At 39.3% G+C, this 72,089-nt stretch overlaps 3 protein-coding genes across 5 annotated transcripts; 2 read left to right on the forward strand and 1 right to left on the reverse strand.

Moving 5' to 3' along the window:
• The first annotated feature begins 10,119 nt into the window (after positions 1-10,119).
• On the forward strand, positions 10,120-15,795 carry LOC111892883 (uncharacterized). 2 transcript variants are annotated; one of them, XM_042899915.2, is made up of 21 exons: positions 10,120-10,324; positions 10,689-10,767; positions 10,864-10,958; positions 11,039-11,111; positions 11,628-11,750; positions 11,933-12,102; positions 12,173-12,322; positions 12,408-12,542; positions 12,771-12,831; positions 12,927-13,213; positions 13,312-13,443; positions 13,605-13,715; positions 13,795-13,881; positions 13,958-14,077; positions 14,176-14,281; positions 14,380-14,505; positions 14,570-14,704; positions 14,788-14,915; positions 14,986-15,141; positions 15,208-15,489; positions 15,598-15,795. In XM_042899915.2, the coding sequence occupies exons 3-21, from the start codon at positions 10,902-10,904 to the stop codon at positions 15,694-15,696; spliced, it is 2,538 nt and encodes an 845-aa protein (XP_042755849.1). In that variant the 5' UTR covers positions 10,120-10,324; positions 10,689-10,767; positions 10,864-10,901; the 3' UTR covers positions 15,697-15,795. The 2 variants fall into 2 exon arrangements, with proteins under 2 accessions (XP_042755849.1, XP_023744715.1); XM_023888947.3 differs by lacking the exon at positions 10,689-10,767.
• A 32,358-nt stretch (positions 15,796-48,153) lies between these two features.
• Positions 48,154-50,731, forward strand: LOC111892888 (VAN3-binding protein). 2 transcript variants are annotated; one of them, XM_052769129.1, is made up of 7 exons: positions 48,154-48,293; positions 48,478-48,701; positions 48,790-49,174; positions 49,360-49,542; positions 49,717-49,766; positions 49,850-49,936; positions 50,256-50,731. In XM_052769129.1, the coding sequence occupies exons 2-7, from the start codon at positions 48,513-48,515 to the stop codon at positions 50,478-50,480; spliced, it is 1,119 nt and encodes a 372-aa protein (XP_052625089.1). In that variant the 5' UTR covers positions 48,154-48,293; positions 48,478-48,512; the 3' UTR covers positions 50,481-50,731. The 2 variants fall into 2 exon arrangements, with proteins under 2 accessions (XP_052625089.1, XP_052625090.1); XM_052769130.1 differs by lacking the exon at positions 48,154-48,293 and having other exon boundaries at positions 48,362-48,701; positions 49,850-49,907.
• A 343-nt stretch (positions 50,732-51,074) lies between these two features.
• Positions 51,075-60,613, reverse strand: LOC111892870 (formyltetrahydrofolate deformylase 1, mitochondrial). Its single transcript, XM_023888928.3, has 9 exons — positions 60,444-60,613; positions 59,832-60,025; positions 55,849-55,961; positions 52,238-52,388; positions 52,087-52,160; positions 51,858-52,017; positions 51,682-51,780; positions 51,518-51,604; positions 51,075-51,445 (listed from the first exon to the last, which is right to left on the reverse strand). Exons 2-9 carry the CDS (start codon positions 59,958-59,960, stop codon positions 51,299-51,301), a joined length of 960 nt encoding a protein of 319 aa, XP_023744696.1. The 5' UTR covers positions 59,961-60,025; positions 60,444-60,613; the 3' UTR covers positions 51,075-51,298.
• Positions 60,614-72,089: the final 11,476 nt, after the last annotated feature.

The raw sequence follows: 72,089 nt of genomic DNA on the forward strand, positions 1-72,089 counted from the left end.
GAAATTTTTGCTGTCTGCATGATGGACTCGCCGAGTCCAAGGCAAAATTCATCCTACTCGCCGAGTAGGTTCGTGCACTCGGCGAGTAGAATGATCAGAATGCAGAATTTCGACTTTTGTTGCTGGAAATAGACTAGAAACATTACCCTAAACTGTTTTGGTGTTTTAAAACTTGTTTTAGTTGGTGTAATGGTTGTTCTAATCCATTTACAATAGCATATACAAAAATATAATTCTTGAAATTTTGATGATCATGTTCATGTTCTTATGAATTTAGAAGATGATAGGAATTATTTGCTGAATTGTTTAGAATTAATTCTTGATCATTTATGTGTTTTAATGGAGTCCATAATTTGTCCTCAAGTTATGGATATCCAAAGGTCACTTTTCTTTAACACACACTTAAAACACATAAGTTACATGAAAATGAAGAGTCTTCATTTTTATGAACCTTTAATTCATAAGTTATGAAACGAAAAGTTTTGGATAGTTACAAAACTTGCCCTCAAGTTTTGGAATTTTGTAAAGTTTCACACACTTTAATAAACTTTAATTCCAACCCTTAGAGTTTTAAAAGTTAAAATTCAACACTTATACTATTTATAACATTAATGGTTAATTATTATATATATGTATAAGAACAAGTCGTTTTACCGTTAGTAGGCCTCATTCACGAAGCCGGTCTATAAGGTGGGTATAAGGTTGTTGCCTATAAAATGGCAACTTAATGGGTGTCCACTCTCACCCACCGCTTGCTTGACTGGTGGAGGGTCGTTAGCCGAACGGGTAGGACAATGACTTTAAATTCTCATTAAAAGTATAATGATTATTATAAAGTAGCTAAATGTTTTATTTAATTCCCAATCTTAGTTACTTTAGGAAAAATGTGAATTTGGTGCTAGCCCATGGAATTCACACTTTGTACCTTACCAAGTCGTTGGTGGAGCGTGTGTGGTTAACCGGCACACTAACTTGGACTAGTAAGGATCACGAAGGGTGACTTAATGTTTGTCATAGATCAATGGAGCGTGTGTGGTTAACCGGCACATTGATTGGGTGATAATATTAAGGGTACCAAGTGAATTGGTATGGTTATTCACACCTTGTTTTGTGATCCTTGGCATCCCAGTCACAAAATTTCAGAGGGCACACTCGAGATTGAAACATGCCATTGAAAAGTTCAATGAATCTCAAAAGATCTAGGAATTTCAAATCCAATTAAAACCTAATAAATTATTTCGTTTTTCATGGTGGAAATTGGTGAATCGTCATTCGCCTACCTTCAAATATTTTATAGCTTGGATTACGGCATCCCTCTTCCAAATTATAAAATATTGTGTTGGGTCCTAGCCTTAATATTTCATATTGGGTGTTATATTAAGGACTTTGAATCAACTAACTTGATTTTCTCCCATTATAGATGTCTGGTTCAGACAACTATGATCTTCCCAAATCTCTTGAAGATGGTGTCCCTCAACATCATGCTTCACTTCCTCCACCTCCTCCAATTATTCTCCCTCACCCACAAGTTCTTGAAAAGTTTAAAGTCACTCAATCCCTATTGGCAATCATAGTCTATGTGTGCTCACACCTTGGAGATAAAGTCACATATTGACAAGCCGGGAGAGTTGGGTGTCAAAGTCTCGTGAAAATTGGATGTTCAATCACTTTCTTAGTAACATAGTGAGTCTCTTTGGGACTACTATGAGACAGACTATGACATGACCCTTAATGATGTTATCTATTTGCTTGGTGTTGTGGAATCAGCAATGATTTGGAACACCAGTAAAGCAAATTTGATTAAAAGAACAACTTCCCAAGTCTTAAATGGACATTGACAATGGTAGCATTGGATATCTAGAAAAAGATTTCTCTTCCCAATGGAAAGGGATCGGCCATAGTCAACTCGGTTGACCAAATGGTAAAGAGAAAGGCTAAGTCTGAGATAGTCTCATGTGCCATTACCAAAGGGTCTATATGTTTTATTGCCAAAGGGAGGGACACTGATTGCGAAGCTGCCATATTTACCTGAAAGATCATAAGATTGATCAAGTCAAAAAGTTTGACTCTACTTCAGTTAAAGTCCACTGACTAACTCCATTAAGTTTCTATTTGGAGATTCTTATTACATAATGTGAATGGGTCACATGTTGATGTTTTTAAGAATCAAAGAAAAGATAGGAAGCTTAAAGTAAGTATATGTTGATTCTGATTGCGAAGGTGGGTTTCGATCGCATGGTTCGGTAATCAGAATTTTGAGTTGTTATAATATATTGCTTATGAATAGATAACAACAAGGTTTTCATGTGGATTGTAAGGATAAGTTTTTCCGCAAAGTTTTAAAATAAAAGAAAAAAAGGGTTTTAATTTTATTTATTTTAAAAATATCCTTACAATGGCATCTGTGGAAAATTGTTGCTTATATGTTTCCAGTAATAGCAATATTGGAAAGTGGATTTGATTCCTTCATTTGTGGTAGTGTCTGAATTTACCAAATGAAGAAAGTTTTTCATCACCCAAGTTTCAATTGGACAGAAACTTGGAATCATACAAGTTGTATTGTATGATGAATGAGAATTTTCATCTTTGAAAATTAAGACTAATTCTTTGATCACATGTATATGTGAGTCAATTGAAGGACTAAGGAATTAGGTACACTGGGTGTGCGCTGGTCAAGGTCCACCACAAAGATTGATTTGTCATGATTTACTAAAGATTAGTAAATATGATTATACTTATGAGGTTAAGTATAATTCTGTAACATTGGAAAGGTTACAATGTATGACAAAACAAATGAGAAGAATCAAATTAGGCAGAAAGATAAAAGTTTCTCAAATCTGAAAGGATGGGAGAGTACTTTAGTATCGTATTTCATGATCATCTTAATGATTATGAAACCATATCACAAATTCATACTTTAAGGACGTCTTAGTGCATTGTTATGGATAAGAAGAGAGGTCATGAATTGTTGGATTGGTTAAAATCAAGAAGATGAGTCATACTTCGTTCCAAAACAATGATTAGAGTCATACTCCAAGATTGTAACCTTGAGTGACATAAAAGAGGATTTATTAACACTAGTCAAATGTAAGAGTAAAATGTTTTCTACTCTTGTACATTTGATATTGGTAAGTTGTGATGTCTTGGATGAGACAAAGACCAACTAAGACCAATTGTGTGAAGTGTTAGTCTTGATAAGAATCCACACTATCCCTTGAATATTTGTTTTGTCAAGGAATGGTTCTTGACTGGGAAAACTTATATGTCAAGGGGACAGTGGGAGCCTTAAAGATCCTGAAAGAGTTTCAAGATTTAATCAAGAGTAAAACCTGTAATTTATCACTAGCACACGACTTAAGGTTTGCAACCTATCGTGTTGACATAATTCTTATTTCTGTACCTACTTCAAATAAGTTGAATTTGCATGTGAGTTATCAGAGTTCAACTTGGAAGCATTGGTGGGCCTTGTGCTACCAAGGTGACAAGAAACTAAGATTGAACAAGTTTAATCCATGTAAGGCTGAATTTGTCACTAACCTTATGTTATGATTATGGTTTTGACAAATTCACATGGATAGGAACTCATACACTATAAAATCTAAGTGTCATAAGGTTTCTGTCCGATTCATGAAAATGATGGTGAGGAAACGCTTTCACTAAGTAGATTTTACGTAGATATCAATTGTGTTATTTGCATTTTCAAAAGTCGTTAGTGGAGCGCGTGTGGTTAACCGGCACACTAACATGGACTTATGAGAAATGGAAAATGCCTAAGCAATTGAGACTATGATTACGGCATCCCTTTTCATAGTCCTGAAAATTGTTTAGACACACATGTGAGCTATCTAAGAAAGGGCGTATGAATCTAAATTTCAGAAGTCCAGTAGATTTCTGGAAATATGTCAGAGCTAGTGGGAGCATAAGTGTTATGCTGATAATCATCATGTTAGTGGGAGCATGATTATTACGTTTAGTGTTGCAAGTTAGCAATGTTAATTATAGAAAACAAAATTTCAATTCGTGATTTTTCAGGGGTTGAAAAGTTGTTTTGCTATAATTAAGGGAGAGGAAATTATACTTCATTTCAATTCTAAAGCTTAGATTGAGATTTTAATCATCTTTAGTCAAGAATATATATATGAATTTTATGTTGGAATGGTTCAAATTGAAGAAATTCTATATATATTGCGTTTTCAAAATTTGATTATGATTACGACATCCCTCTTCATAGTTAAATTTTGAAAACATGGCAAATAAAAAATATTGTAGCAAAAGACTCGTCTAGTATCATGTCTTTATGTCAAACATCATGAATCGTGTCCCATATGCTTCGGATATAGGATCGATTGCATGTGCTATAATATTCATCTTTTCTAAATTTTCCAAATGCTTAAGGCATTGAGAAGGGAAAAGTCTAGAACTGGATATGACTAAAGTGATTAAGCAATTGTCAAGGACAATATGAGGTTCGCCAAAGATTCGTTGCTCAGGGAAAGTTGGAAGTATGATGTAAGTTGTCAGAAAGGACCATATTGACATATTCTGAAAAGAAGTAACTCTTGTTCGGAAGTGATAGTCAAAATGGGACTATGAAAATGTCTCCATAGGTGGAAGTTATTCAATCTATGTAAGATTAAAAAACCTTAATGCAAGAAGGATGTTCAAAGCAATGTACTTTGAATATGAGACTTCCGTTCCATAGAGGTTGACCTTCTTTGGAATACTCTGTAATGACTAGTGACAAGGTTTTGGTGACTTTGTGCATAATCATTACAAGAGGAACATTGCATAAAAGTTTAAAATCTAACAGATTTTTTGGTAAATGATAGGAATCGGGGATTCTCACATTTACAATAAGGATTTGGGATTGTGAAATGAGTATCAATGGAATCATGTTCAATTGATCTACATCACAATGTAAGGATCATAGACAAACATAGTGTGCATACTTGGAGTATGGCATAACTATTGTTTAGAAAAACAAAGTGTACATGCTAGGAGCATGGGACGACTGTTGTTTTTTATTCAAGTCTTAAGTTGATTGTTTGAAACATTATACAATGAATAATGTGTAATCAATATGGTGATAAATAAAAGGTGGTTCTATTTATATTCAAAAGGGTTCTGAGACCATATTGGATTCGATTATTATTGTGTTTCACTTTGCATGTTTTGACTTCCAAAATAACTAGGTTATTCTTTCCGAATGACTAAGTTATTTAAACACTCCACAGTCGTTCATATGTTGGAAGTAGGTATGAATCAAGACTGTCATGAATCGAGTTTGTAGATGGCTAAATGGGTTTAGTCATAGCAATGGTTGCTACAACATTCATGAGTGCTCATAAGTTATGAGTATTGGAATAAACCCACGCTCAATTGTATCACTTCATGGAATTTATCTCGAGTGATCGTGAGACGGTAATATCATATAAATCTTCAAACCTAGAGATAGTTGTTACCTATGAGTTGGTTGTGCATTGATTGCACGTAAACGCATCAGTAACTTGATGTTATAAAACGTGCCTTTGTGTACAATTCAACAAGTAGTAGAACAAGCATATGAGTCGAAGTTTATCTATTCCTTCTAGAAATAGAAGCGATATCTGGGCCCCTCGATGATTTTGTTGTGACCTATGTACCAGCCGGTCAGAACTAAATTGATGTGTTTGATTAAGTTCTTTGTCAAACAAATCGGAAAATCAGGAAACAAACTGCTGGACAATAATACGACGTTGTTCCATGTATTTGTCCGGTTGATATCATGAGAACAGAGGATTATATGATCACTTATCTAAAATGGCGCTTCATAGTTCAACAGAGTTTTCGAGAGCTACGATTGCTGGTTGGTTCCTGAAGTAACATACACAAATATAGTTATTAGACTTATCCAAGTGGGAGTCTGTTGGATAAGGTGTCTAAGTCCATAACTTATTTGGTATATACTTGACCCGACCCGGCATGGTCCATTTGGGTTGCACTTCACCTGAACTATTTATGGATAATTTTATGAGAGTTATACACATATGTTTATTAATATATTATAAGTTATAATATATTAATATGAAGTCATGTTATTTAATTAGTCTTAGTCTTAAATTAATTATGAATTAATTTAGAGATTAAAAGGAAGACTGATTAGATTGTGGGCTATTGGTTTTATATAATGTGGGCTAACATTCATTTGTTAATGGGCTAGGCTTGTATGGAAGTCCATGGATGATCCATGGTTCATTGGAAAAGGAAAGGTCATGGGTTATTAGGGTTTCACCCTAATCATGTACACTATATACGCATGCTTATGTTGCATGAAATAGCCACTAGTGTGTGTGCTTGTGTGTGGCCGAAAATTACAAGTGTGTGTACACTCTCTAAAGTTTTCCAAGTGTTTGTGGTGATTTGTGATTTCCATTTGAGGCATTCACACTATTGGTGCTTGGCTCTCAAACTCCAAAGGAATCAAACTCATCAAAAGGTATGTAATCTCATCTAATTCTTTTATGTTTAAAAGTACCCCATGCCATGTTAGATAGGTTATGAACCTTGGAAAATTATTATTTTGCATGTATTTAGACAAACATAGATACAAGGTTTATTAGGGTTGCATGCACACTTAGGAAGTGTTAGATTGCTCAAAACCCAACAGATACAACAGATTAGACAGTGACTGCAGACCGCTCAGAGTCGGCAGAAAAGTTATGCCAACCGACGTCGTCCTGAGTTAGAATTTTAGGTGGGTGACATGGTTCTCCTGAAGGGATCACCGTGTAAGGGTGTGATCCGCTTTAGGAAGAGGGGAAAATTAGGTCCTCGTTACATTGGGTCGTTCAGGATTGTTGTCAGGATGGCTTATAGGCTAGAGCTTATGGAGGAGCTTAGCTGGATCTACAACACATTTCATGTTTCGCATTTGCAAAAATGCATTATGGACCAGGAGGCAGTGGTATCGTTGGATGACATTCAGGTCGATGAGCGCCTGAACTATATGGAGAGGCTTGTGGCTATTTTGGAAAGGAAGAAGAAGATTCTGCAGAACAAGGAAATACCTTTAGTAAAGGTACAGTGGGAACATTGGAAAGGATCCGAGTGGACATGGGAGTCGGAGGCGGAGATGCGCGAGCATTACTCGACATTGTTTATTCCAGCGGACTTTGAGGGCGAAGTCTAGTTCAAGTGGGGGAGAGTTGTAACACCCTGATTCTCAGGTATTGTTTAAATAAGATTTATTGGGTTAAGCTCTACTCGACGAGTTGGTTGACCTACTCGTCGAGTAGCAGTGGGGTGGGATCGCGTGTTAAGTGACCTACTCGATGAGTCCATATTGGGACTCAACGAGTAGAAGTTGGCAGATGAAACCCTAAATCCTGGGGTTTGCACCTCTATTTAAAGGGGCCTCAGCCTCCTTTGGCCTCTTTGCATTATTTGAGATCCCCTTAAAACCCTAATACGTGTGTGTGTGTGCCCATTGTGTGTTTGAAGCTTGAAAAGAGGATCTTTAGAGGAAGAAGGCTTAGAGGAGAAGGAGATTAGAGCAAGTAGAGTGTGGAAATCAACTCTTATCTCAGTTATCATCTCCTGGAGGTAACCACATCGCCTTTTTCCTTGTGAATCTCTTCTATTGGTTGAGTTTTAGGGTTTTTGGTGAGATAACAAGTTGGAAAGATGAGCTATGGGCTAGATCTGAGGTTGTAACTTCAGATCTGGACCCTCATTAGATTCTAGAAGCATAAAGTTTCAGTTTTGGTCATGATTAAGGTCCCTCTTGAGCATGAAGTTCCATTAAGAACTTAAAATAGGCATTTAGAGCCTTTATAGCCATGCATGCACGCCAAGTTTGCAACTTTACGTGATAAGAATGCCCTAGAAGCTTGGATCTGTGATTTGGAGTCGCTGCATGGCTCAAAACAAGTCTGTATGGAAAGAGGATTGAATGGACTCGGCGAGTCGCAAGGTTGACTCGGCGAGTCACATGAAGATGGCCGTGAACTTGACGAGTTGGATGAACAACTCGACGAGTCCGATGAAGATTACCATAAGACTCGACGAGTTGAAGAACAACTTGGCGAGTCGGATGAGTTTTCCCTAGAATATATATGCGTGTGTATCCGTCGAGTTGCAAGGAGGGAACTCGACGGGTGGCCTTAAAGTTTGAACAAGAATCGAAGGAACTCGACGAGTCACCCCGATGACTCAGCGAGTTGGATTGTACTTCAAGGAACTCGGCGAGTAGCCGAGGGTACTCGGCGAGTTGGGGTCAACATGGACTGTTGACCTTGACTGAGGACTTTGACTTTGACTTTGACCAGGGGTTAACTGGTGGGTTATGGAGTACCTTATAAGGTTAAGGACTTATGAGTATATTGTACTATGACCATAGGTGGTGGAGCCTGTGTCAAGTAATCCGAGAGTTGGAGTTTATCTTCCGAGTCGACATTTGCAAGGTGAGTTATCCTCACTATATCGATAGGGTCTACGGCACCAAGGCCGACCCTTTATTGTTAATGTTATGGTATGCTACATGTGGTTATGATCTGTTAGATCGGAATCAGGGTAGACAGTATGTTATGCTCTTATGATCCGTAAGGATTGGTATGTTAGTGACCTGCTAGGTCGGTACTCTAGTTACGATAGAATTCTATGACTGATGAACAGTGTGATAGATATGTTTGATGCTTGTATATGCCAGTATATGATAGTTATACACACATGGTTATTTGCTTGTTGGTTGGGTTAAGGCGGTCATGCTTTGTGCTGAAAGGCCAACATACCCTATGAGCGGTCCGGGAAGACTGCAGGCCCACGAGGCGGACTAGTCATGCCGAAGGCTCGGGACAAATTCAGATAGACTGTAGGCCCAGTAGGGCGGTCCAGTCAGGCCGATGGCCAGTATGCTTGTTGATTGATTGATTGTTACTGATATGACATTGTCAGTGTGGTATTGGTATTTTGGGGGTAGCTCACTAAGCCATCGGGCTTACAGTTTTCAGTTTATTGTTTCAGGTACTTCAGGAGATCATGGCAAGGCGAAGGCGTGACCGTACCGCTCCTCATCCTTATGTTATGATTTTGGGACACTCTGATGGATATTGATTTGAAAACATTTTTTGTAAACAATGATATTTGATTTTTATTTATGATTGAAAAATTTAAATTTGACGTAAAATTTATGGATGTTACAATTTTTCTCCAAAAACCCTATTTTTTAGCCCTTTAAGTCTCTACCTGATACTTCTGGAAAACCAGTGTTACAACCGTCGTCTCTTTCATTGTTGTTTGTGTTGGTCGTACCTCCGTTACTTAATTACGGTATCCCATAATGACAATGTGTCCCTAAAATAAGCCTCAATTGCAATCGAACCTTTCGGTTAGCGGCAAAATTTAGTTTTATAGTTTTCCAAAACCCTAACAAGCAAGCAAAGAACCCTTGTTGTTACTTTCTTCAACATCATCAAGTCTTTATCATTTGCAAAGCCGACCCAAAGGTAGGCGGTGGTCTTGGTTCAAGTTCTCACCTATCACTTCTCAACCATTCCTCCTTGTCCTAGTCTTCTCTTCTCTTCTATTATCGTTCCCTTAACCTTTAGGCAAAGGTATGACTAATTGATTAGTGTTCTTATTCCGTTAATTTTCAAGATGTTACGTTTAGGAAGCAAGTAAAGAACCCTGACTGTTCTGCAGCATCATCAAGTCTTTACGTTTTTTTAGGGTGTTTGGCTAAGCTTAATTTTTTTTTTAACTTATTACTGGTTCACACCGATACAAGTTAAAAAAAGTATTTGGATAAATATTTTTTTTTTAGTAAAACAAATTATAACTGTTTGGAAAAGTGATTTTCGGTAAGTTGAACGTAAATAGTATTTGTAATTACTTTTTAAGTTTAAAAGTTTTTTTTATAATAGTTTTTTTTTTTTTTAACTTTAATTTTTGAGGAGGTAAAAACCAAAATTGTTTTTAAAAAATGTTTGAGTTGTATTTATTGACTTATGTAATTTAGTTTTTAAAAAACTAAATGTCACAAAAAATGACACCTTGCTGATTTTTGAAAACTTTTTTTTATTTTAAACAAAAAGTTACTTTGATCTTTTTTTTTTTTTTTTTTTTTTTTTTTTTTTTTTTTTAATATTTTTTGACATTTTGAAAAAGTTAAAAACTAAAAATTCATTTCAAAGTAATCCTAAACGCCGTCCAAATAAGTAATAACGTTTGAACCTAATAAACCGCATACGTACGCCTCCATCCATTGCGTGCTTCTGTCGATCGTTGCCTCCAAGTGAGGACTCCCTTGCGAAGCCACCGGCCGGAGACCGTCGCACTCCCACAACTAGTAGGTTCATTTTTGTCGACTTTTTTTCCTAGCTTTATTTTCTTTCTTTTCCCTGGTTTCCGTTAGAATAATTTGTTGGTTCATGAATTTATCAATTGATACATAAGAGCTGTAAGGTAGAAACATTTGTAATGAAAGTTGTTTATCTTTGAATGTGAATTGATTTTCCTGCTGTAAAGTAGAAACATTGGCAACTCCTTTCATGGTTTTGTAAATCTGATTGTTTTGATTCTAAATATTCAGAAAACCATAATCAATTAAACATAATAAGTTTTTATCAACCATCATTCTAAACTAAGATTGTGATTCAGTTGAAGAACAACCTGTAACAATGCTGAATAACAATGTTGGCTTATGTTTATAGGTGACCTATTTATGTGTAAACTGGATTAAGCTAATCCAAACACTTTTTTTAAAAAACTCTCTTTTGACACCGCCATAAGGTAATAAGTTATAAGTCAAAAAAGTAATAAGCAGTTTTAATAAGCTTAGCTTTGTTTTTGATTTTTTTTTTTTTTTAAAAAAAAAAAAAAAAAAAGGTAAAATCCAGACTGGGTGAAGGAGTTTGAGTTGAAAGATGGTGCAACATAAGGCTCAGTTGAAGAAGCAGCAAAAGCGCGGTGTAGACTTCAAAGTAAGTCTCATTCCTTTGCTTGGATGATGATTTAAATTGCAACTGCAACTGCAACAGTGTTTTGATATGATATTCTGCAGAAAATAAAGCGGAAAATTGGAAGGAAACTGCCGCCACCAAAGAATACCACCAATACTGAAGTGAAATCGAAAGGTGATCTTATTAAAGTATTACTACTTGTCTTCCAATTTCTCATATCCCCAAACCCAATGTATTTTCTGGCTTAGTGCATGTCTGGAAAGTGATGCAAACATTTATTTCTGGTATGCAGTATTGAAGATGTCAATAGAATAGGCAATAGGCTCATCTTGCTTTGCTTGTCATAATGTAAAACAGCAGTTTCCCACGTCATATTAAAATTTAAATAGAAAAAGAAAGTGTGTCTGTTTTTAAGATCTTTCCCTGTGAATGTGATGACACCATCATCCCCCTTGACCAATATATAATAAGTATATAACCCTAACCCTGTAGTTCCACTTGAGCACACAGACTTTCGTCGCCCAACGGGGATAAATTGAAAAATAACCATCAACCCCCCTGTTATTCCCCATTCTATGTGTCTGATAAGATGGATTAAATCAACAATCCACAAAGGTTTTGTAGATGTTAGTGTGATAAGAAGAAGGAAAGTAGAATATGAAAAGAGTATTAATTGTTATGTATGTGCAGCAATCATATTACCGGAGCAAAGTTTGGCATCAGAGAAGGCTGGTCTAGCTGTCAGCAAAAAAGGTTTGACCTTAAAAGAGCTTCTTCAGCAGACATCTCATCACAATGCAAAAGTTCGCAGAGGTACCATCTGTTTTTCTTCTATTAAGTGTATTAACATTTAAGGAAAACTCTAGTGCTTAGTTAAAGAATATAGAATATAACTATGTATATAATATGATCCATATGCTTTGAAGTTTGAAGTTAAAGTAGCTACTCTAATTTGGTATTAAGACTAAAAGCAGTTGAGTTGTTTGTGTTTGAAGATGCATTGATTGGGATCAGGGATATCTTCCTAAAACATCCAGCACAACTGAAAATGCACAGACTCTCTGTTATAGAAAAACTGCGTGAGCGCATGAGTGATGAAGACAAAATTGTCCGTGAGACGCTCTATCAACTTCTAAAGGCAGTCATATTTCCTGCTTGTAAAGAGGTAGGTGTGTGTGTGTGTGTAATATAGGAGTATGTCAAAGTCAAACTGAAGTTATTTGATTTTTTTGCAGGATAACCAGGGGACTTTTATATCTTTGATGATGGCGTATGTCTTCAATGCAATGACACATTTGGCATTTGATGTTCGTTTGATGGCTTTCAAATTTTTTGACTTGCTTGTCCAGCACTACCCGATGTCATTCTCCATGTATGCTGAAAAGGTATAGAAAAGAGCATAGGTGCATATTCAAATATTTAGGTCCAAGTGCCAGTCGGGTATTGAAAAAAACTCTTTTCATGTTACAGATCATCCAACATTACAAAGAGATATTGCAGAAGAACCAGTTTAATTTGCATGACAAGGGAAAGCTTAAGAGTGTTCTTGCTGGCTTGGCATACTGTCTCTCTCTGTTGCCAGATGATAAATCCTCAACTCAAAATGTATTTTTCTAACAACTTTCAATCAAACAACATGCATGTACAATGTCCAAAACTCCCTGCTTTTCCTTTCTTATGTTTCCATTTGGGAAATCTTGATGTCACGCTGCACACTGCATGTTCAATCATAACTTCTTGTAAAGTTGTTTGCACAAGTAATTTCAGACTTTTATATTCTTTTTGGATTTTGCTATCTATAATGCCCTTCTTCTTTTTCCCTCTTGCAAATAGGCAGTTACTGACCCAAGAATTTTGCATGCTTTCGAGTCTCAACTGCATGAAGATCGTTCTGGTAAGTGAAAGAACCCAGAATCTGATATTTTCTTCATAAGATTGTACGTGTGTGTATATATGTTACTTAACATACAATTTGGTTCCTTTTATCAGCTTTTCCAGTGACTGCAAAGGAATTGATGGGCCTTTTGCCTATTTTAGTTGGTGGTCTCCAGGATTTTATGCCCTCAGTTCAGACAATGCCTAATTTGGAAACACAGTCATTTGATTGTGTGCTTTCTATATTGAAAAGTATACATCTTGTTGTCAAGTTTTTTGTTTATGGGAATCCCAAAGTCTCACCACCTTCCAACAGAAGAGATCAAGATGTGTTGCAGATGTTATTGAAGAAGTTGTTTACTGTGTTTCCCCTGAACCCAACACATCAGTCATCAGAGAAGGTAGTATTATACAACTTCCTTATTATGATGTCAGTATTTTTCTTTTTCTTTTCACCATCCAATGTTTAAAAGCTTCAACATTGTTAATGTATGCGCAGGAAGACAATAGGTATTTTATCTTGAATGTCATAGTTTCAGAGATCTTCTTTTGTTTAAGTGATTGGTCAGCTCCCCCATCTGTCTTTCTGGAAAAATTCCTGGTGTTCCTTGTAGATGCATTGTCTGAGAAGGTATGTAGTTTGAATTACAAATTATAAAGATTTTTTTTAAAAAAAAAAAAAATGAGATTATGGGCCGTTAGAAGGCTCCTCTGATATGGTCAAGTGTGGAGTGAATTGGCATCATCATAACATAATATAATGGGACTTGGAATATGCACAAATTTTTGCAGGTCTGTGGCACTGGCAAATCATTTTTTCAGAAGCATTCACTTCCACTGATTCCTTTCATTCCTAAACTGATGATGCAAGTGGATGGTACTTGGAAATCACACATTCTCCAGGTATGATAGATAGCTTAAGCATGTACAAAAATGTTGGCATAAGAGGGAGAATGATGCATATAATGCCCATATATTTCAGGCTTTTACAGAGGTTTTCAACAAGTGTGATCCGGAGTCTTCAATGAAATTAGTTTGTCTTTCAGCAATCGAAGAAATGCTGTTTCCTGTAAGCCTGCCTGGTTGTATGTGTTTTTCTAAATCTGTTATCCTGGCTGAATCTATAAATATAAATATATATACAGAAAAACATGTGGGCAAATGCAACAAGTGATTCAGAAATGTTAGAGTTTAAGATTAGTTGGATAAGAGAGATTCCTTTGGTGCTAAGTCTGTTAGGTGATAAGAATCCATTGTCATCCAAGGTATATTAAAATTTTTCATATCATCTGTTGTAAATAAAGAAAGCAGCAGATAAGAGCAATTTGGTTATGATGTTTGTGGTTGTTGGATTGGGGTGCAGGCTGTGTTGCGTGTGCAGCTTGAGTTGGGACAAAGTGGTATTATGAAGTCGGAGTTTGACAGCATGCAGTTGTCATTGAGAGAATTCTACAGTACAAGCCATGATGGTGATATTTTTATTTTGATTTTGATTTTGATTTTGTTATATAATAATAATAATAATAATAATAGTAAAGTAATATCTTTGTTGTTGGCCTGCCTGCAGGAGATATTTCGTATGGGGCTTTCATGAAGCTGCCAAGAGAGATTCAGGAAGTCTGTATATCTTGCCTCTATTACTTCTCCTTCCTAGACCCATCTCTGCTTCAGTCAGTGGCTGCTTGTTGCTTGTGTGAGTATTTGTTGGTTGTAATAATTTGATAGATATAAATATATGAATAATCTATGATATGCAGCTGAGGATGTGGATCCATTTCTGTTATTTCGGTTGTTGGAAGTTGTGAGTTGTGGCTACAGAGCTGGACACATCCAGATTGCTGACTATATTAGTTTTCTCATCACGATGCTCTCACGATACAAAGTTTTTCCTGGTTGCTATTTTTCTTTCTTTCTTTTTTTTTTTTTTTTATTGATTTTGCCAATGCTTATGCTTATGCTTATGCTTAATCATCAGAAAATAGTGACAAGTCAAACTCTGGATTATTTAGGCGCGTGACTAGTGGTGTTTGCTGTTGCCTATCTCAGATTGGGGATGATCATCTTGTTTTGAAGATGGTAGAGGGAACGCTTGTTCATCAGATTGTAAGTTGCTTTGTGTGTGTTGATTGATGCTTAAATTAATGGTGTGATATTAATATATATTTTTTTTCAGTCGAATATGAATACAAGTAATGAAGCAGGCTTGGAGAATACATGTGCATTGCTTAGAATGACTACCACACTTGATTCAAAGCCCACAAGGCTTTCTGAAGAGAGCATCTCCAAACTAGGCAACCTCCTTCCAGGATACTTGCTCCATGTTGTTTCTGTAAGTCACTAGCTATTTTGTTTTGCTTGCTTCATTCGACTTGACTTTTTCTTTCTTATGGAGCAGAATGTTGGGGAAGAGGAGGATGGAAGAAGGGGTTACTATGTTTTGCCGTGTTTTGTTTTGTTGTCTAGGAGTGACAGAATTGTAAATCATGTGTTGAAGGTGATGAGGACATGGACATGTGAAAAAGCAAGGATAATTGCAGTTGTTGGTGTCCTCCTGTTAATGCATGATGAGGATGTTAGAAGAGGTGGTGGCAGTGGCCAAATATTTAAGAAAATAGCAGCAACACGTAATTCTAAGGAAGAGATTGATGCCATATTGCACAACATAATCAGAGTAATGGTAATCAAACATTTCCAACTTTTTTCTTTCTGCTTTTATTTTTTTAAACCTGATGATCCAGATTGATTATATATATCTTGACTTGCTTAATGCTTTTTCTACATACAGTCTGATGATGGTGATGATGATGGATACAAGTTGAACATGGAAGAGAAACACAAATTGCAATATGCATATGATCGCCTAAAGATCATTATTGGTGGATAATGTCATTATCAACATTTTGCTTTTAGTTAGTTGAGAGGACTTACTTTGATTTGACTTGGAAGAAACAAAATGCTGAATGGAATCATCACCCTCCCCTAATACTGATTCGGCACGGATGAGCGTTGGAACCAGACCCATTCGGAACCGGAACCGGTATTGCGATATTATAAGAACAAGTAACCAGACCCAAGTTCCAACACCGGTTCTGGTTCCGGTCCCGGTTTTTCGATTATTTTTTCAAACAAAAATATAAATTAGGTGAAACTAATGACGATGCAATTCATAATACTTACATGTTATGTTGGCTTCCAAAAAAACATAATATTCAATAATCAAGTTCCAAAAAAACATAGTATTCAAAAAACAAACATATCCTCACATATCAAATTTAATACAATTCAATCAAATTTAATAACAATAAAGCATTGATATATTGTTTTTTCAGAGCTTGTATTTAATTTAATATTTAAACAAAATATGATTTTTTAAAGTCTAAACTGAAGTACAAACATTAAATTGCAAGTTGGAAAAAAAAACTCAAGAAATTCGGACTTAATATAAATGAGATATGTTATTTTAAAAACCGGGACAGAATAACAAAATGTGCTAAAAAAGAATAAATATTGCTTTGAAAAATTTCCAACTTCATATAAGTGAGTTATGTTTTTTAAAAAGCTGGGACAAAATAACAAAATAGGTTGAACAGAAAAAGAAAAAAAAAAAAAAAAAAAGGTTGCATTGATAGGATGTTTTTTCATGTTTGTATCTAATTCAATATTTGACCAAAATATGATTTTTTTTTAAAGTTAAAACTGAAGTACAAACACTAAATTAGATATTGCAAAAAAAAAATCAAGTAATTTTGACTTCATATGAGTGAGTTCTGCTATTTTAAAAACCGGGACATAATAACAAAATGTGTGATATGTTGTCTTTCCAGGTTTATATCTAATTTAATATTTAATCAAAATATGACTTTTTTTTTTTTTTTTAATTCTAAAATGAAGTACAAACACTAAGTTATATGTTGGGAAAAAAATCAAGTAATTTCGATTTCATATGAGTGAGTTATGTTATTTTAAAATCATGTACAAACATTCTTACACTTCTGGACCGATTTTAATTTTTTAACCGGTTTTTGTTAGAACCAAACCGGTTTTAGAATCGGGACCGGTTTTGCTATAAGTCAAGTATTGGTAACCGAACCATTTTATTAATTTATGAACAGTTTTGGTCCAGTTCCAATTCCAGCGGTTCAAAAGCTCATCCTTAATAGTGATACAAACGAGAGGCTCGTGAAGATTCAAGTAGAGAGTAGTTTGTTTGTTTGATTCATGACTTATGCTACTCTCTCCTGTCATGTGTTTTGTTTCCTTTTGTGTTGGATCCATTTACTTTATATATATATATATATATATATATATATATATATATATATATATATATATATATATATATATATATATATATATATATATATATATATATATATATTTCTCATTGATTGATTTATAAATGTTGATTATTTGATGGTTTGGATATGGATCGGTTATAGAAAATATATACCTTGACTTGTAAGCAACATCATATCATGCAAAGCCAAGACAAAACTGCAAAAATGGTCCTGATGGTATGTCGAAAATTATCATTTTGGTCCAAGAAGTTTTGGACTAACATCACTGGTCCAAAACTTTGATTTTGTTGCAAGTTTGGTCCAAAAATTCTGAAAATAATTAAAATGATGAAATTGCCCTTTTTATTTTGATTATTCATTTTTTTTTCATTACAACAATTAAAAAAGAGACCCCCTCCCTCTATTTCTCTTACAATATGTTCACACAAAAAGAGCAAAATTTTTTTCAGATGAATCACTCTTGTTGGAACTACAACCTTCTCGCCGAAGCCAATGTCTGAATCGAGAACATTAGTGACGAACATATCTCCAACTCCCAAACGGAGAACGTGACCACCTTCTCTAGAGCTCCGGTTCCCCACCTACTCTAGCGACGAACAGATTTGAACCGAAGAACGTGACCACCTTCTCCAGAGCTCCCCACCTACTCTAGTGACGAACGGATCTGAACCAAGAAAGGCGGCAAAAGAACTACGACCGTCAGAGCTTTCCCAAACGAAGATAGGGTTTGCAATCCCTAAACTTGTGAAGGTGAGAGCGAGGTAATGACGGAACCTGAGGTCAACGATCGAGATGGAATCCAACATGGTTTCCGGTGAAGTCGAGTTACAGGAGGCGATGAGGCTGTCCTCCCTCCCAAATGATGAAGACGATGACACTGTCAATAATGGTGCAGGGAGTAAGAGAGAAGGGGAGCCCTTTGTTTTCCATGTTGCCCAAATCTATAAATACCACCATTACCACCAACCGTGTAACAACCCAAAAACAATAATAAAAATTTTCTTTTAAAAGCTTATCAAATCATTCATTAATTGTTCAAAATCAACACCAAGCCATAATATCCAAAACATCTGAGTACACATACGAGTGCCAGGGGACAAATCCTGGCCTTTCATTCAATTTCCAAGGGCCAGATCCTGGTCTTTCATACAAGTGAAACATTCCAAAAATACGGTCCAAAAATTTCATTTTAAATCATTAATAAAACCATAGTAATCAACCCATTTCGTCAAAACATAAGTTATAATATCTCAAACATTGTTATCAGAGTTTCAAAACATCAGAGTAAACATCCCAGGCTAAAACATCTTGGTGTGTGCAATGCAGTCATCCCAAGCTCCTTTCTTTGCAACTGGAAGTACCTGAAACAAAAACTGAAAACCGTAAGCACGAAGCTTATTGAATTCCCCAATCTACCACATACCATACACATAAGCACATATACTGGGCCCCCGACTGCTACATCGGGCCCTGCCCGATATCGGACGAATCCGACATCAGACCCCGCCTGGAATCGAGCCCCGCTTGGTATATATATCTATTTCTCTTAGGCCCCACCTGTCTCTGGGCCTCGCCCGCTATACACATACAACAATATCATATAATCATACTAGCACATAAAGAAAACATACTCTAAATGTATTTCCTGTCCTAAGGCCTCGCCTAACTTGGGCCCCACCCCTATCCTGCTACTGATGAGTCATGGAACCCCGTCCATACTCAGCTAGTGATGAGATACGGGACCTCGCCCACACTCACCTCCCTACCAGGCACATACAAGTATCACACAGACAACAAGTATAAGCTATCATGCAAACATTCCTCGGGCTTGCCCCGACATCGGACCTTAGTCCAAAATAACATACAGATAAACCTTCCTCGGGCCCCGCCCTACATCGAAGCGAAGTCCGGAAGCATATAAACATTCCTCGAGCTTACCCCAACATCAGATCATAATCCATAACATATAACATAGCTGAGACCAAGGGCTAACCCCCGGGTCTTCCTATCAGGCATAAACTAAATGGGCCGACATTGTGGCCTTAGACCCATACAAACAAGAGGAATCTCACCTCGCATTGCTGAAGTCCCGCAGATAATCCTATGGCTGCTAACTGACGATTCCCCAAACTGCTGATCCTTCGACTCCCTAAGCTATCAGTACCGAAATAACACTTAGTCAAAACCCAATAATCCTTACTTGGGGTGAAATGACCGTTTCAACCCTGGCCCAATAAGATTCACAACCAAGGCCCAAAACTATCAAATCCATAAAAATCCATCAATGGCCCAATTTTCCAAATTGGGCCCAAACCCTTACATGGGCCTTTCCCCAAAGGGCAATTACTTTTCTGAACCAATGATTTTCCGATGGCTCACAGTCCAAGCCCATTGGGCCCAATCAAGGCCTAACTACATTAGGCCCACTAAGGCCCAATTCATCATCCAAGGTCCATTAGGGCAAGCCCAACCAGAAGTCCATTACTCTAAAATCCTTAGTCCATTATGAGCCCAAACCAAAAGACAAGTCCAATACCAAGCTAGCCCACAATCAAAGAGTCCAAAACTTGCACAGGGGCTGCTCAAGTCGTGAGCTCTTCATGCTCACATTGTGAGGTCGTGGTTTCAGTCCAGGAACTTCCTCGAATATGTACTCACGTCGTGAGGCTTCATTCCTCACATCGTGAGTCCAAATTTGACCAAAAATGAGCATTAAGCTCCTAAACTATTAGGCCTTACCATGGGACAGTCTAGAGGGTCTTCCTTGATCCTAAGGGCCATAAAAATCGAACCTTTTTAGTCACATATGTCCAATACATGAATTAAACACCAACTTGGGTCAAAATGAAATAAAAAGGTCCATGACTCAAACTTAGAGTCCAAAACCATTACCAAGATCCAGATCTGAGACTTATAAGGCTTAAGATACCACCATGATCCATAAAGTTGCCAACTTTATGAACTCCATGCATGGTAACCAACATTACAAGCCATAAAATGCATGGAAACTTAGATCTAGCAAGCAAGGAAAGGAAAGGCATGAACTTGAAGACTTACAAAGGTCCAAAAGCTCCACAACTAGCTGATGATGAGCCCAAGAAGCTAACCAATACACCACCAATGATATTCTTCTCCTTAATGAGCTTTGAAGCCTCTAAAATCTCTTGAATAACACCAAAATGACCAAGAACTTCAATGGGGGCTGAGATTAGGGTGTCCAGAGGCCTTGAGAGTGAAAGAGGCTGAGGCGAAGCAACCCTAATCAACTTATGCCTTTAAATACCCAAAAATTAGGGTTTTGGTGCATCAGGTGCTCCTCACGTTGTGAGCCCTTAACTCTCACGTCGTGAGCCTTAAATGAACTTGGTCAACAAGTCAATGATCACTCACCCAAACTACTCTAACTTCAAACGATCGAAACTTCTTCGTTTTAACTCCATTTTTGACGTTCTTTATATCCACGGAAATGTGGCGAGAATCTCTACACATCTATCAACTTATCCTCACCTCAAAACCTTCCGAACGAAAATCCAAATTTTATAAAGAGCTCGAACTGCCACTATACCGATATACCCCCTTGGCTCCACGACACAACCTAATTCCCGGATCACCTCAATTACATTATTCGTACTTAAATGGGCCTAGATCTCTCTTTCCAAAGGCCCTAAGCCTTATTATAACCCATCTTCAGGCCACCGTCCCAAATTAGGAAAGCGATTCAGAACAGGGCGTCACAACAAGTATCACAGAGACAACTATCATTCCACATAACAAGTAATGAGCCGTCATTGGTGCCTTAGACCCATGGATATTGTAACGACCATAAAATTCGAGCCAATTTAAAACATTTGATTTCATTCAAGAAACCATTAAGTTCATACATCACGTTTTCAAAATAGTTTAAACATCAGAGTATCTCCCAGAACCATATCATATAAATAATAAAACATGAGGAGCGGTACGATCACGCCTTCGCCTTGCCACGATCTCCTGAAGTACCTAAAACAATACACTGAACTGTAAGCCCGAAAGCTTAGTGAGTTACCCCAAAAATACCAACCACACATAAACATACTCATAACATATCACAAATAGAACAACCATGCACATCGGGTCTACTGTGTGACTGGTCTGCCTGCACCGGGCCTTCAATCCACCTGGTCCACTCTCTGAGTCTATAGTATGAGTGGTCCGCCCACACCAGGCCTTCAGTCGGTCTGGTCCACTCTCTGAGCCTCGGCACGTCTGGTCCGACCTCTTGGGGCCTTCAGCCTATCTGGATCGCTCGTTAGGCCTTCGGAATATCCGTTCCGCTCTGGGTATGTTAGCCTATAACACAAAGCAGGACCCGCCTCAACCCAACCCCCGTCAAACAACCATGTGCACATACAACAATTAACCACATAACAAATCATTAACCAGACAAACAGTCTAAAAGATCACATAGCATATCAACATCCTAACCAGGACTCCGACCTAATCGGTCGCTAGCATAACATTACCCTAAATACCGGGTGCTGACCTTAACCAGGTCACTAAGGTAATAACATCCTAAATACCAGGATGCAGATCTAGCATAACAATAACATAACAACAATACCCGGATTTTCATCCGATAAAGGGCCGGCCTTGGTGCCATAGACCCTGTCGATATAGTGAGGATAACTCACCTGCAATTGTCGACTGAAGAGATAAGACCAAGCTGCTCCGACCACCGACACGAACTTCACCACAGAACACTACCGAAGAACCAATTCCATAAATACCAGAATTACCAAAATACCCTTGGAAGTCAAACTGGTCAACTCTTGGTCAAAGTCAAAGTCCTCTGTCAAAGTCAACCTTTCCGGGTTGATTCTACTCGCCGAGTCAACCCGTCGACTCGCCGAGTTCCCATTCCCAGAAAACTCTTATAACACACTTAACTTGCCGAGTCGCCCCAAGACTCGCCGAGTCCAACGATCTCTGAGTCCCATCCTGTCCGACTCACTGAGTCGCCGACTGACTCACTAAATCTAAGGCTTTAACCAAAAGAAAAAGGTTGGGGTCTGCGACCAGACTTGCCGAGTCCAAGGAAGTTTTCAACAGACTCGCCGAGTTGTTCTTCCAACTCGTTGAGTCCAAGCACATGTTCATACAACTCGTCGAGTACACCCATGTGACTCGCCGAGTCTCTCCAGTTCTCAACCCATTCAGAAGCTTTTCGAGCCATGCATGTAACGACCCAATTTTCAAGTCCAAAAATTTCATTTTTAATTAGTTGATTTATAGAAACATTTATAGGAAAACACCAGCTAATAATAACTTTTTATAAATCCACAACTCATGTCTGAAAACCACTCACAAAATAAAACAATGTCATAGTACAATCCCAAGAAACTCTAATGCGGAAAACCAATATGTGTGTGTGTATGATGTGCCGCTACCATGCCAGCTCCTTCCTGTTCGCTGAAGAGGTACCTGAAACCAAAACTGTAAACTATAAGCACGAAGCTTAGTGAGTTCTCCCATCGTACCACATACCATACAATCACATAGCATACATACTGCCAGACAATTCTGGGGTGCCCGACCTACCCGGTACGGCCATTTTGGGGTACCGACCTACCCATGCGGCCATTCTGGGGTGTTGTCCTACCCGTGTCAAGCCATTCTGGGGTGCTGACCTGCCCGTCGGTCCTAACAACCGACCCTCAGGGACTATTCCACTCCTACTGCTACTATCACATATATCATAACATAAACATATTATCAGACATATCGGGGGTGTCCGAGCTACCCTTCGGTCTGATGAGATTTAAAACCTTTAAATCTATGAAGATCGATTAGATCTCAAACAGGTAAGTAAATAAAAACTGTAAGAACACGAAAATAAGAACGAGACATTATTGAATCAAACGAGTCGAATGATTAAACAAAATCCTCAGAAGAGCTCGATTAAGAACATCAACTGTAGAGGATTGGTAGGTTACAAGAACAATTAAAGAAATCTGGAAATACTATCGTTATGCTCTAGATGAATCGTTAATCTCTTAATCGTTAACCTAATATGCATGCAAGCATATACTTATATATTAAACATAATGGACTCTCGGTTGGACAGGCCCAAACCGGTATACAAATAAAATAATTAAACTATCGAGCCCAACGACGCAACACTTGAGCAATTCTTCAACCCAACAATCTCCCCCTTTGCGTCAATTGGAGCGAGACCTTCATTTGTTGCTTGGGCCAGCAGCGGAGCCAGGTACCTTCTTCTTCACAGTGTTAAACAAACGAGAGATTAGCGCCAGAATCGTCTGCCTAAACCTGATGTACCACTGGATCATGTCGTTGAAGTACTTGACATCATCCGCTGTATTCTCTTTACACCTTCGAATGATCGATAGTACATGCTCTAGACAAGCAGTGGTGTAGAGATGTTTGTCAGCTAAAGCAAAGAGACATTTCTGTCCTTCTGCTCTAGTGAACATGACCGAATTGCGTCTCGGGTCGATCTTGCCCATCTTCATCTGATTGAGATCACTGGCCGATCCCACAGGAGCTATCTTCGGTTTCTTCTTGAAGACAGTAGCAACCTCCTGATCCATCAGGGCAACCTCCATGATATAGCATACAATCATCCTCTTGATATGGTCTATAATCAGACCATATTCAGCTTCATTCATCAAGAGGATGTTGTGCAGAACAATCCAATCATGAGGATTTAAGTTCGGTAGATCCGCCAGGGAGATGTGATGTGCAGTTCTTGCAGATCCCCGAATTACCTTGAACCGAACGTTTATGAAACGACCTTCGGTGTAAGGCTTCAGTACACGAACGCTTACTATCTTCTGGGCGCTCCAAGTAAGGTATTGAGGACGAGCAGCCGCCAGATAGAAGTCAATGAGCTCCCTGTCAAGCTCAGCGTTCGGATGAGGGACTTCAAAGATATTAGAGAAGGCATGGAAGATGAATGCCTTTCGAGTCAACGGCATGTCGAACTGCGAATCGACAGAATTGTCGTAGTCGAACGAAATTACCGGCTCAAGCCATAATATGCTAGGAGTGTCTATGGCCTCTTTGATCATTCTCTCCCGAGTCCATGCAGGGAAGAGAGTCTTCCTGCTCTCGAGGAGATCGTGGGCTTCCTTCTGCTTGCGTTCGGCTTCTTCAGCCTCTCGCGCCACACGATTCACGTCTTCATTCTCATTGCGACTATTCTTTCGTTTTAACATGTCAGCAATGGTCTCCTTGTCTTCATCTTCATCTTCTTCCTCAGCTATATTTTTCCCTTTGTCCTTCACACCCGAACCCGAAGCTTGACCAGTCGGAGTTGGTTCGGTTGTGTGAGTAGCTTTGGAGGAATGAGGTGGTTTCGATTCGGTTTTCTTCTCATCTCCCCCTTGTTTCGGAATGGACACGAAACTAGGTAGGCCTTCTATTTTTCTGAGAAGGTCCATGGCAGGAGAGAGCTTTTCAGCAAGGGTTCGCCTCACTGAATGGTTGAGAATAGGATCGTGTGCTTCAAGGATGTTTGATAAGGCAGCGTGTACATCCGAAACACAAGTCTTGATGACCTCCCTTTCGGATCGAAGAGCTTCAAGTTGTTGTTGTGAGTTTGAAAGCTGCGTGCTCTTGACCTTAAAGGCGGTGGTTTTGCTCGCCAGAACGTCCATCAATGAATTTTCGGCTGCGAGATCCTCCTGAAGCTTAGCGAGGCGCGCATCGATGGAGGCACGAAGGGCCGAGTTGTCGTCGCTAAGGGATTGGCGAAGTGTAGCGAACGAGGTCAACTCCGTAGAAACAAACTTTGCCAATTGCTGAACAATCGGTTCCAAAGTTGTCTTTGTGGCGTCGGCGCTTTCCTGTAAGGACTGCAACAGGATGGAAGCGTCGGAGAATAGTTTATCGACTTTTTCGGTCGCAGCCTCACAGGCTTTGGTTGAGGCGTCTATGGTAGCAGTTGCTGAGGCTACCGAATCATGCTGAGCCCTGGAGAAGGCATCAACAATTTTTTGAAGAGCAACTTCAGATAAGGAGGACTGTTGGTTGGAAGAGGAGGCGAGAAGTAAGTCAACCTTCTCGTTGAGCTCCTTAAGATGCTTCTTTGTCACTGGAGCATCATCCTCTTCATCAGTCTGAACCTGAAACGGACTGAAGTAGACCGAATCAAAGGTCATGTGATCATCGCCAAGGAAAGGGTTTTCGCCATCGGAGGCATTTTCTGGAGATGGAGGGGGTGGTGAAGCTGGAGGTGTTGTGGGTTTTGAGGATTCAGGTTGAGTATGGGGTGGGGTAGTTTCGGGTGGTGGTTGAGTGTGGGTATGTTCGGTTGTATGGGTTTCGGTTTGAGGTGGTTCGGTTACGGGTGGGGTTTCGGTTGCATTGGTATGAACCCCCGTATCAGATACGTTGGTTGTAACCTTTGCAGTGGTTGTTGTTGTAGAAGTGAAAATGGGTGGTGATATAGGGAAAGAGGTTGGGGGAAGAGTGGTAGTGGGGTTTATGGTCGGAATGGAAGTAGGACTGGTTGGAGGAGGTGAAGGAACTGGTGAATTATGAAGTTCCATCTCTGGGGTAGGTGACCGAGGTGGTGTGTTGCCTCGTTGAGGGGTTTCGCCTCCTTGAGAGCCGTCAGAACCCGAACTCTCGCCCTCAGAATCACTTGAAGAAGAGGGAATAACAAGCTTTCGCTTCGGTTGAGTTTTCCTCCTCTTCGGTTGTGGGGACTGTGCAGCTTTAGGCTGTTTCCTCTTCTTGGGAGAAGGACCCTTAGGAGCTTTGGTCGCTTGCTTCCCTTTGTCCGCCTTTTTGCCCCTGTTCACCGGTTTGTCAGCATCGTGGATGGACCTGAGCATATCCGATGTAAGTTCCCTAGGACCAGATGGCCTGAATTCCTTGATCGTCCGTATCAGCCTGCTGTCAGAGGGCACGTCGCCATACATTGTCTCCGGAATGGAGCCAATGAACGAAAATTTAGATGCATCCGAGACGATGATCTTCTTGGTATGAAACGTACCGATTGAAGACATCGATGCACCTGCAGCAGTGGGAATGTCGAACTTGTCCATTGCCCACTTTGTGATCACAATCCAGAACCGGGCTAGCGACACCTCAGAGTGTCGTGATGATGAAGAGAGGCTCTGGATGAGCTGTTGCCATAGGACCAACCCAAAGTCCAAGTTAATCCCGTTGTATAGTGCGTACATGATCGACAGGAAAAGTCGACTGGCACCGTCGGAACCTGAGCTCCGTTCCGACAAGCCCTTGAAGAGGACTGTGAACATGCCATTCCACTGTGGCGGCAGGCAGGACTTTTTGAACTTTGCGACGGAGGTGAGGACCTCCGTGTACCCCATATTGTAAAACATGTTATACAGATGCCCAACCAGAATCGTCTCCGGATTTATTCTCGATGGGTCAACAGCCAACCCTAGCATTGTGCAGAAACGTTGTCGAGAAACAGAGGTTTTGTGTTCAGCGATCTCGAAGAACACCCGCTCGACTGCTTTGTCGTAATAGGCAGTCGCATAAACTTGCGATAGAGACGTCATGGGCACAGACTCGATCCTGGAGAGAGCCGGAGCGATTTGAGAATACTTCAAGCATTCGATGATCGGCGACATGTAGGAGTCGTACGCCAGAGGATTGAGGTCGATCACCAGGCATTGTTGTGGACGGATTGGAAGGATTTGTGAGGTAGCATGGACGGAAGATGATTCTGCCATTGTTGAAGGTAGTAGAAGAAGAAGATGAACAGTGAAGCTTTTGGGAGTTTTTGCTCTCTAGAAAATCCGGAAGCAGTAAAAAGGTAAATGAGATTGTAGACTGCCTTTTATAGTGAGGGATTGGAGAGAGAAAAATCATTTCAAATCTTCTATGCGATGATCACGTAGGAGAGAGAGTGTCAGTTTCCTAGGATCACGCCACCCAACAAGCGCCGTTTCAGAAGAAAAACGGTTCAAATCCTCACGCGCCTTTAAATGCCAGAAGGATGTCGCTTGGATTTCGCACACGCGTCCATAATGTCAGTAAAAGTAAGGGCGTTTCAAATTCACACGCGCCCCCTTTTTACCGTCGTTTGAATTTCAATCCGTTTAACTCCCGCCGAGTCAGCAACCTTTCGTCTTATCCTTTTAAACCGCATCTTTTTGAATAAACTGCCCACGTGGAGGATTGTTGACCACGTCTTAGTTATTAACCACCAATTTAATAAATCAGCCTGAAATTAATTAGTAACGGAATTTTGGAAAATCAAGGATTTTCGTGCAAAGAGTGTAAAAAGAAAAGAAATAAAGCAACTCTTTTTAGGATTAACTGTGATGTCAATAATGACACGAAACTGATGATCCCGGGCACGAATCTCTTCCTTCAAGGTCAAGAGAGACCTTAAAGTGTTAGTGTGGAATCCCGTTGAAGTACGATCAAACACTTTTTAAGAAATGTTGAAAGGCTTCTTTTAATTAGGCTACATTGGGGTGGCTTTTCCTTTCATGCAACAATTCTAATCTTGAAATAAGAATGAAAAGGATCAAAGTACTTGTGAGACCAGTGTAGTCTGTTGAACAAGTAGGTAGGAATTTATTTTAAAATGGCTTGGAAAAAAAAATATCAAAAAAAAATTAAAAACTGGATCCCAAGGGTAGAAAAGTTATGGTGTTTAACAATTTCATAGGAATCACACAAAATAAAATTTGAGATTTCATGAAAGGTTATCCGTCAATTCTTTGGTGAAAACTTGAGCAAATTAATTGATCACCGTCAATTCAGTTTTGGTGTTGAATTTTGGGTTTCACTCAGCTCGTAGTGACACGAAACTAAGATCATAAACACAGATGTTGTGTAACCATAAACCTCAGTGGTAAGTTCTGAGAGTCTCAAGGGTTACGTTGATGAAACGAATGTAATGGAGAAGTTTAATGGAGATGGTGTAAGAAGATAAAGTACCTCTGCTGCGAAACTAAGGACCAAGCAGGAAACTCTTAACTCATGTGAGAAAATAGTGAGGTAGCTCACGATTAGAATAAATGTGTTAGCCTTATTGGGAAGACAAGGTTTGTGTATACCAGGTCATAAAGGCTTATTATGCAAAATTTTATGAGGCTTGGGACACATACAACAACATGCTTCTAGGGACACTTAAGTAATTCATCAATTATACCCCCATAAACGAACGAACACACAAGAAAAATTAAAAGAGAAAAATATTTTTGGAGTTTTTGAGATTTATTAAAGAAATAATAAGTAAAAAAAATAAAATTTTAAAAAAATAAGTAAGAGAAAAAAAAAATAAGACTAAAAAAAAACTTTGGAAAAAATATGAAAAACCGAACCCGAACGTTCGGTTGGTTTCGGTTGTGAAAAAGTTTGAAAAACCGAACCCGAGCGTTCGGTTGGTTTCGGTTGCAGAAAATTTTGAAAAACCGAACCCGAACGTTCGGTTGGTTTCGGTTCAACAAAATTTTGAAAAACCGAACCCAAACCTTCGGTAGGTTTCGGTTTTGGAAAATTTTAAGAAACCGAACCCGAACCTTCGGTAGGTTTCGGTTTTGGAAAATTTTGAGAAACCGAACCCGAACCTTCGGTAGGTTTCGGTTTTGGAAAATTTTAAGAAACCAAGGATTTTAGACATGCAATTGGAAGATATTTTTAACACTAAGAAAAACAATTTTGTACAAGAAATATACAACCAAGAAAAACTACCTTTGAAGTGATGAGCGAGTCAGATGATCTAACCGAACCCGAACGTTCGGTTGGTTTCGCTTCTTACGTTTGAGGTTGAGAGGTAGTGTGAGGTACTGACTCTGATTCCATCATACCTAGCCCTTGCAATATTTTGTTGAATGATGCTTCAGGAAGAGCTTTGGTAAAGACGTCAGCCAGTTGATCAGTGGTTCTAACGAAGTGAACTTCGACGTTTCCATCTTCCACGTGATCTTTGATGAAGTGATACCTCAGTGCTATGTGTTTGGTTTTAGAGTGTTGCACTGGGTTATGACAGATCCTAATTGCACTTTTAGAGTCACAATATAGTGGGATCTTCTTCATATTGAGTCCATAGTCTCGAAGTTGACTCTGGATCCAAATTACTTGTGAGGTGCAAGAAGCAGCGGCTATGTATTCCGCTTCGGCAGTAGACAACGACACACACGTTTGTTTCTTGGATTGCCAGCTGACCAACTTCCCGTCAAGGAATTGACAGCCACCAGTAGTGCTTTTTCGGTCGAGTCCACATCCTCCAAGGTCAGCATCAGAATAGGCTTGAACGAAGAAGCCTGAGTTGGATGGATACCATAGACCTAAGGAGGTGGTTCGCTTGAGATAGCGTAAAATGTTCTTCACTGCAAGCATGTGAGGTTCGCGTGGGTTTGCCTGAAATCGAGCACAATAACACACAGAAAACATGATGTCAGGCCTGCTAGCAGTAAGATACATTAGAGAGCCTATCATTTGACGATAGAGCGTGATATCAACAGCCGATTTGTCTAGGGATGGAGTTAGCTTGGTGCCGAATGCCATTGGGACTTTGACTTTGGAGTCTCCCATCATACCAAACTTTGCTAGGAGAGTCTTCGTGTAAGCTTCCTGATTGATAAAAATGCCTTCGGGTCCCTGTCTAATATTTAAACCAAGGAAAAAGTTAATAGGACCCATTGAGCTCATTTCAAATTTAGTCTCCATCAACTTTCTGAATTCAGCTGTTAAGCTGGGATTCGTAGAGCCAAAGATGATGTCATCGACATAAATTTGAACTATCATAAGGTGGTTACCTTCCTTTTTGCGAAAGAAGGTTGGGTCAACCGAACCTTGTTTGAATTTAGACATCTTTAAGAATTTAGTCAGCATTTCATACCAGGCTCTCGGAGCTTGTTTAAGGCCGTACACCGCTTTATCCAGAATATAGCAATGGTTTGGATACTTTTCGTTCACAAACCCAGGAGGTTGCTCCACATACACGGTTTCTTCGAGTTCTCCATTAAGAAATGCACATTTGACGTCCATTTGGAAAACTTCAAAGTTTTTGTGGGCAGCATAAGCAAGAAATATTCTTACAGATTCCAGCCTGGCTACAGGAGCGAAAGTCTCTTCATAATCTATCCCTTCCTCCTGACAGTATCCCTTTACAACCAGACGAGCCTTGTTCCTTATAACATTCCCTTCCTTGTCCATTTGTTCCTAAAGACCCATTTGAGATCAACAACCGAAGCATCTGGAGGAGTTGGAATAAGGCGCCAGACTTTGTTCCTTTCAAATTCGTTCAGTTCGTCTTGCATTGTTTGAACCCAATCAGAGTGATCGAGGGCAGTGTTAACTGTCTTCGGTTCAACTTTTGATACAAATGAGTTAAACATACAAAACTCAACCTTTGAAAATAAGGATGTCTGTTTTGCCTTCAGTTGTGATCGGGTCAGAACCTTCTCAGAGACATCGCCAACTACTTGAGAGATAGGATGATCTCTGGTCCATTTGGTAAGAGGAGGATAGTTTGGATTAAAGGTAGGGTCTAGTTCAGCATTGATCATTTCTTCTGGCTCAGATTGGCTATCATAATCAAGCGTCATATCATCATGCCCCCCCTCGATTGATGAGCTTTGAGAAACTTGAGGTTCAGAGGTTTCTTGTGGTGCTGGACTCTCAGGCATTGAAGCACTTTCGGTTGGAGAGGCACCTTCGGTTGGAGAAGCACCTTCGGTTGCAGTTGTATAACGTGGCTCCCCCTCGACATATGAGCTTGGCTCCCCCTCGACAGAAGCATTGTGGAATGGAGGTTCATTAGAAGTCGATCCTCCTTCATTCATTCTCCTTGCAGCTTCTTCGACAATCTGCTTCATGTGGTCAACCTTGTTGTCTGCTGCACCCTCTTCTGAGAGAGAAGCTTTCTCTGGTTCATCAAAGAGCTCCAGAAATTTTTCGTATAGATTAGCGATCGAGACTGTGACTTGGCCAGTTTGAGGAAAGATTTCCCCAGCGATGTCTTCTTTGGCCTGTAGCTTTTTGACATAGCTATCGTCAAAGGTCACATAATATGTCTCTTCAATTTTTCTCGAACGCTTGTTTAGGACTCTGTATGCCTTGGATGTGAGAGAGTAGCCCAGAAAGATTCCCTCGTCGGCTTTGACAGCGAACTTGTTGCGGTGTTCTTTAGAGTTAAAGATGAAACACCGTGAGCCGAACACATGGAAAATTTTCACATTGGGCTTTCTGTTGTTTAGTATCTCATAAGGTGTGAGCGTGAATCGCTTGTTGAGATAAGACCTGTTCTGTGTAAAACAAGCAGCAGAAATAGCATCAGCCCAAAAATAAAGAGGTAAGGAAGCGAAACTTAGCATAGTTCTGGCAGCTTCACACAAAGATCGGTTTCGTCTTTCGACTATTCCGTTCTGTTGAGGTGCGTAGGGAGCTGAGAAGTTGTGACTTATTCCCTTTTCTGCTAGAAACTCTTCAAACTCCTTGTTCTTGAATTCCAGACCATTGTCGCTCCTAATGTTGCGAACGACCTTCTTGAGCTGTACTTCAATCTGCTTGATAAACACTTTCAACTTCTGAGTCGCTACAGATTTGAGCTTTAGAAAGAACACCCATGTAAATCGTGAAAAGTCATCAACAATAACAAAAATATACTTGCTACCACCGATGCTTTCGATAGATGAAGGACCACACAAATCGATATGAAGTAATTCGAGTGGTTCAACAACTTTTGTGTTAATTACAGATGGATGACTTTGACGACTCTGCTTCCCCATTTCGCATGCAACACACAAATGATCTCTATCAAACTTGAGCAATGGAAGACCCCTAACATGACCTCCATTTACAAGTCGGTTGATATCTTTAAAATTGAGATGAGAGAGTCTTCGGTGCCACAACCAGCTTTCGTCAGATTGAGCTTTTGATAACAGGCATATAGCTGGGTTTCCTTTGATGGGTTTAAGGTTTAGAGGAAACATTTCACCCTTTCGCTCTGACTTGAGAATTACTTTCTTTGTCTTTTTCTCAATAATTTCAGAACCTTTATCATCGAATGAGACTTTGAGACCTGTATCTCCATCAAGCTGAGATACACTGATGAGGTTGTGTTGGAGTCCTTCCACATAAGCCACCTTCCTTATAGTAAAGTCCCCATTTGTTATCATCCCGTATCCCTTTATGGTGCCGAAAGAGTTATTTCCAAACTTGACGTTGCCACCATTTGCAAGAGATCTATATTCCCTGAGCTCCTCTTTCCACCCTGTCATGTGACGTGAGCAGCCACTATCGATGTACCATTCTTCGTCGAACTGCTCGTCACTTATAACCTGCAAAAATTAAGCAGATTTAGGAACCCAAAGTTTCTTGGGTCCACGTGAGCTTTTCATGGGAACAGGAACAGTAAGAGAGATGTCAACAAGATATGTTCGTTTTATGAGTGTTGTTTCATCTTTCTTTTTAATGGTAAAAACTTTTATCTTATTAGGGTTGGGTGAGTTCGGTTTGGACTCTGGTTTGGATTCATTGACCTTCTGTTTGCCTTTTTGTTCAGCTGACGAATGAGATCTTTGAGAGCGAACAGAATTAAGTTTAGAGCAAGATGGAGATGAATTGGTGGAAGTGGAAGAATTAGAAGAACTAGAAGGAGTGGGTTTGGAATGAGAGGACTTCTTGGCTGGAGACTCTAGGTGACCCTTTTGCTTTTGATCATTGGAGGGATCGACCTTTGAGTTTTGTTCTCTCTTGACTTCAGAACCGAACCTTTGCATTCGGTTGGAATCGTTCTTTGAACCGAACCTTTGCTTTCGGTTGAAGTCATTCTCAGAACCGAACCTTTGGTTTCGGTTGGTATTCTCTTGTGAACCGAACCTTGGCTTTCGGTTATTATGGCTCTCAGGCTTTCCGACAGGATTATTTTCATACTTCAGATTCTTGTCTTGATGTGAGAAGTATGCATTCTGAGATTGCCAGAATTGCCTCCTTTCAGAGAGATTCTTACTGTATCTTTGGTTCCTCTCACGTTTCTTATTCCTCATCTGCTTTGGTTGATGATGAATATTTGCCTTCATTTTCGGTTTTTCCTTGGCTGATTCCTTTTGAACTGAAGGAGTTTCACTTTGAGCTGAGGGAGTAGAGGGAAAGTCTTCTTTTGCCGAACTTTCATCCTCCTGAGGAATGTCTTTCGTACCACTGGTGCTTGGCTCATCGAAATTATCTGGCTTATTCAAGGGTTCAGGTATGTATCTACCTTTACTCATCCAGGAGGTCCTTTCAGATAAGCCCACGGTTTCGTTTGCATTATCTATTGGAGCAGACCAGAAGTACTCATCACAGCCATCAGCATTGTCTTCGTTTACAATAGCTGTGAGTTCATCCGTCTGATGTTCGGTTACTCCAGTGACCTTGTATACTTGATTTGGAGTGGTCCTGACTTTTTGATACACAACTGCTTTCTCTGCTAAGATCGGGGACTTTTGTTGGGACAATCGAACGAACTCCACTGAATTTTCAGAAATAAGATTCTTGTGGTTTTCAGGTTCGCTTTTAACAAATTCTGAGCAGTCAACCGTGTCCTCTACAGAAATTTCACTCATGTTGTCGTCCTCGTTAAGCTCAGATGCATTTTCAACATCAATTTTGTTTTCTGAGCTTACGTTGGCGTTTAAAGAGTCAAATTTTTGTTTGGTTTCGGTTCTCAGTTTAAGTCTATCATTTTCATCCAAAAGGTTTTTAAGCATGTCCTTGTGGTCCTTGGATTTAATGAAGGACTCAATTTTGTCCAATCCATACATGTAGGTTGGATTGATATCATCAGACGATATCACACTCTCACAATTATAGGCTTCAGCATCGATCTCATCCTCCTTAAACTCAAGGAAGGGCAAAATCATGTGATGGATCTTTTGGCCTATTTCACAGTCCAAGTGAAGCTGAGTAATATTAGAATATAGACGTTTTGCAATTAAACAAAAAACATTCCGCTGTTTTAACAACTTTAAATTGTCTCTTTGTAAATAAATGTTTTCGTCTTTTATTTTAACTAATTCTGACTCCTTCAACTCGATCCACATCCGCCGCTCCTCACTCTTCGAAGACACCCTGCTTAATTGATCAGTCAGGTTAGAATTGGTGACTCGAGTTTGAGTTAAGCTACTATCTAGATGAGAAATTCTTGTATTAACGTTTTTTAGTTCTTTCTCATATGAGGATTGTGGTACTTTAAATGAAATGAAAACCGATTGTACCTTCTTTATCAGTTCATCAAGCTCATTAAACTGTTGGCTGAGTGGTTTGGCCGTAAAGCACATGTCCTCCTGCACCTTCGGTTCATCGCTTCCACCATCAGTGTTGTATCCCCTCATCTGAGATACATCAGACACCATGAAGCATCTTCCTGCACTGCTCTCCTCCTTTGCCACATAAGCCTTTCCATGAGTAGGCTTCCTCACTTCATCGTCTTCTGAGTCGGTAGACCAAACTTCCGTGCTACCGAACTCGTCATCAGCAACCGAACCCTGCACAATAAGAGCATTAATAGAAGGGTTAGCGGTAGACTTCTTCTTTCTCAACTCGTCCAGTCTTTTCTGCAACACAGCTTCCTCATCCTTTTCATCATCCTTTTCAGCCATCTTCTTAAGGACACAATCCTTAGCATAGTGGTTTTTCCCACCACAGTAGTAACAACTTACTCCGGAATCGCCATCCACCTTCGGTTCCTTCTTGGGCTCCTCAACCTTCGGTTCATTGTTAACTTTTTTTGAACTGTAACTCCCCTGCCAGTTTCGGTTTTTATTGCTGGGGAATCTCTTCTTTATGAACCTCTTGGGATTGGACACCATCATAGCATAATCCTCAGACGTGAGGTCATACTCCTCCAAGTTGAGGTCTTCATCCTCCATCACAGCTTTACTTTTTGATAGGAGGGCCAACGAACCAAGGTTTGAAACAACGTTCTTCTCCTGCAGCACAATCTTCTCTTGGGATTTGAGAATACCCACCAGTTTCGCCAAAGAGTATGATTTAAACTGCTCATGGGCTTTGACTGTAGACACCACTGCTCTCTATTCAGACCTCAGACCATTTAAGAACGTAACCTTCTGCTCGATAAGCTTCCTTTCGATGTCATGTTTGATCATCTTGCTGAGAAGATGATTGAAGCGATCGAACGTCTGGGTCACCGTTTCTTCGGCTCCTTGCCTGAATTCTCCAAACTCAGATAAGAGCAAGGTTTGGATAGAATGTTCAAGATCCTCGTCTGTAGAATACAGTTCGCGAAGTCTATCCCAAACTTCCTTTGCCGTCGTGCAAGAGCTGACCAACCTGAAGGTGTCGGACTGAAGGGCGAATCTGATCAACCTTAACGCCTTGATATTGCACTGAAATTTGTCCTTTTCATCTTGTGCAATATCCTTAACATCCTTCAGCAAATCATTGTACTCCTTTTGTGTCTTAATAACTCTGGACGTTGCAGAATGAGAAAACGGTCCATTAATGATGGCTTCCCATATGAGGTACCCATTATCCTCAGATCCAATCATGTAGTCTTCGAAGTGATGCGCCCATACTTCATAGTCATGGGTGTATAGGATTGGAATCTTCGTGGTTGAACCGATGCTGTTAGAAATATTGATTGGATTTGATTGCGACTCGTCCATTATGATCGAAAAAACTTGTTCAAAGATCAGACTTGTAATAAAGCAGATTAGGGCAAAACAATAAATATCAAGATACGTCAATAATGAGATGACGGCTCAATAAATATCGGTAGTTGCGGAAAAACCCTAATTGAAACCTTTTCACAGAAAAGATGTGTATCGATTACACAGCCTCCTGCTCTGATACCAATTGATGAGATTTAAAACCTTTAAATCTATGAAGATCGATTAGATCTCAAACAGGTAAGTAAATAAAAACTGTAAGAACACGAAAATAAGAACGAGACAAGATTGAATCAAACGAGTCGAATGATTAAACAAAATCCTCAGAAGAGCTCGATTAAGAACATCAACTGTAGAGGATTGGTAGGTTACAAGAACAATTAAAGAAATCTGGAAATACTATCGTTATGCTCTAGATGAATCGTTAATCTCTTAATCGTTAACCTAATATGCATGCAAGCATATACTTATATATTAAACATAATGGACTCTCGGTTGGACAGGCCCAAACCGGTATACAAATAAAATAATTAAACTATCGAGCCCAACGACGCAACACTTGAGCAATTCTTCAACCCAACACGGTCCTAACAACCGAACTTGGGGACTATTCCCCTCCTACTACCACTATCACATATAACATTTCATGCCAACATATAAAAATATCATCACATACTGTCAGACATATATGGGGTGTCTGACCTACCCTTCTGTCCTAACAACCAAACTCTACTACTATCACATATAACATGTCATGCCAGCATATAATATATCAGGTAGTAGCAAACCTAGATGATATCACAAAGACAATCATCTAATATACGACTCCTACTGGTGGGCTGACATTGTGGCCGTAGACCCACCGCTACTGGAAGGTAACTCACCTCGTAGTAGCTGCTGAACTGTGCGGGAATCCTCTGACTGTTGCCGCTGCTGCTCCGGAAATCCTCCAGCTATAATTCCCACAAAACACTTAGTCATACACTGCTATCTGTTCTTAGGGTAAAATGACCATTTTACCCCTGACCAAGTCAAAGTCAAAGTCAACTTCCAGTTGACCTGACTCGCCGAGTTAGATCGCCAACTCGTCGAGTCCCTATCCTTCCATTTGTCCTTATACCTGTCTCTACTCGTCGATTTAGGCGATGACTCGACGAGTTTTCCTTCTAAATGAACATCGACTGAATCCTCATCTGACTCGCCGAGTTGTATGAACAACTCGTCGAGTTCATCATCAACTGATACACAGGTCCTATCCTTGACTCGCCGAGTTGTATGAACAACTCGTCGAGTTCATCTTCATCCTTAAGAAGATTGCCTTGGACTCGCCGAGTCTGTTCATGCACTCGCTGAGTCCCATGAATTTCCAGAACAATGGCTTAGTCCAGAATGTTGGGTCACTCCCTGGGACCCCCTTAAAACCTTTCCGCACTCAACTGGGTCCTTATAACCCTCAACTGATATGGGACAGAACCTTGGACTCACCGAGTCTAAGAGCGGACTCGTCGAGTTGGTCACAACCACTCACTGAATCTTCGATTTCTGACGTACAACCTTTGATCAAAAGATAGATATATGCTTCTACATTCGATCTAGCACGTAAAGTTACAACCTTTACGTGCTTGCATGGGACTTTGAGCTTAAAAGGTCCTTAAACAAGCCCTCTCAAAGCATGGGGCCTTCTTTGAGTACAAGAGCCACTCCTTTCTGCCTTGTAACCCCTCTAAGGGCCTAGATCCGAAACATCAACTCCAAACCATGCTTGCAATCATGGTTGGTGACCAAAATGGCTTAGAAAAGCCCTAAAACTTCACAAAATGGGATCTAGCAAATGGAAGAGCTAGGTATAGGCTTTTTACCTTCAATGAGCTGAAAATGACGCACAAACTCGTATCCCTTTAGCCTGGGACGAAGGAGGCTGAGTTAAGGTGTTTAAATAGGGTGCAAACCCTCGGATTAGGGTTTTTGTCCAAACAGGGTCTACTCGCCGAGTCCATCGCTTAAGTCCCGTGTCCTTTCTCGCTTCTACTCGGCGAGTTGGACCTTCAACTTGCTGAGTCCAAGGCCAAAATGCAAAGTATTTAACAAAAGAATACGTACCAAGAACCAGGTGCTACAATGCAGGGGCTCCAATCCATAAATCCACCCTTCTACAATCTAACCCTCACATAAAGTTGCAAACTTTACGTGAAACCAAGGAGATATAAGCTTAAAACACACTAGGGCTTGGGTTTTAGACAAAGGGGCTTCACCAACAACTCAAAGACTGAAGCTTTATAACATTATGGACCATCACAAGCCTAGATCTGAAGTAGCAACCTCAGATCTAATCCTCTAACTCGAAATAGCTCTTAATCATACCAAAAATGCCCCAAATCTCAAATGATAATAGATCTAGATACAAAAGAGCCCAAGCAACAGATTATTACCTCCAATATATGCTCCAACTGAAGTAGATCCCGGATCTACACCACTCCTTTGCAGCAAGCCTTTAATTCCCCAAACTCTTTCCTACCAAATTCCTCTTCCAAGCTCCAATCTCCTCAATAATGAAGTCTCACACGAAGGTTAGGGTTTCTGGAACTCTCAGGGGGATTAAAGGTTGGGAGAAGGACATAAAGTCCTTTAAATAGGGTGTAAACCCTAAGATTAGGTTTTTCTCATTCCAGCACCAACTCATCGAGTCCAAGCCGCCGACTCGGCAAGTTGGCCACTTAATTCGCGATCCAAACCCGCTCCGACTCAGCGAGTAAGCGTACCTACTCGACGAGTCCCTTCCTTTATGTATACTTAGCACCCTTCACTTCTTGTTCCGAACTTGGGATGTTACAATTCTCCCCCACTTAAATTAGGCTTCGTCCTCGAAGCCTACTACAGTATACGCCGCAGAACAAACTCCTTGCACTGCAGACTCCGACTTCTCAATCAACTCGTGCTCTTACAAACCTTACGTATGCACCTCTCTTAAAATGGTTTATTCTCACGTGGCATCCTTGCTACTACTCCAAGCCGATCATCAGCCTTTCAACTCAATAGCACCACGAATTAACCACGAATCACCCGATAATACTAACCCTTCTCATCAGGGACACGCTTCCGCACCCTGCAATGCTAGATCCCACAAACACCCACTGAGCTCTGCCAAGACACTAATCCGTCTTCCTTCGCCCAAAATTGGCAATAACTCTGATAACTTGCAACCTGGAACGAATCCCGTTCCACTCTCCGGTTCTATCCCTTAGGCTCTGATAGGATATTGCATCTCTCAGCTCCCATAACCCATCAACCAAACATATTGCGTAACCACTCGCCCTAGCCCAAACAGCCTTGGGCTGGAATACCAAACACACCAAGTCCAATCAATCATGGGGTCTGGTCATCCTCATGATGGAATACCCCAGATTGGAATACCTCCACATACATAACTCAAGCCTATAACCATACTCGGAACCAAGGACCTTTTCCCTGAGTCACCCTCAAACCCTTCGGTTCGACACAACGGAGTGTAACCCACTCACACCTCCCTATCATGATCTCTAGGTCCTTGACCTCCGACGGTAATATCCTTATACAGTTCTCAGCACCGGTCCAGACTACTTCCGAGTCTGTTAACCTGTTGTCTCACCTTCCTCGGTCCCAATCTCCAATTCGGGACCACTATCCTCCTCCTCATCCAAGGAGACTAAAAACATGCCTGTGCATCATCCAACATTGCCACAACCTCAACGGGCATCCAACCCGTATATGTTTCCATATATCTGGTACAACCCCTGTGCTTACTTCCAATAGCTAAAGTACTTTTGATCATCCATTTACTCTGCTGCCTCCTTTTCAGAGGACCCACACTCCCTCTGGAGCTACATACCCTTCCTTTGCAGGAAGTCTAATCAACAACCCTTACTGCACCTAAAAGTTTCACTGAGCTAAACTCCACTCTACACTATCCATATAGAGCAACCGTTATTCTCGAACTCCCATATACTCCGAATCTAATCACATAACTAACTAGGCCCACGCACGGCCTTTAACCAACTCCATCATCATGATCATTACTTGGGGCCAGACCATACCGATTACCATTGCATGGCAACATATTCACTCATTCTCTTCATATCGATCCACTAACACATACAGAGTCTTCAGAATGACTGGACCGCCTTTCCAGGCCTTCAATCTATCTGGACCACTCGCAGAACCTTCAGCATGTCTGGACCGCCCTCCTGGGCCTTTAGCCTGTCTGTACCATTCCCCGAGCATTCGGCCTGACTGGTACGCCTCCCGGCCTTTAGTCTATCCGGACTGCTGAAAACCGATGTACGTCGCCCTGAACCATTCTTCCTGGGAATCTCTCCCATGCACCCTCTAGGGGTTCCGAACTCTTATTTCGTTCCTAGAATCCTTTCCATGGCCTAATACCAGGCCTCACATTGACTAACTACCTTCCCTGAAACCATGGTCTGTTCCTTGCCCCACTTGTCTATCACTTGCTCCAATCATGCCACACTTTCGGCTAACAACACCGATAAATCTAACAGCTAACCAACCCTGGATACTTGCTATTTTACCGGAGAATTTTCCAATTCCCCCCACTTGGTGTACCAACTACTAACTTCCGCTGACAAACCGGCATAACTCGATCGACCTTACTTGAATAAGTTTCCCCCTCTTCTCCTGGAACTAAATCCCTCCGGAGTGAGCAACCTCCACAGGTCACTCTCCCGACATCGCACATCCCGAACTCCAAGGAAATTTGAATCTCAACTGAACACTTCTCGCAACGCAGTTGCTATTCCAAGCAACAAGATCATATACCTTACCTTCCGATCACCTATCCTCTTGGATGCTAACCGACTACAACCCATAACTACTAAGATCCTCACTCATACCATGAATCATGCGAAAAAGGCAAACATATTTACAATACCACACAAATAACAAGATAACAAGATGGAAACATACCCGCAGCTGCATCTGGCTCTGCCCCGACCTCCTCTGTTGTAAGCTAGAAAGCGCGACCCTGAGCCCTCGGAGGCTCCGCTCCACCCTAACCTCCACCCGTAATCCTCAAGGTGGCCGGTGCTGGAGCCTGCACCGGTCTTGCAACAAGCTGTGGACAATTGACCCTCAAGTGTCCAACCTGATGACAATGATAACAGATCCTCATATCATGAGCCGGGACCGACTGATGGAAATCCCTCGCATAATGCCCCTCTTTTCCACACTTGCGACACGCACCACTGGACCTACAAACTCAGGCATGATCCTTCCCACACTTCTCACAAGTGCAGCCGCTCTGATCTCCAACCCTAGAGTCAACGTTTTGGACCGTTTTGGCGCCAGCTGCGACTACACCGGGGCCTGCCTCTGCTCTCGTAACTGTAACTCCATATCTAACTCCCACCGTCTGGCGGCCTCCTGCAGCTCTAACAAGGTATCACACCTCTGCATGGACACAAACTGCCTGATGTCCCTCTTGAGCATACTCAGATATCGGGACATCTGAGCCTGCTCCGAAGCAAACTCCAGGAAAAACATCGCCCTCTTAGTGAACATCCTGGTGATCTCCGTCACCAACTCTAAATCCTGCTTCAGCTCCAGGAACTCCTGATCCAACCTCTCTCTCTCAACCCGTGGAACATAACGAGTGCTGAACATCTCATGAAACTGATCCCAAGTAACCACTGCCCGCTGCGCATCCGAATAAGATCCCATAGTCAACCTCCACCAATCCTTCGCCCCGAGTCTCAAAAGGTTCAGAGCACACCTCACCCTCTTCGCCAAAGATTGTGCGAAGCCCCGGTGTTAGCCCTTCTAGAGGGAATGGAGGATTTCGCGGTGTATTGTGGCGCATCGATATCGGGGTTGGGTGCGGTGCTTATGCAGAGAGGACACGTGATAGCATACACCTCGAGGTAGCTGAAGCCTCATGAGGTGAGGTATCCCACCCACAATTTGGAGTTGGGGCTGTGGTGTTCGCCCTCAAGATATGGCGTCATTATTTGTATGGGGTTCGGTGTATCATATACATGGACCACAAGAGTTTGAAGTACTTGATGGATCAGCCCAACTTGAACATGCGCCAGAGGAGATGGTTGGATGTGGTAAATGATTATGACTACGAGATCCTATACCACCCGGGCAAGGCTAACGTTGTAGCCGATGCCCTAAGCCGTAGGGTGGAGAGTGCCCCGATACGAGATATTTGTATGAGGATGACGGTGATGAATCCAGTGTTGGATACCATCCGAGAGGCCCAGACAGAGGCTGTGAGACCGGAGAACCGCAAGAGAGAGCGGGTGATTGGGCAACTATCTGAGTTTGTTACCGATAGCCAAGGGCTTAAGACCTTTTAGGGTCGGATTTGGGTGTCGTATACGGGCGGGGCACGTACCATCCTGATGGAGGAGGCGCACAGATCGAGGTTCTCGATCCATCCCGGGGCCACTAAGATATATTTGGACCTGAAGAAAGAGTATTGGTGGCCCTGTATGAAGAGGCATGTGGCGTGGTTTGTTGAGAGGTGCTTGACCTGTCGCAGGGTTAAGGCCGAGCACCAACGTCCGCATGGAAAGATACAGCCACTTGAGGTTTCCCAGTGGAAATGGGAACATATTTCTATGGATTTCATCACCAAATTGTCGAGGACCGTGAGGGGTGTCGATGCAATTTGGGTGATTGTTGACCGGCTGACGAAGAGCGCTCACTTCCTTGCTATCAATGAGAGCTCTTCCGTAAAGAGGCTGGCAGAGATGTATGTGAGAGAGGTGGTATCGCGGCATGGAGTACCGATCTCGATTATGTCAGACCGAGATGTACGTTTCACTTCCAGATTCTGGAAGAAATTCCATGAGGAGTTGGGTACGAGGTTGCATTTCAGCACCGCTTACCACCCACAGATGGACGGACATAGTAAGCGGACGATTCAGACGCTTGAGGACATGCATCGAGCATGTGTGTTGGACTTCGGAGGAAGTTGGGACACGTACCTACCATTGGCTGAGTTTTCCTATAACAACAGCCACCATTCGAGTATTGGTATGCCTCCCTTCGAGTTGTTGTATGGGAGGAGGTGTCGGACTCCCATTTGTTGGGGAGAGGTAGGGCAGTGAGTGATGGGTAGCACTGAGATAGTGCTTTAGACGATTGAGCAGATACAACAGGTCAGACAAAGGTTGCTGACAGCTCAGAGTCGCTAGAAAAGTTATGTGGATAGGCGACGATCCGAGCTCGAGTTTCAGGTTGGTGACTTCGTACTCCTGAAGGTATCTCCTTGGAAAGGAGTGATCCGATTCAGGAAGAGGGGAAAGCTAGGGCCCAGTACGTTGTTCCTTTCATGGTGACTGCAAGGGTGGGCAGGGTGAGCTAGATACATGATACCTTCCACGTGTCTCAGTTGAGGAAGTGTATAGCCGACGAGTCGACAGTAGTGCCACTAGAGGATATTCAGGTGGATGCGTGCCTGAATTATGTTGAGAGGCCGATCGCGATCCTGGATCGAAGGATCAAGGTTCTGAGGAACAAGGAGGTGCCCTTGGTTCAGGTCCAGTGGCAACATTGGAGAGGGTCCGAGCTGACTTGGGAGCCGGAGTTGGAGATGCGGGAGTAGCATCCAAAGTTGTTTGCAGAGCGAGACTTCGAGGGCGAAGTCTGATTCTAGTGCGGGAGAATAATAACATCCGAAATTCCAGGTATCATATTTCAGTTATTTATTTTTGTCAAAAGGGGGACTCGACGAGTTGACACCTGGACTCGTCGAGTAGGATCGCGATTTGCTGACTAGATTTAATGAAAGGACTCGACGAGTCGACAAGTCGACTCGACGAGTCCGCGCTGAGGGAATAAACCCTAAATCCTCGGGCTTGTGCCATATTTAAGGGATCTTATGGCCCTCATTTGCGGCCACCTTCACCCTTAAGAACACCAGAGAACCAGAGAGCGTAGAGAGAGAGAGAGAGAGGGGAAGCCATTTTCATCATCTCTAGTGTGATTTTGCAAGGAAGAAGGAAGAAGGGCAAGCTAAACGGCTTTAGGAGCTCAGATATGCTACCATTTTATTAGAGGAGGCTACTAGAGGTATGGATATATGCTCAATCTCGTGTTTATGGTGATCTACTTGAATCTAGGGTTTTCTTTCCCCTTCTTTAGCTTGAATTCGAAGCTTTTGAGGTCCCAAGGTGGAATAACTCTTAGATCTGGACCTTAAGAGGTCCAGAGAGTCCCAACCATCCTGCTTTATGCTATTCCTTTGGAGATATGAACCTAGAGTGCCATTTTTGAAGCTATTTCACCAAAAGAAGCATTATGGACGTTGCATGAGTGCTAAGATTGGACCTTTACGTGATTATTGAGCATTGGAAAGTCAGATCTATAGGTTAGAGAAACAGATCTGACCTCAGAAGGTCATTTGAGCATGGCGATGGTAGAAACTCGCCGAGTCCATAAGAGTACGATGAGTCGAGTCGGGGTTGCCCCGTGATTCATGACCAGTGGTAACCCGTCGAGTGGAAGGTTCACTCGACGAGTCGAGTGAGGCCTTAGAAGGATTCAGAGGACACACTTGGACTCGCCGAGTCACCCATGTGCACTCAACGAGTCTGGTCAAAGTTTGACCGTTGACTAGCGTTGACTTCAGTTGACCTTAGGGTTTTGGTCAAGCTGGTTCAAGAGAGGTCAGGGAGGGGTAGAATGGTCTTCTACCCATCCTTTAGAAGTGAGGACATGATAAAGTATTGATTAGAGATGTTATTATGTTAATAGGAGGAGGCTAGGTCGGGTTATCGAGCTCGAGAGGTTATCCGACATCGTTCGAGGTGAGTCTTCTCACTATACTTTACCTAGAGTGGTAATTATGTGTGACCGGAAGGTCTTATGTGCTACGAGTAGAATGTGATGTATGTTGTTATATGATATGTATGTGCCATGTATGTTATGAGTAGTATGATATGGACCGGAAGGTCATACGGGTAGGCCGGAAGGTCTACCAGGGCTGGGATGGAAGTCCCCTAAGACACATGGATCGGAAGGTCCCATAGAGCTATGGCCTTGAGTGGCGTATGTGTTGCATGTGGTATTTTGGGGAACTCACTAAGCATTTATGCTTATCGTTTGTGTGATATGTGTTTCAGGTACCAATAAAGATCGCGGGAAGGCGCCGGCATGATCTGTACACACCGATGGAGCATTATGTGTTATGTATTTGAGATTCTGGGATGTGTTTTTACTGTGATAACAATTGATACATATGAGTTTTTGAAATTACTTATGAGATGTGAGATGTTTTAAAAATGAAAAAATTGTTTTGAAAATTTATGTTGTTACCACACAGATCTAAGTCTTATATACCATATATATTTTTGTTAAGTAAATTTGTTTTTTTTTTTTTGCTTCATATGGTCTGGATTTTGCCGATAAAAGATTTGATAACCGCCACTTTTTCAATTGTTGCTCACTATTTCATATTTCATTCATTATTCACCAGCATCATTATGCATCAGCCATCAAGTTAGTATATTAATTTTTTTCTATTATCTTAATACTCAACTACTTGTTTTTATTTGGGATAATGACTTGAAAGGGTAATGAACTTTTGACTTTTGTCACATTTAGTCACTAAACTTTTTTTCGTTATCTATTTGCCATTGAACTATTGAAATTGTTCACATTTTACCCTTATGACCGGCTGTTGCCGGTCATAAGGGTAAAATGTGAACAGTTTCAATAGTTCAATGGCAAATAGATAACGAAAAAAAGTTTAGTGACTAAATATGAACAAAATCGAGAGTTCGTTTCCCTGTAAAAAGTTCAATGACTAAATGTGAACAAACTTCCTCTTGTATTATGTTTTAGCAAATTATTTATTGTTGTTAAATTGTAACAACATTTGTTGATGAAGAAATCTATGAAATAAAAAAAACCCTGAAAATATATTTAAAAAAAAAAACAAAAAACCAAAACCGAAATAAAAAACCAATGGTTTGAGATTTTCCAAAATAAAAAATCAAAATTTCCAATCTGATTTTGGTTTTACAAAAAAAATGAACCATTCTCACTGATGTGAATTATGACCATTGGTTTGGCATGCGAAATTTGTGACATCCCATGAATATGTAGTTACAACATCGTCTGAACTCGTAATTCATAGTAAGGGGTTAGAGTATCATCGCATGAATACGTAGTTACAACATCGCTTGAACTCGTAATTCATCACCTACAGGTTATGGGCCTGCTGGTGTTTCCACTGGGTTATCTAGAATAGTCCGTGGTCACCATCTATACTCTGGTAGATGACTACATCGCCACATTGTTGGTTAAGGTTATGGTATCTCCTTTCATCCTACATCACATATTCATCATCATCTATTTACCTAATTATCATCACCTTTCTATCATCACCTATCTCTCATCATTTTATTTTATCACACACCAACTATTTCATCTACCCATGTTTCATCTGCAACATATTTGTAGATATAAAATAAATATACCGTTTAAATCTTTTAAAACATGTATAAAATCGTTCATCCAGCATAGACAACAAGTATTCAAATAATATGCACACATAGCATGTAATTTATATAAAATACTTCATATCTATGTGTAAGATGAAAGTAACTATATATACCATAAAAATACCATAAATGCTTCCTAACTTCGAACCCCAAGGTTTACTCTACTAAAGCTTCATATTCTCGGCTCTCTGAACCTAGAAGGGTCCAGATCTATCACACCAAAACGCTCAAGATAGCTCTTCCTCTCACTCTACACACTCAAGCTCGCTAGGGTTCTCACTTATGGGAAAGGTAGTCGCAATTGAAGGCCATAAGTGCCTTTAAATATGGCTCGGGCCCAAAGATTTCGGGTTTCTGCCAATAGCGTGGACTCATCGAGTCGCCTCACCGACTCTTCGAGTCCATTCATTAATCTGAGTCATCAGTCGCGACCTTACTCGACGAGTTGAGGCGTCAACTCGTCGAGTCTCTCTTCTTAACTCAAAAGAAAAATACTTAAATTATGATACCTGAAAATCCGGATGTTACATTTTGTTTTTTTATTTCATAGATTTCTTCATCAATAAATGTTGCTACAATTAAACAAAAATAAATAATTTTGCTAAAACATAATACAATAGGAAGTTTGTTCACATTTAGTCATTGAACTTTTTAGAAGGAAACGAACTTTCGATTTTGTTCACATTTAGTCACTAAACTTTTTTTCGTTATCTATTTGCCACTAAACTATTAAAACTATTCACATTTTACCCTTATGACCGGTAACAGCCGGTCATAAGGGTAAAATGTGAACAGTTTCAATAGTTCAATGGCAAATAGATAACAAAAAAAAGTTTAGTGACTAAATGTGACAAAAGTCGAAAGTTCGTTACCCTTTCAAGTCATTATCCCTTTTTATTTTTATCATAGGCAACTTTTAGTTAACTTACTTTTTACCAATTTAGGTTTGCATTGATTTTATATTTTTATCGTATGTTTCTAATAAATTAGGTTATTACTTCTTGCTATGAACAAATCATTTGTATTATAAGTTTACTTTGTATAAAAATATTAGACTATGTTTATAATTGATATCATTAAGTTTCTATGTTTAGACTCTATTCTAAATAATTTTAATGATATAAGAGAGCATTGTGTGCTATTTAAATGAACAATTTATTTTAGAATGGATACATTGTTACATTTTGTTATCATTTGAAGTACTTTGCTACTCATTCATATTTTATAAATTATTTGACATATTCTAAAACAAAATCCTGGCTACAACATTGTAGGTAATGACATGCATCGATTGAGAAAAAAAGAGGAATCAAACAGGTAAATTGAGAAATTAAACAGGCAGATTGCTGGAGAATTTGGAAACAAGTTACCCAAAAACCGAGAAATGTTTTCACATGCATATCACCCAACACCAACCGAAGGCCAAGCATTCAAGCACATATATGAAAATTCTAATAAGTTAATAAAAGTATTTCAAATTAAGGTTTTTTTTGTGGTTGTTGCCATTACACATAATTTCAGGATACGTGACAATAATAGAATAAAATATAAATATTTGATAAATAGTCTAAAAGAATTTTCCAAAACAAACGTCGTAAAAGAATAAAGTGTCACAAATTTGATAATAAAGAGGAATATTAATATTAGTATAATGTGGGTCCATAATCGGGGTTTTAAGCATGTACTTATGCTCGTCTTTATAGGGACAAACTCAACACAACACAAGAGAACAGAGCGTTTAGTTTTAGGGTGGCAACACCTTACCTTAATTTATGGGAGACAAGAACTTACAAGCACAGGATTCAAGTCTTATGTTTATGTTACCCATCATGTTTGTCTCTCCACTGATCTCATGACTGACCCACCACCCATAGACCATACTCCATAGTTAATACTTTATATATATATATATATATATATATATATATATATATATATATATATATATATAGAGAGAGAGAGAGAGAGAGAGAGAGAGAGAGAGAGAGTTGAGTTGAGTACTTGACAGAGTCCAAAAGGTTTCCTGTGGTTGGGCATATCACACATGTACATCTTTGTTTCTAAAAGGTTGGTTAATGGTAATGCCCACTCTCATGAGAATGAGTTGTACGTGTACCCACAAGCCCAACATTACATGGCTTTGTCTCATTTCATTATTTTTAATTGCACCAGAAACCTAAATTTATGATGACTCTGATTGTTATTTGTATTGTAATTTTTTGATGGTGTTTTTTTTTTCTTGTGGATATAGACCGGTTTTTTGAGGGAGGGAATTGAAGCTAAAGAATGGAAAGTGAGAAGTCAGTAGAATTGATTCCACAACCAGAAACACCAATGGAGCCGATGGAATTCTTGTCCAGATCCTGGAGTCTTTCTGCCGATGAAATTTCAAAAGCGTTAATGGCACATAAATCAAGAAAAACGGAATCATCATTGGTTGCACCACAACCACAACCACAACCACAACCACAACCTGTGAGGAGTTAGTTGATGATTTCTGAAATCCCAAAATTTAAGAAATTAATTCAAAGGAATATTGGTTTTAACTGATAATTTGTTGCAGCAAACAAAGGTACTGATGAAGGTATCAAAAGTTGAAAGGGTTAGATGGTTTAATCACAGCAGCAGCAGCATACGAGGAGGAGGAGGAGGAGGGAAGAGAGATAAAGTCCGGGCAGAAAAAGCACAGACCCATGCCGCCCTGTCTGTGGCGGGTCTGGCGGCAGCTTTGGCCTCCATCACAAGAGCAAGAAGCATGGAGACGATGAAGGAGGATTCAAGAATGAGCAGTGCTGTTGCGTCGGCTACAGAGCTGTTAGCAACCCATTGCTGTGAGGTGGCGGAATCCTCTGGAGCCGATCATCATCTTGTCTTGTCTGTCCTCCAATCAGCCATCAACATCCAAACTCCAACCCATCTAACAACTCTCACAGCTGCAGCTGCAACAGGTCCTCATCCTCATCAACTCAACTATATATATATATATATATATATATATATATATATATATATATATATATATATATATATATATATATATATATATATATATATATATATATATATATATATATATTAATATTTTTTAAATAGAATATAACATATATATACTCAATTACAATAATTAATATAGCTTTGCGAGGTGAAGCAGCCCTCAAAGCTAGATTTCCAAAACAAGCAAAAAAGAATGCTACTGTCATTCCATATGAAAAGGGAATGCCGCCTCAAACCATTAAATTTAAACCCCAGGAGGTGAAGGAGGAGGACGACCACCATCACTCTTCTACTCAACACATGCTGCAACAAGTATACAAAGGTTGCTTGCTTTCATTTCATCGTATGTAGTATTATGCTACTACTAGTAATATATATATATATATATATATATATATATATATATATATATATATATATATATATATATATATATATATATATTATATATTATGATATGAAAGGCTGACCAGCTTTCTGATCAATCAATGCCCAGGAGGGTTACACTGGAAGCAAGTATCCATATACATAAACAACAAGTCCCAGGTAAAAAAAAATTTAGAAAACCAAAGTATGAGATTTGAGTAAAACAAAAGTTATATATATGGCACTAAATTTTTGCATGACAGGTTATAATCAACCTCAAAAGCAACCATGTGGGAGGGGCCTTTTCCACAAAGAATAAAGGCAAGCTTCCACTTCATGGCATGGCAAATGTAATTTAAACCGATGATTAAAAAAAAAAAAAAAAAAAAAAAAAAAAAAAAAAAAAAAAAAACTTTTTGTTTGCTAACAGTACTACTACCTAGGACCATTTTGTGGGTCCCACTCCCATCTCTCTTCCTAATATAATAAGTATATTTACATCTCAAGTGAAAGAAAGAGACCCACCAAACCAAACCAAACCATTGCTCCTCCTCACATCACATAATATATATATTATCAGTATATATTGAGTAGGAGTAGGACTAGGACCGGACCCACAAACAGCAACACAAGATGAAAATGAAAATATTTGAATTAATCAAATCGCAGGTGTTGTGTATGGTGTGTGCAATGAGAAAGGGTCTTGGCCATACTGCAAAGAAAGGGAAAATGCAGATACCTATTTTGGGGTTAAAACAGCCAAAGGTCTTCTGGAGTTCAAGTGCAAGACAAACATCCACAAACAGAAATGGGTTGATACAATTCAATATCTTCTACAAATCAAACAAACTACCAACCAACATCAGCCATTCGCATTCCATCAAAAAGCTTTAGACTAGAAAACCATCAACAACCATGTGTCATGGACTCATGGTTTATGGCTGCATCTAGTCTGGCTATTAATTAATTATAGCTTTGTATTTCTGATATATATATATATATATATATATATATATATATATATATATATATATATATATATATATATATATATATATGTATGTGGTTTTTGTAACCCTTGCGACTATCTATGTACACACACACTACTTAACATATGCTATGCGCCTTGTCTCTTTGGTTATTTACTTTATTTTTTTTTTCCAACCTTTGAAGTTCCTTCCACTTGTATATTATATATTATGGGGGTGTTTGGCAAAAAAAAAAACTTATTGTTTATTAGCTTATAACTTATTAGGTTATAAGCTAATAAGTATGGGATAACTTATGAAAAAATGACTACTTATTAGAGGTTTCCATCAGAATAAGTTATTTTCTATACAAGCACTTTTTTTAACTTATATATAGGGGTGTTGAACCTCTAATAAGCTAATAAGTTGTTTTAATAAACTTAGCCAAACACCCCCTATATCAATCAAAATCAACAAAAGTTTCCCTATTTAAACAAGTATCACACTAGAAAACACAAAGTTTGACAGAGAAGAAAACTCCAACAACAATGAATTTAAGGAGAACTGAGAATGCACATATATCTTAGTATTATGAACACACAATGACTCTTAATTTATCTTATTATTGGATCGGAACAAGAACAACTTAAATTAGAATGAATAATTAAAATGAAATACAAAAAATTTGCAACACAAGGAATATAATGGACTCTGTAGTTTTGATCAGCATCATTTTGAGCTTACTTAAAATACAACAGTCCTGTTGTGTTGATAAGGTAGAACGCGTAACTCACAATATGACTTGATTGCCTTCATAAGGCATTGTTTTTCAAGATTCTCAGATTTCTGAATAAAACTCAGCAAATTATCCTTGTGCGAGACTCTCTCAACCTGCAAACCCAAACAGAAACTATTTGATACTGCATACTACTGATACTGAGAAACTTAAAACTCTTTGATTACCATCTGCTCAATGATTGGGCCCCCATCAAGCTCCTCCGTGACAAAATGGGTTGTGGCACCAATCAATTTGACCCCAGCTTCAAAAGCCTGTCATTCTCCAGTAAAAAACATAAAAAAAATAAAAAGCTTAAAATAGAATTTGGAAATTGGAACACAGAACCTGCCTGCCTAGATGGATTTCCTCCCTTGAATGATGGCAATAAGCCATGATGTATGTTGATGACATCCTTCCCATATCTTTTCAAAAAGTTTCCAGACAACACCTGTCCTGGGTGAGCAATAAACAAATAAGACCTTTTTCCCAATCCTGCTGCTATACTACTACTAGAAAAACATTTACCTGCATGTATCTAGCAAGGACCAAGAAATCTGTATCTTCAACCAACCCCAATATCTCATCTTCTACATTCTTCTCCTTTGACTTGGACAGATAATGATATGGAATCTCATGTCTTTCAAGGAACCGCATCACATGGGTATTCCCCACCCTATCATGATTGCTGTTCAAAATACAGATATATTATACACAACATTTACTGGTCAAAGATAACAAATAAAAAATGCTTTACCTGATTACAGAGCTTATCTGAACCGGAAGTTTTCCATCTTGCCAAGCATGCAGTAGATCAACAAGACAATGGTCCTGCACCAGCAACCTCCTTACTAATGTAATACTATTTTTGGTTTTCACTAACAATTTTTTCTAGAAAGAAGAAGAACCTGCTTAGAAGCAAGAAGAGCAATTTTATATTTGGGGTCTACAGAAGGCACTCGAACAAGCGATTTAACTGCATTGAACATCTTTGATAGGTCAAGGAAGTCCTCGTTCATTTGCTTCCGCTGCCATTTAATTGGGTCGAACACAAACTCACTGAGACACAATTTATTCTTACTTGTTACTTATCAACTTCATGTCAAGTTGGGATTATTAGTAGATGAATATACTTGCACTTGTAAAACCAACATACATCAAACTCATGTACACTAACTAGGCTTTAATTTAATTGCAGAATTATGAATGATTTAGAGTAAAATCTCACTCAACTAATTCTGTTCAAAGATACTACTCACTCCCTAACATCCATCTCCTATTAACTCTAACAGAATGACCAAAATACCCCTCAATCTCACAGCTATTGTAATTCTACTTATTTTCTACCTTTACAACTACTATGAAGTTGTTTTAACACAAACTCCACTGCTTAATTTTTTTTTTTTTTTTAAACAAAAGGAAATTGTGTATATATGAAGAAGAACTATTCAGTGCAAATTTGGCAAGGAGCCTTGCAGGTATATTGTAAATGCTTGCATGGGGAATCTTAGTAAGAAAGGCAAACTCCAGCGAGTCTTAGATTGGTGAAAAAAAATGAAATGTTGTGTAATCCAATGCGAAAAGATAAGTTAAAACTGAGTATATGAGTTTTTGCAAGCCACTCATTAAAAAGGTTATATGTTTAGCAGACACCACTATAATAATAATAATAATGAATAATTAAAATAGTTGTACCATTTAGGGTTCCTGTTACTAGCAATGGTAAAGGTTGCTGGTTGGGTGTCAAGCGAAGTGCATTGGGTATGGCAGTGTAAGGTTTGGTTCGTTTGGGATTGGGGCTGTTTGGTATGTAGAGGAAGGGGCAGTAGGTGATAGGTATGAAGTGAACAAGGGCTGTTCATGAGGTGAGGTTGTGGTAGTGGTAGGATTTGGAATGGTTGTAGGAGGTTTTTGAAAAGGAAATGATTGTTCATTAAATCGAACATTACGGGCCACACAGATGCATTCAGATTGTGGTTGGTAGTCATGTTGTAACCAAGAAACACAACAAGGTGTTTATTGTATGAACGGAGATGAGGAAAGCATTGACATCCAAAAACCCGGAGAAAGGAAAATTCGGGTTTATGCTTGAGACCGGACAAAACCATTTTGTTCACTAGTATGCGGACATGAAAGGCGATGCGTGATGAGTGATGCCGAGAGGAGAGAAGAAATGGAAGAGATTTCGAAACTCGCTTCCCCAATCGGTTTGGACCATAGTCTGATAGTCACATGGTTAGCTAAATTAGTTACGAACCATGAACCGGAACGATTCGAACTGAATCGCGGTACAAAAGCGTACCAATCGTCGGCGGTTCGCGATCTGGATCGCTATGGAAGGCGTATCAAATTTTGTGCCAAAAGTCGATGGTTCGATGTACCATTTATTCATGGTTCACAAATTAAATAGTGTTGGAACACGAACTCGACATCGAACCTGAGATTCCTCGTTCGATTTCCATTAATTAGTAAGTTTAATTTTCGCTTTTCACATAAGCATTAATAGTTATGACTTCAATTTTCACATTAACATTACTACTTCACTTCATACTAACAGTCATTAGACTTAATTTCTTATTTGGAACTTTAGTTTTACTCACTATATATACCGATTTCTATCATCCTCATCAAAAGATCCCAATTTTCGCTTTATGTTTCTAAATTATTTTGAATTTTTTACTATGGTGTTTTGTCATATGGGTTATGTATTAAAGTATTTTCATTGAATATTGAATATTTGATTATTAATATCAGTATAATTTTTGGAATTAATATAATTTATTTTTTTATATGGTGCATCGTACCAATATAATTGGTACATCGTACCACTATAATTGGCAACCAAGAAGAGTTGATTTCAACCCGTTGTATTCTTCTCCAAGACCCGAGATAACCAACATCACCAAATCTTTGTCTTTCATTTGTTCGCCTTGTTGTTGAGTGCATCATAGCATTTTTCATTCTTCTTGAGCCCTAGTCAATTATGCAGATGACGTTTCATCATCATTCATCTCTAGTTTGAGAAGTTGAGCCTTTAGGGTGTATTCCCTAAAGGATGTGTGAGGAGCATACGCACACTCGAGGGTCAACTAGAGATCTATAACATCTTGTTTTGAGACATTTTCATTGTTTATATTGAGATTTATTGCATATTGGTCCCTAAGTAAAAGAAAGAGTGCAAAAGAGGCCATTGTGGCATTTTGGTAAAAATCAGGCTTTGGGAGTACGTTGCGCGTACGTGTGTACGCTAAGCGTACTAGGGCGCGCCTTAGTATGTTGGGCGTACACCTCGTACGCAGGGCGTACGTGAGGTTCATGCAAACCCTAATTTTTAGGGTTTGGCTCATATTTAAGCATCATTATAGCCTCATATCTCATTCTTATTCAGCCTCTTTCCTATGAAATCGATCCTCAAGCAAACCTTAAGAGAAGAATATTTTGGAGCCTTTAGAGTGTTTAGAAGTGTCTTTGGAAAAAGAAGAAGGTGGTGAGAAGAACGTGGAGCTTGAGAGCATTTTGGATCTAGGATTTCATCTTTGTTTGCAACCTCAAGGAGGTATAAATTTTGCATCTTTTCCACTCCACCTTGTAGATCTAGGTTTTTGCTATTTTAAGTCATTGTTTGGTCCCAAAATGGCGATTCTTGAGCATGGCATGTTCTTAACCCATTAAGTTGTTCTTTCAAACCTTTGGAAGGGTATTGAGTCATAAAAATAGGGTCTTAATGGTTGGTTTTGCTCCATGCATTCCTTGGAAGGTCTTAATGTGTTAAGATGTTGAGTTAAACACTTAATGGACATGCAAAGTCATAAAGTTGGAAACTTTATGACTCTTGAAGATGATTGAAAGTTGGATGTAAGAGCTTAAGGCATTAAGCTCTTAATGAGAGTTTGGGAAGATTGGGCGTACGCCCTGTGTAATCTGAGTACACAGCACGTACGTGGTCAAGCTCCCTGTTGGTGGTCAGAGCTTGATATATATATATATATATATATATATATATATATATATATATATATATCAGTGTTGCAGAAATCGGCCTAATCGGCCGATTAATCGCTAATCGGACCTCCACCGATGAGATTTATTGCTAATCGGTCACTATAATCGGGTTTGGTCAATACAAGTCAAATTCGGAATTAATCGGACTTACTTAATCGGGTTTGGTCAACGCAGGTCAAAGTCGGACCTAATCGGAGCTAATCGGACCTAATCGCCGATTAATCACTTTTTTTGTAGGATTAATATTAGATTTATAATTTTTTGAATAATTTTCTTAATAATAAATGGTCCCCGATTAATCTCCGCCTAGCCGATTAATCCCTAATCACTAGTCCACCGATTAGCGATTTCTGCAACCAAAAGTTTGCTTGATTTTTACATCTAGATGGTAATTAGTGGTTCACCAAAATCTTGACTTCAAGAGCAAAATAAGTGAAAACACCTAAAAAAACAATCTTATCGACAAAAAAATAATAATAAATAAATAAAACACAAGTAGACCACACCACATACTAACCTTCTTGAGTAGAAAACATTTTTGTTGTGGGGCACAAAAATATCAGCTACCAATATGTTCCCTCCCCTTGACGCAATACACTCGGATATTTTTGCCACGATTCCAACTTGATCCTATTAAGAATACAATAAACTCCAAGTCATCGAATTGTCAATTTGTTTGAGAAATAGTCAATATATATTATATACAATACAACTTGTAGAGTGGGTAGTGAAGCCGTGATAAAAAAAGACACAAGACTTTCTTAATTACACCTACAAAGTAGGTATGGCAATAAGAATTTATCAATTACATTACTTCTTGTGGTTATGAGGAATTCAATGTAAACATTTATATGTTGGTTAATGTTTTTTTTTATTTTCTGCTAATTTGTATACACTAAAATAGCTCTAATCCATACAATTCAATAATTCTATTCCTCGGTTCAAACACATTTAAATTGATGTAGGACGCAGGAAGCTACCATGTTTTTATGAAGAATCGGAGCTTCGAGATACTACACGAGAATCATTTAAGAGAGAGAGAGAGAGAGAGAGAGAGAGAGAGAGAGAGAGAAGAGGGAAATATTTGGGGAAAAGCTTTATTGAATCGATAACTATTTTCACGCAGCTGTACATTCTATTTATACCCTCAAGACATTACTAACAACTTTCATCTATATTGACATTTACATTTATGCCCCTCTTGTAACTAACTTTATAACAACTAGCCCTGTATCATACTTTCCCCCTAAAACATTTGACTTGCCCACAAGTCATACATAGAAAAAAGTCAGGAGATTTATTTTTTATATGATTTGCAAATTCCCATGATGCGTGAAATACTTATCGATTCAATAAAGCCTCTCTCTTTCCCTCTCCCTCTCCCTCTCTCAAATGATTCTCCTGTAGTATCTCGAAGCTCCGATTCTTCATAAAAACATGGTAGCTTCCTGCGTCCTACATCAATGGTATCAGAGCTTGTTTCTTTGATCCTGTAAATCTACTTGACAATCTGGCTCGAGGTAAAAACGCAACGGTAGTCCATCAACAACAAGAAGCAATGGACGATCGAATGAAAGCTTTGGAACAACAATTAGCAGAACAGAGGATCTTTCTGCAAGAACAAATGGCAGTACAGAAGGCTGAAATCGCTGAACATAGATCTTAAATGGCGGAAATCTTTCAATTCATGAAGAATCAAGAAAGACGACCTAGTGAAATCGGGAACGGATCTGTAATTACAAGAACTTCTAATCAATCAGGTATTCTTAACAACCAGTCTCCGAGAACCTTTAATTTCACGCCTAAATTGGAATTTCCAACATTTAATGGTCGTCAACCTAGAGATTGGTTAGAAACATGCACAAAATACTTCAATCTTTGTAAAATTCCAGATTCACAAAGAGTTGACTTGGCTAGCATGTATATGAATGGGAGAGCAGAATCTTGGTATAACAGTTACATTGTTGTTAGAGGTGATGTGAATTGGGATGAATTCAAAAAAGATTTATGTGCTAGATTTTATGAAGATATTGAAAGTTCAGTAGTAGAAGAATTTAACAAGTTGCAGCAAGAAGGAACATTGGAAGATTATCTTGACAGTTTTGAAAGACTAAGTGCTTTGATGTTAAATCGAAATCCCTTATTGAAGCAACAATACTTCTTGGATAGTTTTATTGGAGGTCTTAAATCTACAGTAAAACCATTTGTAAAGGCTTTAAAACCACAATCTTTGATTCGTGCTATTGAACTAGCAAGATGCCAAGAACAAACCTTATCAGTTACCAAAACTCCAGCTAGAAACAGTTTCCAAACCATCAAATCATTATCTAGCTATAATCCGATAAATTCCCAATTCACAACAAAAACAAACATACCCAGAAATGCCTCAAATACGCCTCTTTTACCCAATCCAACCAGAAATGTTAACAACAATTCTCGAACCAGATATATATCTGCTGCTGAAAGGGCTGAGAAACAAGCAAAGGGACTATGTTATTTTTGTGATGCTCCTTATGACAAGAATCATAAATGTCAACCGAAACAAACCCAACTTTTTACCATAGAAATACAAGGCTTTGAAGACTTGGTAGAAGAAGCAGTGGATGAGTTAGGGCAAAGCACGAATGAGGAAGAAATAGTCTATGATATTGAGATAGGAGAACTATGCATTTCAGTTAATGCTTTATATGGGAAGCAAGGATATCAAAAATTGCAAGTAACAGGATATTATGGGAAAAAAGCTTTGAATATTCTCTTCGATTCGGGCAGCACCCATAATTTTCTTGACAAAGAGATAGCTCAAAAATTGGGACGCAAATTGGAACAAATTGATACTCAATCTGTTGGAGTACTAGGAGACATTCATTTACCATGTCAATCAGTTGCTAAAGATTTTACAATAATGCCCCAAAACACACATTTCAAGAATGAGATGTTAATTCTTTCTTTGGGAGGATGTGATATGGTTTTGGGTATTCAGTGGCTAAGAACTCTAGGCACTGTTAGTTGGGATTTCAGTAAATTGGTAATGGAATTCATATACCAAGGACGGAAGCATGTATTGAGGGGTATGCCACCAAAAGCATTGAAGGTAGTGAGTGGAAACTCTGCTAAAAACACTTAAGCTGCAATGGTATCCAATTTTATCTGTTGCAATTGGAAAATCCAGCAAAAGATAACATCAATCTAATGTCAGGAACATGTAATAGTGTTGGAATCAGTCAAGATAATGAAAAACTTCAACAGTTATTACAAAGATTTAAACAAATCTTTGAAGAACCACAAGGTTTACCACCGAAAAGAGGAGCTTTTGATCATCGAATTCCTTTAGAAACGGGAGCAAAAGCTGTCAACATCAGACCTTACAGATATGCTGTGAAACAAAGAGATATTATTGAAAAATTAATTCAAGAAATGCTAGATAAAGGTACTATTCAGCAAAGTTCAAGCCCTTTTGCATCTCCTGTTGTATTAGTAGGCAAAAAAGATGGTACATGGAGGCTATGTGTTGATTACCGCGATCTTAACAAGAAGACCATTAAAGACAAATTTCCTATTCCTGTGGTGGATGAATTAATTGACGCATTGGCTGGTTCTAAGGTTTTTAGTAAACTGGATTTAAGAGCAGGTTATCATCAATTATGGGTAGCTCATGAAGATGTTTACAAGACTGCATTCAAGACCCATGAAGGGCATTACGAGTTTCTAGTAATGCCCTTTGGACTTACAAATGCACCAACATCATTTCAAAGTTGGATGAATAATATTTTTAAACCTTTACTCAGAAAATGTGTATTGGTATTTTTTGACGATATATTGGTGTATAGCCCATCATTAACTCAACATTGGGAGCACTTAAATGTTGTATTTCATCTAATGCAACAACATCAACTATATGCCAAAGCGAGCAAATGTGCTTTTGCTATATCAAAAGTTGAGTATTTGAGGCATTTCATATCAGGTGAAGGTGTAGGAGACAGATCCAAAGAAAATAGAAGCAGCAGTAAAGTGGCCAATTCCAAAAACTGTGAAAGAGCTAAGAAGTTTCTTAGGCATGACAGGTTATTATAGAAAGTTTATTCGGAATTATGCCTTGATAAGCAAACCATTAACTCAACTGTTGAAGAAAGGAAATATTTGGGGAAAAGCTTTATTGAATCGATAACTATTTTCATGCAGCTGTACATTCTATTTATACCCTCAAGACATTACTAACAACTTTCATCTATATTGACATTTACATTTATTCCCCTCTTGTAACTAACTTTATAACAACTAGCCCTGTATCATAAATCCCTAATATGCTATTCCGATTAAGTCCTAATGATTTACAATAGTAAACCCCCTATTAAAAAACAATCAGTCGCTTCAAATTCTGTTTATGATTTTTGAGCTTTTAAATCCCTAGAATATAGTTCATAAAGAACAATGTTAACGACTTTATGATTAAAAAAAAACAAGAGCAAATTCAAATACATATGAGAGGAGGGGGAGACTTACAGGGCAATGAAAGACGTGTATACCATGAGCAAGGGAAGGATCAGGGGAGATTCTGAGGGTGTTAAATGATCTTTTCATGGTTGCCAAAACAATCGGCCAGCTTGAGGAAGCTCTTCCAAGAACGTTCATGACCTCTCTCTCTCTCACTCTCTCACAGCGTCCACTCAAATCATCGCCATTCCCATCACCTGCGGCTGCGATTTAGAATCGGCATACTTTTCAAAACCCAACCGGATAATAATAATTAATCTTAAAATTATAAATATCTCCAAAATTAAAATACCCAACAGCAGAATCTTTAATCATTTAGTAAATCAACAATCATAGAGCATTCCTTATACAAACCAGTAGAGAGACTACAAGCATTGCACCATGTAATCATTTGTTAAAAGGATTTCATATTTGACAACACATGGACCAGTAGACAGATTACATGTAGCAGCTAAAATCGACACTCAACAGACCAAAATACAGAAATACTACCAGTTTACTAAATCACTATCATATGTGATTCACACGAGAGAAACTAGAAGCTTCAAACATCCATGGTTTCATTCTAATTCCAAACAGATTTGAAGTTTGGAGCTATTTTAGTATATTTTCTTTTATTACCTTTGTCTCCAGTGGTGGGGGAGCTCGCTGGTTGTGCAGCTCACAGGTGGTTGAGGAGCTCACCGGTGGCGTCGATGCTGATTTGAGAGTGAGAGGCGAGAGATCAGCGAGGAATGAAGGAGTGGTTCTCGTGGTCTTCTGGTTCGTATACGAGAGGGGCACAAAACGTACGCAAATAGCTGAAAATTAGGTTAGGTTTAATTATTATTATTATTATTATTATTTTTTTTTTTTCCTGATTACTAATCTAGCCAAATTAAGTGTGGAATTAGCAATTTTTAGTCAAAAATTAATAAATGGCCAAAAATAGCCCACGAAACCTTAGGTTTCGAGATTCGCCTAGTGTTTCGTCATTTCGTCTACTGTTTCGCGTTTTCTATAAAAAAAAAAATCATTTTTGTCATACAAAACCGTAGGTATTATAAAACCTACGGTTTTCTCTGGAAAGCATACGGTTTCCCAAACCGTAGTCTACGGTTTTTGGGAAAAAGCTACGGTTTTTTAATTTTTATTTATCTACTATTTTGGGGGTTTTTTATCTATTATTTTGTCCAAAAAAATACGGTTTTAATTTTTTTTATAAAATACAGAATATAAAAAAAAAATGTTTATAATATGTACAATAACTTTAACAACTATTTTGTTTAAATTTTAACAATTATTTGGTTTGAATTTGATTACTTTTTGGGTAAACTTGACTACTTTGTTGTTAATTTGACTAATTTTTTGTTAAATTTGACTATTTTTCGTCAGAGTTGACTACTGTTTTCAACCTACCTTATATATATTAAGTATTTTTATATTTTTGGAATTATTTCATGTTTTGTAAAGTTTTCTTCATTCCAGCTTTTTTATTCTCAAAATTAAGATAATGAGATTGTAAAAAGTATTTTGTATTGCTTATTACGGATGGAAGATGAGAGTTTGTTAATTCCCAATTATCATATGTTTGGCCGCTGGAATACAATCCGAGAATGTTTTATTTCGGTGTTGAATTTTACGAAACCACCACATACACCGAATTTGTTCATTTGGTGAAGTGCAAGATGGGTCTTCCCGAAGAATCAAAAGTCAGTCTGGCTTATCAACATCCAGAACAACTCTATTATTGTGGTGTTGTTGATGATCGTGATATTAGAAAGCTGATCAAGGTAATAAATATCGTTGGAGATAAATTTGTGTATGTCTATGTGGTGGTTGAAGAAGGCGTATCGCGTAACGAAGTGGATGATAGAGGAAAGACATCTGCAGCTAATTTATCAAATGGAAAAGGGAGCAACAATCCAATAGGTAATTTTAAAAGTCCAAGTAAAAGTCAATATCATAGTGTTGTTGAAAATGAAAATGTATTGTCATGACCGATTATGTATGTTACACCGGAGAATTATAAGTATATAGGTGATAATGATGTTGGTGTAAATCATAACTTTGACCAAAAAAAGCACTAGACGTGATGGATAAGGTTGGTAATGAATCTGGAAAACAAGAAGTTCCGTTTTTGCATGATGGTGAACTAAAAGGCTATGGTGAGTTTGCGGATTGTGACAAGTTGGATATATCCGGCCTAGAGAGTGATTCTAACGGAGAAGAATTTGATGATGAACCTAAACTTATTTATTCAGATACCATGTTTCATGGTATGCCACCATTGCCTTCGTGTCTTGTAAATGATAATGTGAACATTCCATGTCAGAGGTTGGATATAAATGAAAAGATTAAGGTTATAGACATTTTTTATGACAAAGAGTTGCTTAAGCTTGCAATTGGAACACAATGCATGGAACAAGGTAAGTAGTGCAAGATTACCAGATCGAGCAAAGAAAGGTTCGAGGTGGTTTGTTTGGTAGAAAATTGCTCTTGGATGGTTAGGGCAAGGGGAATCAAATCTACTACTGCTTCCAAGTCACAAAAGTTGTTGACCAACACACATGTTGTGCAACAAACTTGGAGTCTAATCATCGACAATCAAAGAAAAAGGTACTCGACCACTTTATCGCTGAAGTATTGGCCGGAGATTATAATAGAGTTTATCGGGGTAATGAAATTGTAAGGGACATCAATTCGAAATTTCCAATCAATATCTCATACCTACAGTCATGGCGGGTAAAACAATATGTGTTGTTGATGTTAAGAGGTACCAAAGAGGATTCATTCACCAAACTACCAGCGTATCTGCACAACTTGGTCAAGCATAATCCAGGAACTGTTACTTAGATAAGAACAGACGTTGATGATCGATTTGAGTTTGTGTATATCGTGTTGGGTTGCTCGGTAAGCAGTGATAATTTTTTATAACAAATATAACATATGATTCTCAATTTGTATTTGTTAATGCAATAAAAAATAATTATAGGTACAAGCGTTCATCAAATATTATAGGTCGACGCTAATAATTGATGGTGGTCACCTAAAGGGTGAATTCAATGGTACGATGTTGCTCGCAGTGACAATGGACGGTCAAAATCAGATTTTGCCTGTTGCTTATACCATATGCAAAAGTGAATGTACGGAGACATGGTCATGGTTTCTTCAAAAACTACGTGAATGTATAGGCAACGTGGAAGACCTTACATTCATATCTGATATGGCTCCATCCATAGCGACGTCAATTGCAAATATATTTCCTCACGCCCATCATGAAATATGTGGTATCCATTTGTATTTCAACATTTCAGCAAAATTTGGAAGCAGCGATACAATACATGCATTATATTTGGGAGACATGCAAAGCATATACTATTAAAAAAATTGATAATGGGATGAAAAAAATTAAAAAGGTAAATGTTCGTGTATGGGAATACCTACAAAACATCAATCCAAAAAGATGGGTCAGGGCACATTTTCCTGGGAATCGGTATTTTCTTATGACATCAATTAGTGTGGAGTCTATAAATGCAATGTCAATATTTGCAAGAAAGATGCAAATATTGATGTTGATTGAGTATTTTCGTGCAACAATGCAACAATGGAGTTTTCAGAAACGTAGTGTAGCAGGTACTTATGTTTTATATGTAACAGTACTTGAAATGTTATTTTACTATGATATTATTAAAATATGTCTATTTTTTTAGCTGAAGTAAAAACGACACTCACCCCATGGGCTGAAACGATTATACAAGAAAATAAGGATGCTTGTAATAATTGGATGGTGTACCTTATCTCAAATAGTAGATTTGAAGTGAAAAGCTCTACTCACAAAAGTGTAATTGTTGATTTCCAACAAAGAACATGTACATGTAGGCGGTGGCAAACAGATGGCTTACCTTGTGGCCATGTCATAAAAGTGCTCACAATGAACCGTTACAAAGATTGTTCGGAATTTGCTTTAAAAGCTTACTTTACTGTAACGCCTGTGTTTCCGGGCTTGCCACTTTTAGCAATGTAATAGTCTAGGTTAACCTTTGTAACCCATTTTGAAATAATAAGATTATATTATTTGAGTATTATGTGTTTTGTGCTTAATTGCTTAATTATGTGGTTTGATTAATTAAGAATAAAAATAAGCGTCAAAATTTAAGTATAAAATAAACTTAATATCTTTGATTTATGTTGTAGTAGTTGAAACGAGGTTTCCGAATATATATAGAACGCCCAAATCTGACTTCGTATGAGGAAGTTATGATTTATCGAAGTTTCGGCTTAGCAGTATGCAGCCTGTTATACTCGATTTGAGATCGAGGGGTTTTTAGCCGAAGCAATCTAAATGAGAATCGAAGATCTCATTGTTGGTATCAAAGCGATAAAAAGTTAGGCGAGAACGGACGTCAAACGAAGAAGTTATGAATTTATAACTAAGTTTGTCTATCGCGGCCTATTAAAAATAAATAATAAAAATAAAGTCAAAATTAGCCGACGAAGTCTAAACGAAAGCTGTAGAGCGTAGTCTCACCTTTCCGTGGATATAAAGAACATCGAAAACGGAGTTCGTATGAAGAAGATATGAATTTCCAAAGTTTATTAAATATTTTGTATTTATATTTAAATGGAAATTCGGATGCATTATCCGAAGAGTAGTCACCGGTCTGATCCGAAGTACGCCCCGCGTACTCCGAGGGATGTCGACACTCGCACTCGAGTCTTCGGATACGTAAGCAGTGACGTATTCGGACCAGTATGCCCCGCGTACTCCGAGGCTCCAGCCTCCTATATGCTCACCAGGCTCCCAAGCCTGACCCACTCAGTTTTAAATTGTATTACAGGAAGTGGCGGAAGGGCATGAGATGGATGAACCATCAAGTTGTTTTGTTTACAAGTCTGCATATGTTTATATTTGTTAAATGACTTGTAATGTATTCGTTTATGCTTATTGGTCTGTATCGGAACATGACACCCTGAGTTTTGATTATAATGAAAATACATTTCTTTTATGAAATGCTTCGGTAAACATTGTTTTATCATGTTTTGTTTTTGGGAACAAATTCTGCAACTCTTTCAAATCAAAAGGATTTACTCTAAAAATATTTAAAAGCATAAATGAAAATCGGTCTTTTCTGGTCGAGATTTTGGGGATGTCACAGTTGGTATCAGAGCATTAGTTTAAGCGAACTAGGAATTTGTAGGATTTCTAGACTTAAACTTAGAATGCTAAGTGGAATTTTGAGATGTGTGTCTGTTGTGATTTAGACACGAGCACTAGTTTATTTTAGGAAAGTTGCCTAAATTGCTTTATGTGCTAAATGTTATATGTTTCCATATATGATATTATTTGTTCGGATCTATGGTCTGTTGCCGACCGGATCTAGAAACCTTATGTGTGTAGGATTCTAAGCATACGTCTACGATATTAGAACTAGCATGTGAACGTTTCGGAGTGATAAGGATGATTTGATTATCTATCATGATTGAGGATCTAATTTCACCTTATTCGGTGTGTAGATCAAAATGGTGAGAACAAGAAGTGGAGTTGGAAATGCTGACGAAAACAGAAATCAACCACCAGTGATTGAGCCAATACATGTCATAGCAGCAGCACCTGAGCCAATAACCATGGCTGGTGTGCAATTGATGATTCAGACGATGTTGGATCGTCAGATGGATGAAACTAGACGGTTGCTTCAACAGAATCGTAAAGAACTGTCGATTCGTGTGGAAGAGCCTGAATTAAATGAAGGGCACTCGGAAGGTGGAAACTTCAGTGGGTTTGTTGGTCCAGCCAACCCACCGATAGTTAGGCAAGATAACCGTGAAGGAAGGAATGATGGAACGGGATGCAAGTACAAGGACTTTTTGACTTGCAAACCATCGACCTTCAATGGAAAGGAGGATCCGATTGGGGTTATGGATTGGATCTCCGAAATGGAGCTAGCCTTCATGACTTGTGGCTGCAGAGGTAAATTGCAAACTATCTATGCCGTGCGTCAATTCCGAGGTGGAGTCGTTCGTTGGTGGAACACTCTAGGGAAGACCTTAAGCCCTAATGAGCCACTGCAATTGTCATGGGCAGGATTCTTGGTGCAATTCAAGCACAAGTTCTGCTCGGCTCAAAATCTGTTGGAGTTGGAGAATAAATTTTTGACATTGACGAAGGGTAGCATGTCAGTTGATGAATACACCAATAACTTCACCGATAAGATGGAGTTTGCCTTGCGTATCGTTCCAGACGAGCTGACGAAGGTGGACCGGTATGCGAAGGGACTTCCATGGGAGTACGAGGTGCCAGTACGTCAGGCACTTACTCTAGAGGCAGCTATCTGGGCTGCCAAGTCTGTTGAGAACATGATCAAGGGGAGAACCACCGACAAGGTTGATGTTTGTGAGAAAAGAAAGTTTGAGGGAACATCTGGTTCCGGTAAGAAAGGAAAATTTTCGAAATCTGATTCGAAAAAGTTTGGAGGAAAAGGAAGCGAAGCAAAGTGGTGTGATAAGTGTAAGAAAAAGCACTTTGGGAAATGCAGCGAGGATGTAACCTGCTACAAGTGTGGAAAGGTTGGACATTTTGCCAATGAATGTCCGAACAACAAAAGGATGTGTTTTGGGTGTAATGAAGAGGGGTACATTTTGAAAGACTGTCCGAAGAAGAAGGAGGCAGCAAAGCCCAACATTCCACCAAAGTCGAAGGCGAGGGCCTTCCAAATGACACTTGAGGCTGCGAAGGATGAAGCTGATGTCGCTTCAGGTACCTTTCTCGTAAACGATTTACCTGCTCATATATTGTTTGATTCTGGAGCCAACTACTCCTTTATTTCACATGAGTTTGGTAGAAAGCTAGCTTTGCCTGTTGATAGACTAGATAATGCTTTATTAGTCGAAGTAGCTAGTGGCAAGTTTGTACCTATTAGCCATCGTATGAAAGACATCTTAATCGACCTTAATGGGAATAAGTTTCACGAGGCGTTATTGCCTATCGAACTTAATGGTTTCGACATCGTCTTGGGAATGGATTGGCTTAGCGCCAATGACGCCGAAATTTTATGCAAGAAAAAGATAGTTAAAGTAAACCCGCCTGAAAAAGATTCGTTTATGGTGTATGGGGACAAACGGCGAGTGAATTCTGGGATCATTTCTCTAATGAAAGCCAGAAAGTGTTTGGCCAAGGGATGTACACCATATTTAGCGTTTGTGATTGATGTTAAGAAAGAAAAGAAGGTGATGCAGAGCATTCCAGTGGTGTGTGATTTTCCGGAAGTATTCCCCGAGGATCTTCCTGGATTACCACCTGATAGACAAGTGGAGTTCAGAATAGACTTGTTACAGGAACCACGCCAATAGCAAAAGCACCTTATCGATTAGCACCAACGGAGATGAAGGAGCTGATGATGCAACTTCAGGAGTTATTGGACAAAGGTTTCATTAGACCTAGTTCATCGCCCTGGGGAGCTCCGGTGTTATTTGTGAAGAAGAAAGATGAAAGTATGAGAATGTGCATCGATTACAGAGAGCTGAACAAGGCAACAATAAAGAATAGATATCCGTTGCCGAGGATTGATGACCTGTTTGATCAATTGCAAGGTTCGAGCTATTTCTCGAAGATCGATCTTAGGTCAGGATATCATCAGCTAAAAGTAAGAGAGCAAGATATCGAGAAGACTGCATTCAGAACTAGATATGGACACTACGAGTTATTGGTTATGTCATTTGGACTAACCAATGCTCCGGCAGCGTTCATGGATTTAATGAATAGGGTTTGTAACCCTTTCCTTGATAAATTCGTGATATTGTTCATAGACGACATTCTGATCTACTCGAAAAGCCAGGAGGAGCATGGCAGACACTTGCGAGAAGTGTTAGAAGTCTTGAAGAAGGAGAAGCTGTATGCAAAGTTCTCCAAATGTGATTTTTGGATTCGAGAAGTCCAATTCTCGGGTCACGTGGTCAACCAAGAAGGGATAATGGTTGATCCAGCGAAGATCGAAGCTGTGATGAAGTGGGAACAACCGAAAAGTCCCACAGAGATTCGAAGCTTTTTAGGATTATCCGGATATTACCGAAGGTTTATCCAAGACTTTTCTTCGATTGCTACTCCATTAACAGCTTTGACCCACAAAGGAGCTACTTATGCTTGGAGTGATAAGCATAAAGAAGCATTCGAGAAGTTAAAGAAGAAGCTATGCGAGGCACCGATACTTTCTCTACCCGATGGAGTTGAAGACTTCGCTGTTTATAGCGATGCGTCTGGTGTTGGATTGGGTTGTGTTTTGACCCACAGAGAAAAGGTGATAGCATATGCGTCTCGACAGCTGAAAGAGCATGAAAAGAATTACCCGACTCATGATTTGGAGTTGGCAGCGGTAGTTTTCGCTCTGAAAATATGGAGGCATTACCTCTATGGCACGAAGTGCAAACTTTTTACTGATCATAAGAGTCTCCAATATCTCTTTAATCAGAAGGAATTGAATATGAGGCAACGACGCTGGCTAGAATTACTTAAAGACTACGACTGCGAGATACTTTACCACCCCGGTAAAGCTAATGTTGTTGCTGATGCTCTCAGTCGGAAAGTCAATCTTGAAAAGAAGAGGCCAAGAGCGTTGAGAATTGAATTTGTCTCGACCATTGTGGAAAGTATAAAGAAAGCTCAAGAGGAAGCTTCGGAGAAAAATGACCGAAAGGAGGAACGTTTGGGTAAAACGTTGGTGTTTGGTACTAACGGTCATGGACTGAAGGTATTCCAAGATCGTATTTGGGTACCTAATTCAGGAGGAATTAGGGATCTTCTGATGGAAGAAGCTCACAAAACCATGTACTCAATTCATCCGGGTAGCACTAAAATGTATAGGGACCTGAAACCCTACTACTGGTGGCCGACGATGAAGCTTGATGTTGCAAAGTATGTGGCCGAGTGTGTGACTTGTGCGAGAGTCAAGACACAACATCAGAAACCTTACGGGAATTTAGAACCATTGCCTGTGCCTATGGGTAAGTGGGAAGACATTGCTATGGATTTTGTCACTAAATTGCCCAGAACAAAAAATGGTCACGACATGATTTGGGTGGTCGTCGATCGATTCACTAAGAGTGCGCATTTCATAGCGGCCAGGGAGAAATGGTCTATGGAAAAGCTTGCGAATTCTTATGTAAAGGAAATTGTGAGGCTTCACGGTGTTTCGTTAACGATTGTATCGGATCGTGATAGCCGTTTCACCTCAAGGTTTTGGAAATGTCTACAAGAGGAAATGAGTACCAAGTTATGTTTAAGCACAGCCTACCATCCGCAGACTGATGGTCAGAGTGAAAGAACGATACAAACGCTTGAAGATATGCTGAGAGCGTGTACCTTGGAATTCCTAGGTAATTGGGATGGACAATTACCTTTAGTAGAATTTTCCTATAATAATAGTTTCCACTCGAGCATTAAGATGGCACCTTATCAAGCTTTGTATGGATAGAAGTGTCGTACGCTGTCTTGTTGGCTTGAGGCTGGGGAAAAGCAGTTTATGGGACCAGAGATGGTTCATCAAACTGCTGAAAAGTTGAAAATAATTAGGGAAAGAATGTTAGCAGCTTAGGATCGTCAAAAGAGCTATGCTGACAAGAAGCGAAGATCGATGACTTTCGAGGTTGGAGATTCGGTTTTGCTTAAAGTCTCGCCGTGGAAGGGACTTATAAGATTTGGTAAAAGGGGAAAGTTGAGTCCAAGGTTTATTGGACCGTTTAAAGTTCTTCAGAGGGTTGGGAACGAAGCTTACAAGCTCGAATTACCCGAAGAACTGAATGGAATTCACAACACTTTTCATGTGTTATTTGAGGAAGTTCACGGGAGAAGTTCCCGATATAATTCCAATTTCTGAATTGAGAATTGATGAGAACAAAAGGTTGATTGAAGAACCAGAGGCAATTGTTGACCGAAAGACTAAGAAGTTGCGACGCAAAATGGTTGGATTAGTGCTTGTCCGATGGAAACACACGAATGGGTCGAATCTCACCTGGGAGACGGAGAGTGACATGTTGAGTCGCTATCCGCATTTGTGTCTTGATGTGTGATTCCGGGGACGGAATCATTCTAAGTTGGAGAGAATGGTAACGCCTGTGTTTCCGGGCTTGCCACTTTTAGCAATGTAATAGTCTAGGTTAACCTTTGTAACCCATTTTGAAATAATAAGATTGTATTATTTGAGTATTATGTGTTTTGTGCTTAATTGCTTAATTATGTGGTTTGATTAATTAAGAATAAAAATAAGCGTCAAAATTTAAGTGTAAAATAAACTTAATATCTTTGATTTATGTTGTAGTAGTTGAAACGAGGTTTCCGAATATATATAGAACGCCCAAATCTGACTTCGTATGAGGAAGTTATGATTTATCGAAGTTTCGGCTTAGCAGTATGCAGCCTGTTATACTCGATTTGAGATTGAGGGATTTTTAGCCGAAGCAATCTAAATGAGAATCGAAGATCTCATTGTTGGTATCGAAGCGATAAAAAGTTAGGCGAGAACGGACGTCAAACGAAGAAGTTATGAATTTATAACGAAGTTTGTCTGTCGCGGCCTATTAAAAATAAATAATAAAAATAAATCAAAATTAGCCGACGAAGTCTAAACGAAAGCTGTAGAGCGTAGTCTCACCTTTCCGTGGATATAAAGAACGTCGAAAACGGAGTTCGTATGAAGAAGATATGAATTTCCAAAGTTTATTAAATATTTTGTATTTATATTTAAATGGAAATTCGGATGCATTATCCGAAGAGTAGTCACCGGTCTGATCCGAAGTACGCCCCGCGTACTCCGAGGGATGTCGACACTCGCACTCGAGTCTTCGGATACGTAAGCAGTGACGTATTCGGACCAGTACGCCCCGTGTACTGGTGTACGCCCCGTGTACTCCGAGGCTCCAGCCTCCTATAAATAGGATCCGAAGGCAGCCAAGTCTTTTGCTCATTTTCTCTCTTCTCTCTCCCATTTTGCATCGTTTTGTGTGCCAGAAATATCCCGAAGCCCCGGTATTGTTCCCGAGCCCCGAGGCAAGTCCCGAGATCCCGAAGATCCCGAGAAGTACGGTTTCCGAGTCGAAGCTCTGCCCGCGAGAAGTTCGATTTTTGAGGAGATCTTCCAGATCTACTGAGGATTACTACTTTTGCAAGTCGTAGTGTTGTCCGATCATCTTCTGATCATGTGAGTGTGTAGTTACTTTCTTCTATCGCATAATTATGAAGTATTTTATACGGAATACGTATTATGTGTATAATTTTGTGGTTATGTGTGTGAATGTGTATTCACTTTCTTCTAACTCATATATATGATTTATTCTCTATGAGATATGTGTTATGTGTGTGTGCGTGCCTCATCTGTTATGTGAAATATGTGTTGATTAGAGCATGCTATACAGGTTTTTAAACTATGTATACAAATGTATATTTTTATCTACTAATATGTTGGGTAGAACATGGGAAGATAGTTGGTGTGTAATAAACAAATGAGAGGCCTCGTTGTTGTTTGATTTAGTCATCTAGCGGAGTTTAGATGACGACCACATACTTTTCTAGATAGTCTTGTGGAAACATTAGCAGGTTCGCCACTTGTAGGTGTTAATGAACTTGGGTGTTCATTCGCTGCACTCCATCCCCCTCATGGTTGCCCTATTTGGCTTATATTGCTGAGGTACCCCCGAAGCATGTGTTGTCGCCCCGATGAAATATTCTTAGACTAGGTCCCTTATGATTAGTTGTATTAGGGACATTAAAGTGAGAATAACGGGAATGGGTAATTGGGTTATTGTTGGTTGGTGAAAATTAAATATGATATTTATTGTGGGTTGAAAACCCTATATGCTCACCAGGCTCCCAAGCCTGACCCACTCAGTTTTAAATTGTATTACAGGAAGTGGCGGAAGGGTATGAGATGGATGAACCATCAAGTTGTTTTGTTTACAAGTCTGCATATGTTTATATTTGTTAAATGACTTGTAATGTATTTGTTTATGCTTATTGGTCTGTATCGGAACATGACACCCCGAGTTTTGATTATAATGAAAATACATTTCTTTTATGAAATGCTTCGGTAAATATTGTTTTATCATGTTTTGTTTTTGGGAACAAATTCTGCAACTCTTTCAAATCAAAAGGACTTACTCTGAAAATATTTAAAAGCATAAATGAAAATTGGTCTTTTCTGGCCGAGATTTTGGGGATGTCACATTTACAGAGACGCTTAGGAAAACTTACGAGGAGTCTGTGAACCCCTTACCAAGTCCATCTGAGTGGGAGATCCCCGA

This window comes from Lactuca sativa, chromosome 3 (genome assembly GCF_002870075.4).
Source record: "Lactuca sativa cultivar Salinas chromosome 3, Lsat_Salinas_v11, whole genome shotgun sequence".
NCBI classification, from domain to species: Eukaryota; Viridiplantae; Streptophyta; class Magnoliopsida; order Asterales; family Asteraceae; genus Lactuca; species Lactuca sativa.

Coding starts and splice junctions, on each gene's coding strand:
- LOC111892883 (XM_042899915.2), top strand. CDS start 10,902: ATGGTGCAACATAAGGCTCAGTTGAAGAAGCAGCAAAAGCGCGGTGTA. Junction 14,506..14,569: donor AGTGGCTGCTTGTTGCTTGT/GTGAGTATTTGT, acceptor TATGATATGCAG/CTGAGGATGTGGATCCATTT. Junction 14,705..14,787: donor ACGATACAAAGTTTTTCCTG/GTTGCTATTTTT, acceptor CTTAATCATCAG/AAAATAGTGACAAGTCAAAC.
- LOC111892888 (XM_052769129.1), top strand. CDS start 48,513: ATGGAAAGTGAGAAGTCAGTAGAATTGATTCCACAACCAGAAACACCA. Junction 48,702..48,789: donor CACAACCACAACCACAACCT/GTGAGGAGTTAG, acceptor AATTTGTTGCAG/CAAACAAAGGTACTGATGAA. Junction 49,767..49,849: donor ACATAAACAACAAGTCCCAG/GTAAAAAAAAAT, acceptor TTTGCATGACAG/GTTATAATCAACCTCAAAAG.
- LOC111892870 (XM_023888928.3), bottom strand. CDS start 59,960: ATGAACGTTCTTGGAAGAGCTTCCTCAAGCTGGCCGATTGTTTTGGCA. Junction 52,389..55,848: donor AATGTTTTCTACTCAAGAAG/GTTAGTATGTGG, acceptor ATTGTGTCTCAG/TGAGTTTGTGTTCGACCCAA. Junction 51,605..51,681: donor GAGGAAATCCATCTAGGCAG/GCAGGTTCTGTG, acceptor GGAGAATGACAG/GCTTTTGAAGCTGGGGTCAA.